The 72089-nt window shown below is 38.9% G+C and overlaps 1 protein-coding gene, 1 long non-coding RNA gene and 1 pseudogene across 4 annotated transcripts; 2 read left to right on the top strand and 1 right to left on the bottom strand.

Annotated features, from left to right (window-relative positions):
* The first annotated feature begins 23984 nt into the window (after window positions 1–23984).
* Window positions 23985–49339, top strand: LOC137242286 (uncharacterized). Of its 3 annotated transcripts, XR_010950174.1 has the most exons (4): window positions 30633–30771; window positions 45378–46199; window positions 46268–47272; window positions 47399–49339. It is a non-coding gene; the product is annotated as an uncharacterized lncRNA (long non-coding RNA). The 3 variants fall into 3 exon arrangements; XR_010950173.1 differs by lacking the exon at window positions 30633–30771 and adding an exon at window positions 23985–24062 and having other exon boundaries at window positions 45378–47272; XR_010950172.1 differs by having other exon boundaries at window positions 45378–47272.
* Window positions 34145–38883, top strand: LOC137239084 (transcription termination factor 4, mitochondrial-like). Its single transcript, XM_067763990.1, has 2 exons — window positions 34145–34327; window positions 38077–38883. Exons 1-2 carry the CDS (start codon window positions 34145–34147, stop codon window positions 38881–38883), a joined length of 990 nt encoding a protein of 329 aa, XP_067620091.1.
* Window positions 38980–43654, bottom strand: LOC137239083 (trans-1,2-dihydrobenzene-1,2-diol dehydrogenase-like; annotated as a pseudogene).
* Window positions 49340–72089: the final 22750 nt, after the last annotated feature.

The raw sequence follows: 72089 nt of genomic DNA, 5'->3' as shown, positions 1-72089 counted from the left end.
AAAGTATGAAGAACTCTTTCCGCGGGATATTTTTGGATTTTAATTGCTATGCCCCGATGGAATTTTATTAGTTTCTGTATTTACAAGTGTAGTTTCTTCAAGCTGTATCTATCGTAAAAAGTAATTCAAATAACTTAGATAACAATAGAATACATACATTTTTGTAAAATATGGCGATAAAAATATATTATACAATTTGGGGATTTTACTGGTGAAACAAAAGTGGACACGGTGGGTAAATGTTACGAAATGTAAATGTTACCACAGTTGCCAAATTTGTCATTATGTTGTTGTTGTTTTGTTAACAGTGCTTCGCCCTATTCAATGGGCAGGACCACTCACAAATCTTCGACAAAGTTATCTAACGGGACTCCAAGGAAACTGGCAGTTTCAACAGGGGCGGACCACAGGGAGATTGGACAATTGAAAAGTTGGTTGGTATCATGTGGGGGCACATCGCATGCAGGACATACCTTACGTATGTATGTCGGGGTTGATTCTGGAGGAATAAGAGTTTAACGTGTTACAGCATCCAAAAAGATGATTCCTGTCTCCCCTGGTAGTATGCTTTCTACTTCTGCAGGAGTAGGATATTGTATATTGATAACAGGGGTCACCGTTTATACAAATGTGTTTACTGATTCTCTGTGGATTTTGCATATGCTCGTCTGTATCAAACGGCTATGCTGGCAGGTGCCGGATCTCAACATAGTGCTTATGGAGATGTTCCCTTAACCCCCGTGGAGGTGGGGCTAGATCAAGCAGTTGTTTGCTAGGATGTCCTGGTTTATGAGAGTTAAAAAAAACTGCATGTGCTCTTTAATGTTGAGCTCTTTGGCCTCACTATGTAGATGGTGTTCAGGGGTCATAAGCACACATCCCGTAGCAGTGCTGCTTTTAGCATTTTGACAGGCCAGCAAGCTTTTCAGTATGTCTTTTTAAGGCCAGGCGACGAAAGTGTTTACGCGTAGCACATGAGTAGCCGGCAGTCGATAGCGTCACACCATCGACGTAAACGTCCAATATTTGTGTCATCTGTTCCTTCCACTTCGTGAACAGAGTGGTTTTTCGGTGATAATGACAGCATGCGCGAGGTCGAGAAACTAGGAAGACCAGGGATATATATGTTTATTTTAAAAACTAATTCAGCTATTGGAGGGCCAGGTCCCGTTGCCTTCTGGTGAGGAAGGTAGCTTTGATGTGTAGAAATTAAACAGAAGCTGGGCAAGGACACCACCCTGTGGTACCCCTGTTTAATTTTCCTAGGCTTTGAGACTTTGTTCCTAAATTGAACCGTCGCTTGCCGACTATTCAGATAATTTTCGGTCCATCTGTGTAGACAAGTGTGAAGGTGTGAGCCTTCTATGCCTTGGAGTAGCGTGTAAAAGCTTTTGAGAGGTCAAGTTCCACCAGCACCGTGCAGTGATGGGTTTTTTCCCTGATTTAGTCCATAATTTATCTCAGTGTTTATGGCATTTAGCGCGGTGGTGGTGATATGCATTTTGCGGAAGTTGTGTTGGTGGGTGGCTACGCGAAGATTCGCCGTGAAATGAGGGAGCGAGACGGTTTCCAATGTCTGCCCTACTGGCGAAAGGAGTGATATCGGTCGATATGACTCGCTTCCGTTAGGTAATTTACCAGGCTTTAGTGGTGGAATTATCCTTGCTATTTTCCATTGTTCGGGAATAACAAAGGACTTCAGCGACAAGTTAAAAACGTGTGCAGGGTAGTTTATTCCCTCAGCGCCAAGGTTTTTTTTGGATACTTTACCATTCTGTTCTTTACCATTTTTGTTGGATTAGACAAGGATTTGACGGTTGGCCTCAGCTTACCAACACCCGCAGAGAGGTTGCAGTTTTTTATATAGATAGATAATTTATTGAGGAGTGCACTGCGACAATTGGTCTATTGTGCCCTCATCTTCTTCACGGCACCGACTTCCTTGATGAACCCTAGCAGTTCTCTTGGCTTGAGGGATTGAATGTAGGAATGCCGTGGCCATGGTGAGCCCATAAACTTAGCACCACGTCTGTAGATTGCGTCGCATTCTTATTCAAAGTTTCTACATGTGGCTGTTGAGTCTACAATGTCCTGAAATAACAGGTTTTAGGATTCTTAGGTTATTTTTCGTGAGGCCTATTATTGCCCTATAGCGAGTTTGATTAAAACCTAACAGTAACTTAGATCTCAAACCTAGCGCATTGCGCCAGTGTTCTCTCTTTTTCCTTTCTTTTACTAATAAATGCCATCCGATTTCCTGTGGGCCTACTGGCAGGAACGGCTCGGGATCGATGGGTCGTGCCGTTGCTGCCTCTTTGACCAGGCTGTCCGCCTGCTCATTACCCTCCACTCCACTGTGTCCGGGACCAGGCAAACAGTACTGCGTTGTGTGCTCCTAATTAATTCAGCCTTTCCACGCAATGAAGGACCAGTGCTGACTTTATTTAGAATGCCGAAATTGCCTTGAGAGCGGCCTGACTGTCACTGTGTATAGTAATTTTTTCATTGGAGTATTCGCGTTGAAGGTTCAGCTCAGCGCACTGACTTAGGGCGACTACTTCCTCTTAAAAAAGCTTGGGTGTACGCCCAGAGGTACTGATATTTTGGGTCTGAAGGCTTCAGCTCCAGCTGCAACGATAAAGTATCCATAGGGTTGTTTTAAAAAATCGATGTCGAATTTTTTTTTTTGGGCACCGCCTAAAATTTTTAATTTTGTTAGATTTTAAGTTTGAGCACAATTGGAAGATGTTAACCCGTACCACTGGGTCCTCAAAGTTTTGAAAATCTCGATTTTTTGGCAGTTTGACGACTTCGGCGACCCATATCTGTGGAACGGCTAAAGCTATTTGCCCGTGTCATACATCAAATTAAAGGCGATACTGCTAATAATATTTTATATGCAATAAACAAATACGTACATAAGTAGTACTGAATTCGAGATAATGAAGCCAATGTCCCTTAAAACGTGACCAGGTACCCCTTAGAACGAAGATGGAACCTATTGTGAAAAAACCCATTTTCCTTACAATATTATCAATTTTTGGAATGAACAAAATTATGTATGTATGTAAAAAATCATGTATAAGAAATGTTTTTGCATTTTATTAAAATTTATTCAAGGGACTGACATAATGTGGTTTTGGAGCTATCTGGATACAGCTGACGGCATCTGCTGACTACTTGGAGAACGTATTGTTTTGTTGCTCGTCCTTTGTAAGTAATTTCTTGTAATCTGTGATGAGCTTGACTCCTCGCTCTGCCATGTCGTTCACAACTTGCAAGTTGTTTACCATCCTTTGCCCCTCCTGTTAGTTGATGTTCTGCGGCTAACTTGCGGGATCGTTTTCCAGAAATTCTGTGTTAATGTTTAATCTCTTGAACAACAGGTAAGTCTCACTTGTAATTAGGGCTGGGAGACCTTTTTCTAGGAATTTCGGTAGTTGTTCTCTTTTCAGCTTGGGTCGCATATTTCTGGAGTGCTTCTCATTTTCTTCTGCTTGATTTGTTAAGATTTTTGTCGCCATTTGGCTCTTTACGATTTTTTTGCACTGTCGGGTCAAACAATACCAGGGCAAAAAGTTCAGGACTAAGATACCACAGATGACTTATCATTTGGTTAATCTCTGGCTCTGGGGCGTTTAACCAGGCTTTACAGTAGACTCGAACGATGAAAACACAAAGAGCTTCTAGGGCCTCTTGTTCTTGGGAAGTCAGCTTAAACTGGTCAGACAGTAAATAGCTTACGCCATCCATCGGGCATGGTGTACTGGACCTGGAGACCTATGTGCGGTTCAGGTCAAGATGGCCAAGATATATCAATGCCAACTGTTGGGTCATATATTGGCAACCGCTGCATTTTTTGAACATATGGTTTATACATACCTTACTACTATTTAATTATATGCCTAAGATATTCAAGGCCAGAATAACACAAGTCATTCACCCCAATAATTTTTACTTGCATTATTTACTTTGATTTGCTGACCTATTTGCATTGCATACAAATTTACATACATACTCCCGCTATAGTTAATCACTCGTATTTGTTTGTACACTTGCTAATATCACATTTAACAAAGGCAAAGCATATAAGAAAGCAAGCATAAGAATGCTGCGCTCCCAATTTTTGCTAACTGCTTTTCTATAACATATGTTGAGATGTTTGAATTATACAAAAGCGTTAGTTAAGCATATATTAGGGACAAGCACCTTTTAAGAAGTTTGAATATATACCATAGAATATCGGTACTTATTGAATTATGTGAATTATATTTAAGGAACTGAAATTGTAAAATAAAGTCAGTCTATTAGCTGACCACCACGTCGTTAAGTTACTCGGCCCTATCAATTTTATAGTGGCTGCTATTACTAGTGGTTTTTCGCTTTTTGTAAATTTGAGCGGTCACAAAAAACGCTTTGTGATCCTACATATTTTGGCGCCCAACGTGGGGCACGTTTTTGATACCGAATCGAACTTGGATTTTGGAATTGGTGGTCAGCATTAGACTCCATCATTATTTATTTATTTAAGCCAATTAAAAAATAATCTTATAGGCTAATTATAAAAGTGTAAAGCAGTTAACAATGTTAATATAAATTACCTTATAAAAAGTATTTAAAATACTCAGAAAGCCATCTGTTGAAACCACTAGGATCAATATCGCAATGACGTGAATTGTGCCCGGGCTTCCCGCATTTGAAGCATTTGATAACTATTTCACTCAGCTTTTTCAATCCTTTCAGCGCCTCCAATATTGTGTTCACCCAGTCTGGCCTTTGTACCAACACACGGCGTGCTTTGAAAACTGGTTTACACAGAAGCGATGCTGTTTCCTGAGTCAGCGCATGGGATACTGTTTCAACAAATGTTGGCTTTGGATTTGCATATGTCGCTCGCTTCGTTTCAACGTCCCGTATTCCATTAATAAAGCTCTGGATTTTTACCCTTTCGGTGTATTCCACGGGTGCGTCCGCATCCGCTAAACGTGCCTTTCAACATCCGCAAGCTCCTGCAATGTTTCACCAGCCCTCTGGAAGCGGTTCAGTAACTCCATTTGATATATCTGTATCCTATGCTCGGTTCCGTAACGTATCTCTGGAGCGCCGATCAACGCTTCATAATTGCTTCATTCTCCCTCTGGAATGGCCTGTAAGATTTCCGCAGATGGTCTTTTCAATGCCACGAATAGTGCAGCAACTTTATCTTCAGCATTCCAGTTGTTCACTGCTGCGGTCTTTTCAAATTGTAGCTTAAAGACCTGGATCTAAGTGCACTGCCAACGTCGTTAGTACACAAGCTGTGGTATATACGCGCGTAACAGCTGGTATCTCCATATAAAAACGTGTCATCAGTTGAAATTCCATTTTATTTCTAATTTCCAATTGCTTGTATGGATTAAAATAAATATTTATTTATTTATTTATTTATTTGAACATATTTGTACAAGTAAGACTATGTCTTTTAGATATTACATCAATCCGATCTTACAACTACAAATTACATATAAAGAGGAGTTTTCTTGAAGAATAAAAGGTAAAGTAGATAATAACATTTAAAAAAGAAAATCTATTAATTTTTATAAGTACATTGTGTGAAAGGAGCATCCTTGGCCCATTAGTTGAATAATCAATGATAGAATTATATAATTTAAAGTAAGTTGATAGAATTATATAATTAAGATAAGTTATGGATTAAGGAAGGATATTACTGCTAGTTTGAAACATCTGGCTTTTCTCATTGCTTTGGTCTTGGAGGGTAGTGAGTTCCAAAGACGGATTGTACTGACAAAGAACATTCTGGAGGATGTCACGTACTTAAAGTTAGGGATCAATAGATTCAGAGTCCGAGTAGACTGACACAAAGTTAGTTTATTAAATAAGTAAGGCGGATATTGAAAATGTAGTAGTTTGTGTAAGAAACATACATTTCTAATTTTTAGGAAAGTACAAACGTCGCTTCCGAGAATTTGGGCAGCGTACGAAGATATATGGTCAAATTTCCTCTTAGAAAATACGAAACGAGCAGTATTGTTTATGGCTAGCTGCAATTTATTAAGCGACAGCGAATCAAGGCTACCATAAATAAGTTCTCCATAAGAAATGTGAGGTATTATAAGAGCTTTGACTAGCTTCATTTTAGCGTCTCGCGGTAATAAATAGGCAGTTCTGTATAAGTTACGAAGGATATTATAGATTTTACCAACCACAAAGTTGATAAGGTCAGTGCAGATCAGATTTGAATTGATTTTGAATCCTAAATTGGTGACAGCATCGTGAAAAAATATTTTATCGCCATTAAGCATAATTTCAGGAAGGCTGCTTAAATCATATGTTATGTTCGATATTGCCATCGCCTTAGATTTTGTAGCATTCAGAGACAAGTTATTTAAAAGAGCCCAGTTCCCGATGCGTCTTAAATCATCATTCAGCCTAATAAATAAATCTTCCGAAAGCCCGATCGGACGAGATATGTAAATTTGGGTATCGTCAGCATAAAGATGAATAGACACATTATGGCAGCAAGTGACTATATCGTTAATAAACAGAGTAAACAATATTGGGCTAGGATAGATCCTTGCGGAACACCAGACATTATGGGCTTCAAATCAGATAACTTATCATCACACTGAACTTGCTGAAAGCGGCCAGTGAGATAGCTTTGCATTAACTTAATTGCGAAAGGGCTGAAGTTATAGCTGTTTCAAGCTTGCGAAGTAATATTTTATAATCAACCATGTCAAAAGCTCTTGAGAAATCTAGAAGAACTAGAACTGTGAGTTCATTATGGTCGTAGGCTGGACGTATGTCCTCAAGAATTTTTAACATAGATGTAGCACAACTATGCCCTCTTCTAAATCCAGATTGAGCCTCAGATAGTAAACGGTTATTATAAACATAGTCAGTTATCTGCTTTGATAGTAATTTCTCGTATACTTTGGATAGCGCAGGTAGCAAGCTTATTGGTCTAAAGTCTTTGCATGAAACCGGAGTCTTTGATTTAGGAACCGGAATGACATTAGCCTTTTTCCACTGAGTAGGAAACCCACAGGATGTGATGGAAAAATTAAATATATGCGTTATCGAGGAGATTACATAAGGAAGAAGAAGCTTGATAAAACGTACGCTAATGCCTTCGATTCCTACTGCATTGGACCTAATAGCCAAGATAGCATCCACCACATTACCCTCTGTTACTACTGTGAAATCAAAAATATTGGTATTCGGTCTATTCTTTACCGCAATCATATCTTCGTTATCCTTATTGACATTAGCATTAGGTGTACTATGATTTGTATGATCACGTAAGAAATGTGCATTCAAAACATTGGGGTCTACGTTGCATTGCAGATGATTATTTTTAGATATGCCGAAACAGCGAAGATTTTTCCAGAGAATTTTGGAAGGAAGTTTGGAATCAAATCTAATGCTGAAGTAAGCTACCTTAGCATTTCGGATGCATAGGTTGGTTTGGTTCCGTAAGAGACGGTAGGCTTCCCAGTGGTAATCATTCTGGCATCGCTTCCACACCCTGTAAGCTCTCTCTCGTTTTTTTATTAATTTCAAGATCTCTGATGTAAACCACGGTCTTTTATGGCTCTGGATTTTTACGGTCTTTAGCGGGACGTATGTAGTAAACAGGTAATTAACGTGGTTATTAAAATATTGTAATTTTGCGTCTAACTTAGAAAATGGCAAACATCCACTCCAGTCAAGACGAGAAGCCTCTTCACTAAGGGCTCCTATGTTTACACCATTGTAATTCCTATACGTTATTTCAAAGCCGGGTTATTTTACATTGAATTGCAAATCATATGATAAGAACAGCATTTCATGGTCAGATATACCTTCCATAGGGAGTTGGTCAAAATGATTTACGTAATTGGCATTGTTAACACAAATTAGGTCAAGCAAGGTAGGCTTACTGTTATTAGCAAAGCGAGTTGCTAATGGATTTATAATATTTAAATCACACGCTATAAAGTTATTTATAAGGGACTTACTACGGGAGTCATTATTAAGAATATCTATATTAAAATCCCCGCATATAATCACATGCTCATAATATATAGAAAATTCCGACAATTTCTGAAATAGGACTGTCAGGTCATTGGACCTATTAGGGTTGTAGACACAAGCAAAACATTTTACCCGAGCGTCACCTATCTCAATAAAGATGCTCTCAACTTCAGTTTCATGCTCTGACCGATACAATATTTTTGGATGTAAGGAAGCTTTACAGTATATAGCAACACCTCCACCTCGAACGTTGTGTTTCCTGTCGTTTCTCAATAACACATAATTACCCATTTTGTATGCGTGATCATCAACATTGGATCTAAACCAAGTCTCCGTTATACAAATCAAGTCAATGTTGTGGCCATCAAATAAATACGAAAGGTAGTCCAATTTATGTGCCGTAAGACTACGAGTATTCAAATGGCACATATTAAATGTTTTATGACTTTTGCAAATTTGACCCAAAATACACCTCGCATGCCCACTGTCAGCACAATCATTATTCAAATTACCTATAAACATAAAAAATAAGCGAGATGTTGTCAACAAAGCAGTATGAGATAATAAAGAGTTTTGGAGAGAGGAAGAATACGGTAAGAGGAATAAATAAAGAAAAATTACCAATAACATAAATTGAAAATAATCTATTTACTACAGAGAAAACCATTATATTAAAATGCATGTACAAGTGAAAATATTGCATCAAATATCATCGTTGATGTTACTGCAATTCGGTCAGCGCTCTCCTGTCACTAATTTTTATTGCTTCGCCTTGCTGTTGACTACGCACATACACATCTCCGCGCAAAGAGAAGACAGAAAAAAGCCGCTTCTGTTTTTTTAGTTGCAGTGCATGCTGTAATATCTCGCGGTTGTGCTTGGTAAGGCATTCATGCACAAAGATTTTACCACTTTCAGCGCGCCCAATATCATTAAGAGAAATTTGTCTCTTGCTTGATTTACAAAACCTTGCAATTGATCTTAAAAGCAAAGAGCGGTCAGTGGGAGAATTTAATTTTATTATTATGGGCGAGCTACCAGTTTTGCTCTTACGAATACGAAAAGCAGAGCGTATTGGCGGTGTATTTAATTGGACAGTGCGACATATTCTATCAAACACTTCACTTAAATTTTCATTAGGGATTTGGGGAGCTCCACTTATTAATACGTCTGAAAGCAAAGCATTATTTTGGCATTCATTTATTTGAATTTTTAGAGTGTTTATCTCCGCTCTAAGCTGCCTGCACTCGCTTTCCGCTGACTCAACCCTAGTTTCCATACATGAGTAATTATTTTTTAAATTCGCGATCTCTGCCGCTAACTCACCAACTCTCTGAAGAACTCGCTGCTCTGATTCTCTTAAGTTTTCCTTTATATGCTCCGTCAATTCCTCTAATATGCCCTCCTTCCATATAATCATTTTTGCTTCAAGGCGGGAAATTTCACTTGAGACTGGCGGTGGGCTCTCAAGTTTAGAAAGTTTTGCGAATGTTGGAGTGCGATGAGGGGAAGAGGAAGCCGTTTGCCGTGTAACTTTTGGTTTTGCTGGAGCCATATTCATTAAAATTTTTAAATATGATTACTAATTTGTGATAAATATTACAGCGAACCTTCACAGAAGAATTCCACGCACTAGTTGCAAACCACTTTACAAAAGAATTGTCTGCGTATTTACAAAATTAAAGTGACAGATTATTTAAATAAATGCTATTTTATTGCAGCGAAACGAATCACACGTCTACTCTCTTTGCATATTAGGGACCTCCCTCTATAAACGTATCCGTGCTGTGTTCAGGCGTAATGTTGCGCCACAGATATAATCGGCGAGTTGAATCAGTTTTGTATTTGTAATATTTTTGCTTTTGAAATCAAAGGTCAATGGTAAATTGTGTTGAGTGCGTATATAGGCTTGATATACCGCTATCCAAAACTAATAATATTGAGGGTAAGGCGTTAGACAACATCTCCCCCAGCGCTGAGAGTGCCTAGGGTTTGCTTCATCTTCGAACGACTTGTTATTAGTCTCTTATCTGCATAATGACGTGTATTTATCGGCAACCTTATTCACTAGTAATCGCCGTCTCATTCAAGCAGCAAAAATGCAGAATTAGGAAGCGGAGATAAAAACGTCGTCAGTTCGTCAGTAATAAATAGCAAAACTTTAAAGAGTTTAAAACTATCGTACTCACCCAACAATATATGTTTTAGTTCCATATTGTGAACAACTTAATTGTGTTTGGAAAGTTCTTTAAGTGCGCAAATGATTTGGTAAAATATACGGGCTAATAATGGCTCCGCTAATACAGCTCGAGATCTTTCATGCAATGTAATTCCGTAGTATTCCGAGACAACAATTGTGCGTTCATGTTTACCACGCACGAAATAGGTACTGATACAAGTGTGGATGTCTTAAACAGCTTTTTGTACATAAATACGGCAAAATTGTCCTTCGAAAAGCTTGTTGTGCTCACTTTGAATCGCCTTTAACTTTTTGTCTTTCCTGAAAATAAAAAGAGGAATTAATTAATAAAAAATATAACAAAATCTATAAGCAGACCCTATACTCACCACTGCGTGTTTTAAATGAATGGCATTTTTGCCATTCAAGAAGTGAAAAAGCGCAGCAAATGTCAAAATTTCTACACTTCATTTCGGACAGTCAATGCACTGCAATACCGACGTTAGGCCTCATGCGCTGTACACGCACTACATATCTCTATCAATCATTGATTTGGTCGAGATTTAAAATACTTAATTCCACGAATTTCAACATTATCGACAAAACACGTCGAAATTAATGTTGAATGGTGAAAACGCAACTGCACAAGCAGTTTTTATAAATTTTCAGTCAAGTTGCGAATCGTTCCGTGTGGTGGCAGGCCACTTGTGGTAAAACTAAAACACACCACAAATTATGTAGCACCAGATTTAGCGACATCGACCAGCAAAAGTCGAATTATTTAAAATAAAATACTAAAGCACTATTTGCATTGAATGCATGGTTGCTAAAATCAGTTTCGCCCTTTTCCCCTTTTCTTTTCTTTAGGCACATAAGTATTTCCTTATTGTTTAAAATCACATATCAATTGGGTTTCCTTTCGTTTTTACCGTCGATACACTATTTTAACATATATAAAGAAAGCAGCTAGAAAAATACAATTTGTAATTTGTCTGTAATGATAGATAATTATCTCTGCAGAATAACATAATAAGATTATTCATTCCACATAAGCTATTTATCCCGAGTACCCAACCATAATATCAGCCACAATAAAGCCCCTAGTCTCTGTCCATACGCCACCCAACAACTTGGAACGCCATAAAAAAATACATACTCCCATTCCAGAATGACGGGTTTCTCGGCTAAAGGCAACAAAACGGAGCAACGCGTCTATATTCTTTATTATTTTTGCGAAATTATTAACTTTGTATTTTATACTTTGAATTTTAAATATTTTGCTATTGAATTAGTTTTTGGTAAATGAAAATTTTTGAATACTTCAAAAAGAAAATTTTTGATTATTATATTATACCAAATAAATTAAATAAAATTTTTAAAAAATAAATATTTTAAAATTTGGTTAACCACCAAGTATATTGGCGAACGTGCGCGAATCTTTTATAATATTGTAACAATTGACAGCGCCAACGAACAACAATAACTTGAATCGGCCGACTGATTGTTAAGAATTTTACCATAAATTGAACACAAAAGAACTTTATCTATTTGTTATTCAAACTCACTAAAGATATGCACCATTTAAGTGTGAGCTTGAAAAATAAAATACATAATTAAACTTTAAAAACAAATACATCTACTTGACTTAATAACTACGGCGAAATGTGAAATATCGGCGAAACAAAGGGAACAACAAAGAAATAAACTGATATAGCAGCTAGACGACAGATAGTCGAACAACAGCAAACATCAGCGGCAACTATAAAATATTAACGCATATTTAATGTTAATACATAGAAGTTTTGATAGAAAATATATCATAAATTTACAAATTCATTGTATTTTAAAATTTTATTGGAATTGCAATCTAACTAAGTGAAATTGTGAGTCCAAAAGAGAAGACAAGAAATATCTATCAAATATCTAATTGAATGATTGTATGTATGTATTTCATTATGTACAGACGTACATACAACATTTTTAAGTACACGATCTGATTTGCGATTTGCGAAAGCAAAAAAATTTGGCGAAGAAAAACCATTTCAACAATATTCTATTCATAGTTAAAGTAATATTGAAATTTTGTACAATTTGTGCATTCTACATATACGAGAGCTATTTGCTCATCAGAGAAATCGATATACATAACTCAATAGACCTTCTAGTCACCAGACTGGCCAGACTTCCAACTACAATCAAAACGAAAATATTTATCAATATCAACAATCAAAATTTCTCGAATAACGTAAAAGCCATTGCAAATCATCAATCAATATTTCAAAAATAAAAATTTAAATAAATATTTTTTAAATTTTTATGTTAATATATTCATGTGAGTATATATATATTTAAAATAATTATTTTATTAAAGAATTTATAATATAAAATGAATTAAATTTAATTATTATTTTTTAAATATCGATCTGAATATAAATATATATACAATTGTTAATATTATCTATCATCTATTATCTTATTATTATCTTTTTGTTGTTAACTCCCTTTCCAAAAAATTCTTAAATATTTTCTAATTTTCAAATTATTCATTTAATTTTTTTTTCATATGGTTCTACGTTCACCAATACGAACTCGTAATTTTACTAATTCGGAAAATCAAAATAACAACTATACAAATAACACAATGACTCACAATCAAACTCAAAATTCCAACATTAATACAACACAATACAACATCTCTAATATAACACAAAATAACTTAAGAAATGTTTCTTCTACTAAGTCTATTAAATTGCCACAATTTTGGCAAGAATCTCCCGATGCCTGGTTTTTACTTGTTGAAGGACAATTTGAAATTAAAAATATCACTGATGATAATTTAAAATTTCAAAATGTTCAAATTACTCTTCCTCTTTTCAATAAATATGATACAATCAAAAAAATTTTATGTGAAAGATTTTCTCTTAGCGAAGAAAAACGATTAGAACAATTATTTTCAAAAACTGAACTTGGTGATCGTTCACCATCTGAATTATTCAGATTTATGAAGTCACTTAGAGGTACTGACTCCATTCAAAATCTAAAGATAGAAATAGATCTAAATCTCGAAATTTTTCAAGATCCAGAAATTTTTCAAACAATCGTAATTTTAATTCACAATCAAATATTTGTTTGTACCACAAAAAAATTAAGAATAACGCTCTTAAATATATACTCCCATGCAATTTTAATCAAAATCATAATTCGAATTCCGAACAAAATTTAAACTGCAACAATCCATTATGACGGTGACGGATAATGGAACTATTATCAAACCTACTCGTCGCCTATTCATATTTGATAAATTCAATAAACTTAATTTTCTTATCGATACCGGCGCAGTCGTATCAGTTATTCCTTTTTCTAAATTTAAAATTTATAAAAGATATTCGGATCTTACTTTGATTGCAGCAAACGGTTCTTTAATTGAAACTTTCGGTACAAAACTACTTAAAATTGATTTAGATTTAAGAAGAGATTTTGAATTTCCATTAATTATTGCGAACATTAATACACCCAATTTAGGAGCAAAAATTTTAGAAAAATTCGGTATTATTGTCAATATAAAAAATAAAGAAATAATGGATTCTACTACAAAAATTAAAGTTGCTGGATCTTCTGGATTTTCTAATATTTTCTCATTCAAAATTCCTATTATCGAAAATAAGTTTTCAAGATTACTTAACGAATTTCCGTCTATTACCTGTGAACCAGATTATACTAAAAAAGTTAAACACCATACTGTTCACAGGATAGAAACAAAAGGTGTTTTACCATTTTCGAAACCCAGACGTCCTGATCGAATCAAACTTAAAATTGCTAAAGCTGAATTTGAATTTTTAGTTAAAACGGGTATATGCAGACCCTCAAATTCTCCTATTGCATCTCCACTTCATCTCGTTCCTAAAAAAGAACCAAATGATTGGAGACCTTGTGGAGACTATCGAAGACTTAATTCTATTACTACACCAGATCGGTATACTTTATCACATATCCACAATTTAACAATTGATTTAAAAAACAAAAAAATGTTTTCCAAAATAGATCTTGTGCGTGCTTACCACCAAATTCCAATGGCAGAAGAAGACATTTATAAAGCTGCAATAACTACCCCTTTTGGAATGTTTGAATTCGTAAGAATGCCTTTCGGTTTACGAAACAGTGCTCAAACTTTCCAACGCTTTATTAATGAAGTATATTCTGATTTCGATTTTGTATTTACATACATGGATGACATTCTTATTGCCGATAACGAAGGTCAACATATAAATCATTTACAGCCCAATTCTGAATATTCCCATGGGAGTTCATCTCCCAGAAATTTGTTTCTCCCAAAAATAAATTCTCCCAATTATAAACTCCCTGGGAGAAGATTTTTCCCAAAAGTTTTCGGAAGAAGAATTCGAACTTCGAATCAGCTGTTTCGGGTAAATTTGACATTTCGTTTACAAGTTTTTATTTAGCGCGAAAAAGACTTAATTTATCAAAAATTAATAAAATAGTGGGTCAACATACAAATCTTTAGTATATTTGCCATAGAGTCATCAATTTACATACAAATAAAGTATTACCATTTACTATAAGGAGAATAGCAGCCCGAAAACAACAAGAATCTGAAGGTAAACCACTCTGAAGACAGAAGCATCAGATATACATTCTGGTGATTGATTAACGTCCTGGCCATTCAACCAAATTTCTAAAAACATAAATAACAAAAGGTTACTAGCGTAGAAATTATATTGAAAAGTTTTTGTAATAGTCTGGAACAGGGGCGACTGCGCGTACCCGTGGTTACGGTTTCTATCTTTTCTAGACCCAAACTCATACAATTTAAAATATAAAACTTAAAACTTTGAAAATTGTGTAAAAACAGAAATGTTGATTAAATAATTAACATTTCTTTGTGCGCGGAATTTTCCAAACAAAACTGTGTTACGAAATATATTTCTTTTTTGCTAAATGCAGTGTTGCGGGGCTATCAGTTGTGGATTGTTGTTGTAGCAGTGCTTCGCCCCTTCAAATAGGTGCGACCGATCACAAATTGTCATCAATGTTCTTTAACGGGAGTCCAAGGAACAGGAGGACAGTATTTTGGCAGGCCTGTATTTTCTTCCTGTGAGTAACCTTTAGGCTTGGCGACCATATCGGGGACGCGTAGCATGCAATCGGCCGGTCAATTGCTTTGTATATGGTAATGAGCGTTTGTCTTTACTCCAAGTGCTGCCGGCAAGAGATTTGAGGATTTTATTACGGTTCTGGATTTTAGGAACAATTGCAGTTGCATGCTCCATATGCCATAGATCATGGTGGGCATTGAAATCGCCTAAGATAATGCGATTATCGCCAGTGAGTAGTACGCTGATATCAGGGCAATATTCACTGGGCCAACAGGTGACAGGAGGCATGTAGATGTTGATGATTTCTAAATTTACATCGCCTGACCGGACAGAAGTGCCTTGACGTTCCTGAGTGTTTTAAACTTGGTCTAAAATATTTAGAATATCTTCTATGCTTTTAACCTTTTTTTTTACTTATTAGGAATTTTTTTAGAAGACTATTATGCATTCTATAGCAACTAACCAAGTATATTTTTGTCTTGAAATGGTTCTCACCAAAAAGCGACACATTTAAACAAATAATAAAACTGTGCTGATTTTTTTTTTAAATAGTTCTAGAGTCCTAACAGGAAGCCGCTGTGTTTTGATTCGCTGTACTACGTTGATGTCTGCGTTAAACTCGTAAAGCATATCTTTAAATCTTCTTCGATACTCGCCGCCGCCAACGTGTACGTTCGAAGAACTTTTTCTCGAACACTCCCAGAGTCGCCCTTGGGGGTTAGTCCCGGGTACATTTTTAATAGTTATATTTTTTCATTATTTCAAAATAAACCCAACAGACCTGCTTGCTTTGAGGAAGCAGCGCCCAAACAACAAAATCAAACCAAGGAAGCGTTGAATAATGAATATCAGATCGCTAGTCGTTTTGATAATTTTTGCGGCGGTTGGGGCTATTCAGGACACAGCGTAGAGGCTATAAGCTTTTCGGTCGATACTGATATAATGATTTGTAAATATGTAGTTTTTAAATGTTCAATCACATTCCAATCTTCAAAACGTTATCTTTTTTCACTTCAGGCGGTTTCGGCATGTTTGGCGGACGCGGTGAATATACTTGCAAGCAGAAACTTTTCGATTTAGGCGTTGACGGTGGCGGTTATGAAAAGGAGGGTGCACTTATAAATGAGACAAAAGAAATACCATTTGAATGCGCGGCACGTAGTAAACATCATATTATGTTGCCGAAACCGCATTGCTGCTCCATCGTTCAACTGTGGCTCATGCGGCCAGGCTTCAGTCACTACTGAGGATCAAGTTGTCTTCACTTTTAAACCATCGAAAAAGGCTAATAGTGGCACTGATATAAATTCAGGTAAAATACCATCAATAGTCTGTCGTCTGATTACACAAGAATCAAAACAACAAGTGTAGCGGTCGACGTAGATCCGGTACAAGATGTACTACAACCACAATTGCAAAATTAAAACCTTTATGTAAAATTAGGTACTGAATTCTCAATCTTTTAATTTTTTTTAAATTCATGGATATATAAAGCACAAAGCAAATCAAAAAAATTGGATCATATACGTATATATTTTAGTAATTTCTACTAAATATTAAAATATAACAATGTGATAAACAAAAACAAATAATTCAGAGCAACAAAATTTTTCTAAAAATAGTTGTGTATAAAATATGAATTTGTTCCAAAAAGCCCCTGAGTATAAATTCAACATATTTTGGCATGAGATAGGGCGTTTTTGAAACGAATCTCCCTATCTGAGAATGTCAAAATATATTTAATTCATACTCAGGGGCTTTTCGAAACAAATTCTAAATTTGGGTGTTCTTCGATCAAATTCTGAGATAGGGTTTGAACCAAATTTTGAGATAGGGCGTTTTTGAAAAGGGTTTTGAAATAGGGTGAGATATACATACATATACATTCTAGTATATTAGCAAAAACATAGCGATTTTTAAAAAGACGTTTTAAGGTGATAGAGAGCCTATAAATAAAAAAAAATCAAAAGAAGTCCGTCGGCACAAGTCACATCTTCAGTTACAGTTTAACTGCAGAATTCTGAAGTGCAACGGGGTAGACGTCGTCACTCTGGGAGTAAGTGACGGGTGCCTACGCCTGGGTTGTGAAAGGCTAGGACGCAACTGCTGTTGTGGCCATGGGACTGGACGTCCTTGGGTAAGCATTGGGGTACCCGGTGTATTTGGGTTTGCGGCCTGGCAACATGGCGCAATGAAACCCGTCGGGGGGTTGCCGTAGCTAAAACCAGAACATCTAGGAAAGTGGCACCGTCCAAGGCAGGAGCTGCATTGGGCGGATGTCGCAAACATATATGTTCTGTGCTGGCACAGCAAGGAGCCACAAACGATTTATAAAAGTTACGCGGACGTCGGGTTTTGGGTTCTAGCCCAGAACAACCTGTCCGATGCAACCATCCCTTGCACGAGACAGCTATTTCTTCCTTGTTTTTCTCCCTTCAAAATCTTTAGGGAATTAACTCCCAAAATGGACAAATCAATTCAAATTTCTTATTGTGTTCGTGATACCTACTTTTCTCCCAAAACACTTTTCCCCTTTTTCGAAGTTCGTTTGTGAAAATTGTTTGTGGAAATGGGAAAAAACTCCCAACAAATTTGTGTTCGTGATTGTGGGAATGGGAAAAATCTCCCAAAAAATATATGTTCAGAATTGGGCTGTTAAAATCAGTTTCCAAAAGACTTGAAGAATATAATTTAAATATCAAACCTTCAAAATGTACTCTCGGTGTAAATAAATTAAATTTTTTAGTTACGAAATTTCAGGCGAAGGTATTTAACCATCTTTAGATCGAATTTAAATCATAACAAATTTTGAAAAACCAATTTCTATAAATAAGTTACAAAAATGTTTAGGTATGATAAATTACTATCACAGATATATTAAAATGTTAGCAACAGAACTTAGTCCTCTACATGAAATGTTAATACATGCAATTAAAAACAAACTCAAACAATTAAATTGGACAAATGAAACCACAACTTTTTGCTAAAAATATTTCACTTACACATTTCGAAAAAAATGGTACTTTATCATTAGCAGTAGATGCATCAAATGTTGCTATTGGAGCAATAATATATTAGCAATAATATACTAGAACCCTTAGCTTATTTTTCGAGAAAATTAACTACAACAGTGTTTGAGATTGTTAACTATGTTTGCAGATTGCACACCAAAGTCAACAGATCGTCCGAAAGGATCCGCAGATTGTGACACCAACTGTCCGACTGGGTCTGCACCTGATTGGTGCTGATATTTTATCGATTTTTATTGTAGATATATCGAATAAGACCTCATTTTGGCCTATCACTAATTTTTTTATTAATAAAGTTTGTTCATTGAAGGTGGTAGTGAACCACACTAACTGGAAATCATCGTTTTTCTTTAACTCAAGGACAACCCTCAAGTAAGTTATCTCCTCACAGGAGTGGACAACCATCAAGTAAGTTCTCAAACATTTTCTGATGCCAAAACCTGGGAATCTGGCGGAACAATCTTGGTTAGCGTGGCGTGAGCAGCTTTCATTGCATATATAGCCAACAACGACCAATACAAGCCACCGTTCTACGAACGGTGAAGTTAACGGAAGCCCCATTAGGTGTACCATTTTTTTTCTTTAATACACATTTGCGCTGACATAAGCTTACTTGGTTTTTTTTATTACCACTTGCGCCAAAATGGGTTCATTAAATAAACGAACTGCTGCAGTTACCGCAATAAATCGCATAGCAAATGGAATACTCGCAGAGGGAAATTGTGGTGATGCTTTCGAAATTGCTCAAGAAGAGACTGCATTGCAATCTCATTTCGAACGATTTGGTCAGAGTCATGGTGCCTTAATCACAGATGCTAAAAAAGAGGAGCTCGACGCTCACCTAGCGCTATGGGATCAAATGGAAGATTTATACAATCGGGCTATGGCTAAAGCTCATAGATTGCAGGCAACCCACAGTCCGCCCATACACAGCACCTCGCCGGGGGCTGGTAGTCACGTCCCGGTCACTTTTCCTAACACAACGGCTATGAATCTTAAGTTGGAGCGGTTATCCGTTCCGAAATTCGATGGCACACTACGCAACTGCCTAGCTTTTAAGGACGCGTTCGAGACATTGGTTCACTCACAGGAATTTCCAGAGGTATACAAGCTGGGAAAATTGCGAGAAGCTGTGCAAGGGAATGCTGTTTCGTTGGTAGGTGGCATGTACAGTGGTGGATATGAAGACGTCTGGCAGGCAGTCAAGGACCGTTATGATAGTCAAAGACAACTGGCTGATATTCACGTTACGCAATTTATCGGATTGGAACCCATCTCAACCGAGTCCACATCAGCACTGCTATCTGTGGTCGACACTGTGCGCGAATCGCTGCGGGCACTTATGGTGATGAAAGTTCCAGTCGAGCAATGGGATGCATTGGCGGTTCCCATAGTGGTTTCAAAACTTCCAACTCGCACACAGCAGGCTTGGGGTATGAGCCGCACGACACAGGATATACCTCGGCTGGATGAGTTACTCAAGTTCATAGAGAAACGAGCACATAGTCTAACAGCTGATATTCTACAATGGTCCGTGAAGCATTCAATTCCTGGCATAAAGGGTACATCTTGCCCTCAACGACATTCACAAGGCGAACAAGCAGCACGTACATCACATTTGGTGAAATCGAATTTGGCCGCAACGACTCCAGGAAACTGTGAATATTGCAATTTACATACACATCGGATCGGGCGTTGCCCACAACTCTTGGCTTTACCGGTGCAGGAGAGGTTCCACAAATTGAAAGGTTCCAATCTGTGCTTTAACTGCTTGAGACCTGGCCATGCAACAAAGGCTTGCACTTCCACGAACTGTAGAGTTTGCAACGGACGCCATCACACACTACTGTGTCGCAATCCACAATCAGCTAACGGGTCCGTCACTTCTAGTAAGACACCAACTTCCTCCATGGCAGCGGGAAGCACTACTCCTACACCTCCCCGAATTCATCAATGACTACGTGGTGACGTCAAGACATTCACCCTTCTCAGCAACCGCATTATTCTCTTGGCGACTGCGCGCGTACATATCATAGATGGCTTTGGTGGCTCACATTCTTGTCGGTTGCTCTGTGACCCTGGATCACAGGTTAGTTTTATAACGTCACGGCTCTTTAATAGTTTGTCTCTTCCGAGACAGAAGTGCACATTACGAGTCGAAGGTATAGGTGGCACAGTATACTCGCAGGTAAGAGGCATGGCAGTTATCCGCATCGTCTCCTGTACCAACCCTGGCTTTACTCTCCCTGTTAACTTTTATGTTATGGATTCTATCACAACACCTACCCCTGTCGCTCCCATAACTGACCATTGCTGGCAACACTTACGCGACCTGGCTTTGGCTGATCTGGAATTCGGATCTACTAGTCGCATCGACGCATTGCTCGGTTCCGATATTTGGGGCCAATTAATAGAAGATGGAATTTGCCGTGGTGGCATTAACGATCCCGTTGCACAACAAACCCAACTAGGCTGGGTTGTCTCCGGACTAGCTGAGGGGACAACTACTCCCAGTACCCCTCTTCAAGCTAGGCCACTTCGAACCACTGAGGAAGATGTGAGTCTCGATTCGCTGCTACGTACACTATTCGAGACTGAGCTGGGGAACAACGGTAGTGGCACGAACTTGGCTGGCCTTGGCACCTGCGAAGAAATATTCAGTAAGACTTGCCGGCGCTCCCGTGATGGCCGCTTTGTGGTACAAATACCCTTCCGTCACGATGCACCTACCCTAGGATTCAGTGTCGCTGAATGATACGCAGCTGGCGGACCTAACCATACAAGACTCTCTCACCGACTTGATACATCGATTTAGGTTATATTGCATCGCATTGGCTGCAGATGTCGAAAAGATGTTACGGCAGGTAAGGATGGACGCGCGGCACAGACAATGGCAACAGATATTGTGACGTGAGAACCCTACCCAACCTATTCACACGTACCAACTGGCTACTGTGACATATGGCACACGGAGTGGTCCCTACTTAGCAGTTTGCGCTATGCAGCAATGTGGAAGAGACAACAGCTCCAAAATTTTACCTACAGAAAGAGCCACACGGGCTCTTGACACCATTATACATAACTTTTATATAGATGATTACCTTGTTAGTGTAGCTACACCAGAAGAGGCGATAGAATTGGCTACTGATGTCACCACAGTTTTCAGGGAGGGCCATTTCCACCTACGAAAGTGGAGATCAAATTGCGTTGAAGTCTTAGGTAAACTGATTGGCACCTTAGATACAATTCAACCAGACTTGCAGTTGGCGGAGACATCTATACTTGGTCTGCAGTGGGATCCCTCCACGGATGAGCTATTTTATCATGTTGCCTTAAGCGAATCCGTCCTCATAACGAAACGACAGACGCTTAGTGATGTGGCAAGATTATATGATCCAACTGGAATGTTGTGTCCCGTACTTCTTCTCGCAAAACTGTTTGTACAAAAATTATGGCAAGCGAGATTAGAGTGGCATTCACCCCTTTCATCGGAGTTACTACATGATTGGCTAACCTTCCGTAACCATCTGAAGCAACTGCAAGTGTTACGAATACCCCGATGGCTTGGCATGCAGCCCCCTGAAACGTCATAACTGTATGGATTTTGTGATGCGAGTTTAAAGGCATATGCGGCCGTTCTCTACTTGGGAACGAAAACCGCTGACGGGAAGGTCGTGAACCGGATGATTGCAGCGAAAACACGAGTGGCACCCTTACATCACATCACTATTCCACGACTGGAGTTGTGTGCCGCACACCTATTGGCTACGCTACTTAATGAGATCAAGGCAAGTTTACGATTACAGCATCTACCATATAATTTATGGTCCGATTCGAATATTGTCCTACATTGGCTGCATAAAAATACGTCACAGTTGCAACAGTATGTGGCAAAGTTGGCCTGATTCAGCGAATCACAAGGGTAGAAAATTGGCAGGACATTCCCTCTACATTAAATCCAGCCGATGTGGCAAGCCGAGGTATTACTGCGCCGGCCTTGATTAAGCATCAACTATGGTGGCAGGGTCCCGCATTAGATGCTTACCCTATCGATAGAATACTTTATTTGGCACCGGAGGAGATTGTCCGAATGGAAGCTGAATTCAGACCGGTCAAATCAACTATAGTGCAAACTACTATGGGTTTTACATTGCAAACTCAATATACCAAGGGGGAGGACACAATAGTCATAGACTTGCTAGACCGATTCAGTTATCTTGGAAAGCTACTACGCACAACAGCATACATCATGAGAATGAAGAAAGGTAATTGGAGCTATCGGTCCACCTCCAACGTATCAGCATCCGAGATTGACTCTGCGCTCTACTGGCATATATACGTAGAGCAATACAGGTTCTTCAAACCGGAAATTGCATCGCTCCTAAAGTGCTGAGATATTCCTTCATCAAGTAGGCTTCGCACTTTGGCTCCATTTATTGATGTTTCTACATTCAACATTCTTCGGGTGGCTGGCCGATTAGACAATGCAACTGTTGAGCAGGGAAAACGACATCCTATCATACTTCCAAGGGAAAGCTCCTTAACTAAACTTATCGTACAGCAAGTTCATCGGGACACGTTGCATGGAGGTATCCAACTCATGCTACACTCTTCGTCAAAAATATTGGATTCTAAGCGGGCGATGTTTGGTTAAGCAATGTGTTCATGCATGCACAGCTTGCAGGCGCCATAAGCATAAAATGGTTAATCAACGAATGGCGTCTTTGCCAAAGCAACGCTTTATCTCCGCGTTATCTCCGCCACCATTTTCGATATCCGGTGTGGACTACTGCGGCCCATTTAATATTCGGATTGGATCGAAATCTCTCCGCACGGTCAAGAAAACTTATGCTGGAATCTTTGTGTGTATGTCCACCAAGGCAGTACATATCGAGCTCGCAGAAGATCTTTCAGCTGAAGCATTTATCAACATTTATACCCGTTTCGTGAATAGACGTGGCCCATGCTCCGATCTATACAGTGATAATGGCACGGCATTCGCAGGCGCAAATCGCATGATGTCAGAGGACCTGCAAGAATGGCTAGGCGAGTATACTAAACAGAGTTTGGCGAACAAGGGCACTCGGTGGCATTTCATCCCACCTGGAGCACCCCATCATGGGGAACTCTGGGAGGCTACGGTAAAATCCGTAAAGAAACACATCCTGCGTATAGTGGGAACGCACTCGATATATTACGACCAGCTGCATACACTCGGTGCATGTGGAAGCATGTCTTAATTCCAGGCCCCTTGTTGCATTACACGATACGCTCGACGACAAGATGGCATTATCACCAGCGGACTTCCTAATCGGTAGATCAATTGTGGCAGTGCTAGAAAAACCAATTGGCGAGATACCTGCTAACCGATTGTCGTACTGGCGCCAGCTACGCAAATGCAACAACATTTCTGGAAGCACTGTATTGTACCCGCTCGGCCGGGCAGGATGTTTGAGATTGTTAACTATGTTTGCAGATTGCACACCAAAGTCAACAGATCGTCCGACAGGATAAGCAGATTGTGACACCAACTGTCCGACTGGGTCTGCACCTGATTGGTGCTGATATTTTATCGATTTTTATTGTAGATATATCGAATAAGATCTCATTTTGGCTTATCACTAATTTTTGTTATTAATAAAGTTTGTTCATTGAAGGTGGTAGTGCACCACACTAACTGGAAATCATCGTTTTCTTTAACTCACAGGAGTGGACAACCATCAAGTAAGTTCTTAAACAAACAGAATCTAAATATTCAACATTTGATCGTGAACTTTTGGCAATTTATAATTCAATTAAACATTTTAAACATTTTCTTGAAGGTAGAACTTTTACAATGTATACTGACCATAAACCTTTAATTCATGTTCTAAATTCTAAAGTAGATAGATCTCCTCGTCAACTACGTCATCTTGAATATATTGCTCAATTTACAAATGATATTCAATATATACGTGGAAAAGACAACATAGTTGCCGACACTATACGGGAAATTCCAGAAGTAAATGCAATTTCAACTCAAGATATAAATTTAGAAACTTTACATAAAGAACAACAAAGTGATACATTTTTGCAAAAAACCATTTCTGATCAAAATTCTAAACATAATTTAAATGAAATTCATATTCCAGTTATTAATTTAAATATATGGTTTGATGTTTCTCTACAACCTTTTAGACCTTATGCTCCACATTCTATGAGAAGAATTATATTTAACAAAATTCACTCACTATCTCATCCAGGTATAAGAACAACTAGAAACTTAATTCAAAATAAATATTATTGGCCTAACATGCGTAAAGATATTAACGATTGGACTACATCTTGCATCAATTGTCAAAAGTCCAAAATTTCAAGACATACTAACGGGGTTATTCTGTGTACTTGACAAATTGTCAATAAGTTGACAAGTAATCAAGATTTTTATCAAGTTGTCAAATATTTCTATTCTGTGCATAGCTTGACAACTCTAAAAAGCTCTACGACCTGTGAACTAAATTAGCTAAGCGTGGGGCAGTTGAGGGCGAGCAGTTTAATGTGAGTCATAAGGGAGTAATTTGATGTGATTGTAGGTGTATGAGTCGTGGCACAGTGGATGAAGTAGCCGACTCACACGTTTGGGGTTGCGGGTTCAAAGCCCACTGCAAGCAAGCTTTTTTAAAATTTTTATATATTTTTTTTTATTTTATAAATTATTATTTTATTGGACTGTATTTTATTTTCATTTAAATCAACGGTTTAGTGCTACAATCGCGAAATGGAAAAAAACGTAAGAGTTAAATATTGTTCAAATCAAAAGTGGAACGTGCTACTTTCCTGACAATGTTATCAAAACCTTAATAAAAAGAAGTTTATCACAGACGAGTCAACGTGAATCCGAAAAAACAAAAATATTCAAATCGCTAGCATATGTACCAAAATTGTCAGAGCGTCTAGCAAAATCCGATTGCTATAATAGAGGAAAAGTGAAGATAGCTCACAAACCAATAAACACATTGAAAAATATTTTTAACAAAACGAAATCCGAAATTCCTAAAACAGAAAAAAGTAATATTGTCTATAAAATCCCTTGTAATGGAAACAAAACAGAATCATGCAATAACATATATGTGGGAACAACGAAAGCAAAATTAAAATCTCGACTAGCGCAACATAAATCCGATTTTAAATATTGTCATGAAACTATTAACCAAAAAACAGCATTAATGACACACTGTGCAGCGAAGAACCATTTTCCAGACTTTGATAAAACGACGATACTCCAACAAGAAACCAATTATAACAAAAGATTTACACTGGAAATGCTGCATATAATTAACACACCGACCAGCATAAGAATGAACTACAAGACGGATATCGATAATTGCGCGAGCTCCTACAGACATTTGATAACAAACAGACGGACAGTACAAAACTCCGCGTTAAGCAGTGAAGACGCGTAAAATAATGTATGTAAATAATGTTGTTTATGAATGTTTGTTTTGATGTCAATTGTTATATTTATTTTGTTTATGTTTCTTTATATTGTTATAGTTAACCCTAAAGACGGTTACAGTAGGTGACCGAAATATATTGAAGAAAAAAAAAAAAAAAGAAAAAAACTCAACGATTTTTGAAAAATTTTATTTACAAAATTGGACCTCAAGCCGGCAAGAAAATTATTTATTTAAAAAAGAAAGGTCGCTAAAAACTTATAATGTACAATACGGAAGGCACGCCGAACGCATACAACAGTAAAATGGGATATGCAGAAATAAAGAGAAGCTATGGCAACGAGAAGGAAACTATAAACAAATTTCAATTAACAGCAAAAAAAAGTAACAAAACTTAAATGTAGTATAAAATTTTTGTTAAAGTGTAGAAAATCCAAATTAGTTCCTAATTTTATAAGAAATTCAACTAGAAGTGATAAATTATTTGCATATGACGGTGACAGACACACAGATATAGATAAGACATTAGACAGACACACATACAACTACCACTTGAAAATTCTAAGCCTACTTATAAAACAGAAACACAACACATTAAAACGGCAACAAGAAAAAATGGAATATGCAACAAAAAAGCTAAAGAAGAAGCTGAGCGAACATGATTTCGACGAATTTGTGAAAAGAGATGAAAATGCCGCCAACCAACTTACCAAAACATTGAAGAACAAACAGGAATCAAAGCACGAGAAACTACGAAGCAAACAAAATAACATACTCGTCGACAACAACAAGAGCAATGAGTGGTTTGTAAACAAAACAAACATTGAAATCCCCCCAGATATAAAAGCTCTGATAACAAAAGGCCCAAAGTTTGCGCTGCCGATAGAAAATGAGAGATTTCCATTATTCCAATATATCGCGGATGGTGAGGGTCTCATACAAACTATTAAAACAAAGGAAAAACAAGAAGAAGCGCGAACTAAATTCTCAGAGCTAATAAAACATCATACAACAACAAATAAACCAAGTGCAATAGATCGTGCAATATCGGATACAGTGAAGCGGACGCGGAATTTTCTGAGCAAAAATAGTAATATTCGTATTTTAACATCGGACAAGAGAACCCAAACAGTAGCAATGTATATGTGTGATTATGAAAATAAAATGAAAGATATATTAAATGACTTGACAATGTATAGAATACAAAGACAGGTCCCCACATCGAGGCTACAAAGCAAAAACAATAGCTTAGTTGATAAGCTTTTCACATTGAACCTGATTTCAAAGGCCGAAAGAAATAAGTTAACCACGACCACGGCACTATCCCCACGAATTTATGGACTTCCGAAAACACACAAAGAAGGAACACCACTTCGGCCGATTTGCTCTGGGATTGGATCACCATCACACGGCCTATGTAAATACATTGCCGACATATTAAAAAACGTCATGACGAACTCCATATATAATATTAAAAATTCGCTAGAGTTCAAAGAAAAGATAAATAACTCATATATTTATGACGATGAAAAACTTATATCTTTTGACGTAATTTCCCTATTCCCCAGTATACCCACACAGCTAGCACTTGACATTATAATAAGAAAATGGACTATAATAGAAAAACATACGAAAATGCCAAAGAAACTATTTATGGAAGTATTAAAATTCTGTATAGAAGAAAACAGATATTTTAAGTTTAAAGAGACAATATACACACCACTAAAAGGATTACCGATGGGATCGCCGACTTCACCAGTAATTGCAGATATCGTAATGGAGGAATTATTGGAAAATACAACTGCAAAATTTACTAGAACACCAAGATGCATTACCAAATATGTGGACGATCTATTCGCTATTATAAATGAAAATGACGTAAAAAGTACACTTGATGCATTAAATTCATTTGACAAAAATATAAAATTCACAACAGAACTCGAAGACGACGGAAAATTATCTTATCTCGACACAATTATTATTCGACGAGGAAACCAATTAAAGCTCAAGTGGTATAAGAAATCAACATCTACCGGACGAATCATCAATTTTTATTCAAAACATCCAAGAAAGATGATAATGAATACAGCAATGGGCTGTATACAACGTATGTTACAAATATCAGACGACACTTACCACAAGGAAATAAAAGAAGAAATTAAATTAATATTAAAAAGGAATGACTTTCCTGACAATGTTATCAAAACCTTAATAAAAAGAAGTTTATCACAGACGAGTCAACGTGAATCCGAAAAAACAAAAATATTCAAATCGCTAGCATATGTACCAAAATTGTCAGAGCGTCTAGCAAAATCCGATTGCTATAATAGAGAAAAAGTGAAGATAGCTCACAAACCAATAAACACATTGAAAAATATTTTTAACAAAACGAAATCCGAAATTCCTAAAACAGAAAAAAGTAATGTTGTCTATAAAATCCCTTGTAATGGAAACAAAACAGAATCATGCAATAACATATATGTGGGAACAACGAAAGCAAAATTAAAATCTCGACTAGCGCAACATAAATCCGATGGATTTGTTTAAATTGACGCATACACAATGAAAAATATATTTGCAGTCGGCACAGGTGACTTTACCACCGTCCGCGCGGTCTACTTTTTGATTGCAAATTTTACAATTCATTATTTGAAGTGAGGACTTAGTGTAAATTTTAATAAAACTTGATTATAATAATAGTGTAAAAAGCGATTTCAAATGCGCAGACCCCACACACACTGAAAACACGTCTACTCTTGACGACAGTCGTCTTACTTCGTTTAGGTTTAATCTGATGGCAGAGAAAGAATACCAAATGCGTTTAAAAAAGTGTATAACTTCATGGGAATACTACAGTGCTGAGAATCTTTTGAATTTATTTCGTAACTATAACCTGAGTTTACTGAACATGGTATCATTAGAAGAAAAAGTTCGAATAATAAATGATGTTATGGTTCACGCCATGAAATGTTTAAATTTTGAAAAACAAGTTGAAGTGAAACTCATGAACAAATGGTATGATCGAGAGTTAACATATTTAAATAAGTGTAAAAATAGCCTGTATAAAATTTGTCAAATAAGCGGTGACTGGGTGCTGTATAAAACTATAAACAAGCAATCCAAAAAATTAATTAAAATTAAGAAGACTACATACTTAGAAAATAAAATTTCGATAAATAACAAAAATAGTACGAAACGTGACCCGCTGCTTTGAATTTGATGAAGTGACTGTCGATACAGTGACACAAGTTGTTAAAAAGTTTAAACATAAGATAGGCGGAAATAATCTTATTACGGAAGGTGTAATTAAAGACTCTGTTATGTACACGGGATACTTTTATGCGAATATTATTAATGAAAGCTTCAGAACTGGTACAATGCCAGACTTGTGGAAACTAACAACAGTTACACCTATTCAAAAAGTTAAAAATACTATAAAATATAGTGAAATGCGACCCATAAATACCTTGCCTGCCGATAAAAAAAATCATTGAATCAATTGTAAAAGAACAGCTGGAACAGTACCTGAAGTTCAACAAAATTGTAATACCAGAGCAATCTGGTTTTCGAAAAAAACATTCTTGCGAGTCTGTTTTAAACTCAATTGTTTTTGAATGAAAAACCCAACTTAATAAAAAAAATTTGTAATTGCGGTATTCTTAGACCTTAAACGAGCGTTCGAAACGATATCTCAACAAATTATGATAGAAAAACTTTACAGCATTGGAGTGAGAGATAAAGCGCTTGCATGGTTCAAAAGTTACTTTTCAAATCGTCGCCAAAGAACACTAGTAAATGGAACATTTATATCAAATGAAACACCAGTCGATATTGGCCTTCCACAAGGATCAGTACTTGCACCAATATTCTTTAAAATATATATAAATGATATAATTAAATCAGTAAAGCATTTTAACTTAAAGTTGTATGCAGATGATACTCTTATTTTGATAAGCGATAAAAATTTTAATATAGCTATGCAAAAAATGCAATCAGACCTAGATAATATATACATATGGATGTGCCAAAACAAATTAAAGATAAATGCCGATAAGACCAAGTATATGATTCTGAGTAAAACCCCCGTTAGTAACAGTTATGAACTAAAAATAGACAACAATGTACATATGGAAGTGTCAAAATTAACTATCTAGGTATAGTTATTGATAATAGATTGAAATTTGAAGACCACACAAATGGAATGGTCTTAAGCAAAGATTGCTAAACAAAATAGGTTTCCTGTACAGGTCATGTAAATACGTATCGAAGAAGCACAAGATCTTAGTATATAGAACTATAGTGGAGCCCCATTTTAATTACTGCCCTAACATACTGTTTCTGGTGGCAGATAACATAATAGATAGCTTACAAAAAATGCAAAATAAGGCGATGAGGTTTATATTAAATATAGAACATGATACTCCGACAAGTGATATGCTGAACAAATTACAATGGCTTAGTGTTAAACAGAGTATACTTTATTTTGTAATGATTTTTGTTTTTAATATTAAAAAAGGGGATTTACCGGAGTATTTGAGCATTAATATTGCATACCAAAAAGATTCACAATATTAGTACTAGAAATAAGAATAGTTTTAGGCTTGCGCTCTTTTCCACGGACAGCGGACAGCTCAATTTATTTTACAAAGGATTAAAAAGATTTAATGAACTTCCTGTAGATATAAGAAACTGTGAAGAGCTGAATGTATTTAAAAAGAAATTACTGTCATATTGTCGTACAACTGCAATAGGGTAGATAGAAGAGATCTCATGTATAATGTAATATGTGATATGGATTTATTAATCTAGGCTTATAAGCTGTAATAAATAAATAAATAGTTGACTTTTTCAGGTGTCCGCGTCTAGGCAGCAAGCAGCAGCTTAGACATCCATTTCACAAGAAGCAGCCGCACAGCGACATATGGACAATTCGTCGCCGGAAAATGTAATCCTCGCTACCGCCAATATTCTTGTTCGTGACGTAACAGGTAGTTATATAGGTGGGTATAGAACATAAGATCGCAAGTCACTTGTTTCGAGCTCCCATGAACGTTTTGCATCACATCGAACATAGGTTAGGTTAGGTTGAACTGGCCGGTCCACGAGATCCTCACATAGACTGATTGAGTCCGTAGTGTTACCAGAAGTTTGTTTTAACGACCAAACTAAAAAACCCTATCGAAAACCAGGACCTATGTTATGAAATAACTCCGTCCTCTTGGCAAATACTAGAAGCTTCCTAGGACTTAAGCCACTTGCTGCTTCTAGATCTGACAGCTGTATCACTCCTAATAGGTGGAGTCTTAGCCTGGCAAGTGCAGGGTACGAGCACAGAATGCACTCGATCGTCTCCTCCTCCAACCCGCACTTCCAACGTCTGCTATCACTGGCCAAGCCTAATTTAAAGCCATGTGACGCCAGAAGGCAGTGTCCAACCAGAATACCCGTCATGAGTCTACAGTCCTCTCTTTTTAATGATAGAAGCAACTTTGTTAGTCTAAGGTTGTAAGACCTACGCATAATCTTCGACACTTTACAGCCCCACGCCTTTCCCGCTTGGTAGATCATGTGCACCTCTCGCCTTCGCTTAATCTCGCCCAGTCTAATTGGGACGTCTACGGAGCAATCTTTAAGGGATGCACCCTTTTTAGCTAGTTCGTCCGCTTTTTCATTCCCATCTATTCCCATATGCCCTGGGACCCAATATAGATGTATGCTTCTCCCTGTCCCGATTCTCTCCAGGGACTGCTTACACTCTAACACGCATTTAGACGCTGTGCTATGCGAGATTATTGCCTTAATTGCTGCTTGACTGTCAATATAAAAGTTAACACGGTTGCAGCTTAAGCTATTATCTTCCAGGGTTTCTACTGCTTTCGTTACGGCTAATATTTGCGATTGGAAAACGCTACAGTAATCCGGCTGCCTGTAGGATCTGCTTATTTCCGGATCAGCACAGTATACCGCAGACCCTACTCCTTCCACTACTTTGGAACCATCTGTGTACACATGTATCGCCTCGTCCGCCATTTGCGCACCCTTGCGACAACCGTCCACCTCTATTGTGGCCTTAAGATCTCCTTCGAAGCGCAGATAGGGAATCAGGTAGTCTGTTCGTCTTGTGATTGATGACGCTATACTACTATGGCCATATGGTCGGCGCTCAAGCTGACCCGAGGCACCGAGCCTGGTTGGGGTTGTTAATGCTATGTTCTTTGCTACCAGGTCCACAGGTGGAATGTGCCGAATGGCATACAGTGCAGCCGTCGGGGTTTTTTAGGGCTCCCGTAATGCTATGCATCGATAGTCTACATACCCCCTCTAATATTTTGAGGTATGTTGTTTTTTGTGTGGCTTTCCACAAAACAAGAACTCCATAATATAGAATAGGGCTTACAATCGCTGTAAAAACCCAATGGGAAAGAGAGGGCGATAAGCCCCACGTACACCCCAGCATTCTTTTCATGCATGGAGTGCCGTTGAGGCCTTCTTGACCCCCCTCCACGTTGAGCTTCCATGACAGCTTCCTGTCTAGGATGATTCCTAGATATTTTGTGCAAGATTTCTCCTGTAAGGTTGTTTTTTGTGTGGCTTTCCACCAAACAAGAACTCCATAGTATAGAATAGGGCTTAGGATTGCTGTAAAAACCTAACTTAGGCTTGGTCCAATTTGGGACCTTGTACCTCTTTGTAAAAAAGACCATCCGTCTTCTCCGCATTGACTTTCATCCCGACATGAGATACCCAGGTATGAATATCCCGAAGCGCCCGATCCTTCAAAGAACTAATCGTTGGAAGGCAGTGGAAACACTTATGACAATTGCAACGTCATCTGCGTAAGCCGATAGTTTTACGGGTCTCTCATCGAATCGCCTGAGCAGTTGGTTGAGGACCAGCTTCCACAGCAGAGGTGATAGCACCCCTCCCTGCGCCGGGCCCCTGTCCACTGATTTCGTGGCCTCGTACTATCCCCACTGTGATGAAATCTTCCTGCAATTTAACATGCAGCCAATCCATCTGATTAAGGCGGATGTACTTTAATGTAATTAAGACCATCCATAATCGCCCATTTAGAAACATTATTGAAAGCCCCGGCAATGTCCAAGAAGACTCCTAGAGCATACTCCTTATATTCCAGGGATTTCTCTATGCATAGCTTATCAACCAGATCCTGAAATCGAGATTTCAGCATGGACTACTGTTAATGGCCCAACGAATAATCCGGACTATAACTCAAATTTAGGCTGGGTGCAAGTAAAGAAAAATAAAAACAGAAAAACAAAAGGAAAAACAGACGAAAGCATGATGATGATGGTAATGCTACGAATGCAAATGCAGCGAGAGTCTCTCCAATGTTTCTGTATCTGCTAGTGATACTGCTGACGTCACCCAGTGGAAGCCTCTACGTTAGAAGGCAATTCTGAGTGGATCACTGTGGGCAAACGCAGAGCCAAAAATAAGAAGAAGAAAACTCAGCGAAAGAAAGTAATCACACAAAATAAACAACTGCAAACAATTGTTGCTGGTACAAGTCTGAATACAGATTTGGACGTTGCCCGACGTGACGTCATGAAGCGAATTAAATGGTTTCATTTATCATCGTTTTTGCACTGTGTAACCGAAGAAAAAATCATAGATTACGTTGCCCTTTATGCTGGGGTGGCTTTCCGTAATTCGATAGTCGACACCCGTTGATTCGATACTTCAAGTCGATATCGAACGTTCGATGCTGCCATTTTAGTTCCCGCATTTTGGTATGATCTCTTTCGTTTGCAGATTTCAAAGGGTGTTTAGAAAGCTTTTTGGAGCTACCAAAATATTTTCTGTTTTAAATAGCGTCTGTTTCTTAATCTCTGATGAAAAAATCATTCCCTAAATAATCCAAAGCATAAAATTACAACTTTCAAAAAGGCAATTCGACACCTAATTTGGTATCGAACAGTTTGTATCGAACGTTCGATACGACGCGTCGGCAATTTGTGTTACGGAAAGCGAAAACGATTACTTTATACTCGTTCTTGATTGATATCGAATTACGGAAAGCCACCCCTGCTCTTGATAAAAGCCAACTAACTTCCTACAAATTGATCAAAAAAGGCGTTGAGCCAAAAACCCTTAAATGGGTTAATTTCAAGCTTGGCGTTCCCGTCGCAGTTTCTGACACCGTTTTAAAATGGCCAGCTAATGTTACAGTACGACCTTTTCGTTCCTTTCGTGCGAACCAGGAGATCTCCTGATAATGTAGCTGTTTCAAATTCGGCTAAAAATTGCTTAAAAATATATATGTCTGGTTTCGGACCAAATGTTCGGCTGTATATACGTATAGTTTTGACTTAGATTATGTTATATTCGTGTTTGTTGAATCTTGGCTGAATGATAACCTTCTTTGATAGCGAAATTTTTGATCCTAATCCTTATGACGTATTTCGTAACGACCGTGATCCTGTTAAAACTGGTTGCCTCCGAGGTGGTGGCGTTCTTATTGCTGTTCGGAGAAAATTCCGCGCCGCATTGGTAACACTCACCAACTCGGACACAATTATTGACCAGCTTTACGTACGTGTTCATGGTTTGTCTGATGTCTTTACATATAAGCCTAGTATCCTAGCAAAAATGTGCCCGTAAATTGCTTAGGAAAAGGACCAAAAGCTGTGTCGATGGAACACGTAAATCGTTAAGTAGCATTTGTACAGGGCAGCGGTAACTTTCGTGACCAGTCCATTCCATCGTACCTATTTATGTGATTGTCCATACTGCTCACACATATACGGTTTTAGGTTATCGAAATGTAAAGAAACTATAGTGCTGTACTCTTCTTACATTCACGTTATGGCAGTCATATTTTAAGTTATATACCTGTAACTTGACGAGTATTTTTACGTTTATATGACCGCCTTTTGACTAGTATTATGACCGTCTTTTTACTTGGATTATACTGCTATATAAATAAAATATTTCTTTAATTCAAATCTATTAACATTTCTTTTATTCAACATTTTTATAATATTTTACATTTATAATAGTTGTAAATTATTAACTATAAGTTTAAGGAAGGAATAGTTTTTCAGTCTTGTTGTTGACCCATAAATACAAATTTTATTGTATGCGATTGTATGCATACAAAGTTAAAATAAATTAATTAATGATATAGAAAACAAAAGAGAGAACTAACAGAACTATTGGTTGCAGTAAACCATCAAATCGCGAGTAGGCAATTCACAATTTGGGTAAGGTGACTTGTAATTCGCCAATTTTAATGCTATACCTTTTTTATTTTAGTTCAGAAAGCTGCAATTGAGGTTCGAAAGTTACAATTGAAGTTCAAAAATTTCAATTCAAGTTCAGACAATTTAAACTCAAGCTCAGAATTTCTATTTGTAGTTCAGAATTTCTGTTTGTAGTTCAGAAAATTATAATTGAATTTAATTGTAATTTTCTGAACTTCAGTTGTAATTTGCTGAACTGCAGTTGAAATTCCTGAGCTTCAATTATAATTTACTGAACTTCTATTGAAAATATGAACTTCAATTGTAATTTTTTGAACTTCAATTGAAATTCCCGAGCTTTCAGAACTTCAGTTGCAACTTTAAATTTTTTTTTTGCATAAAATAAACAATTTAAAATTTTTTCTGACAGTTAAAGTGGTGAATTGCCTACCAGTGGTTTGAAACCACTTGCATTCGTGTTTGCGCTTCTCTATATCATTAATATACAATATCTTTTGAATAATTCAATTAATACAAAAATATACATTTTTTTCCTTTACATTTTAGAAATGTGTACAAAAATATGTAATTTTACATATCGCAACCTAACCCTTAAAGTATTTCAACTCATAATCAGAGTAACTTTGTGTTGAATGTTAATTTATACCACGAAAATAACAAAATTGGTAACAAAACTAGGCTAAACGATAACGTTAACTACCAAAAAAAGTTATTTCACGATGCTTTCATGGATCGATTTACACTTAAATACCGATCTGAAATTTTTTTAAGTTTTCACATTTTTTAGTTTAAAATGCGATATATGCATTCAGTGGAATAATTTTAGATTGAATGTACTTCATGCAATTTTCTTTCTTCGTGATTTTGCAATAATAAACGTAGGTACTCATAGTAGTTTTTTGTTTTGAATTATGTGATTACAATATTTATAAGAACTATTTAGTTGATGGTATTGGTACTGTCAGTTAAATTCATCAGCAATTATTTATATTCAAAATATTTTTTTGTTATACATCTATTTTATAAATTTTGGTTAAAAATTATTGACAAATTCGTTGCAATTAGATTGCTTTAAAAATCTTTGCAAACTTTGTGCGATTGTTGAATATTATTTTAATTAGAGCATAAAAAGCTTAGATTAGTAACGTAGAAAAAAACTTAGAATTATTTCAGTTAAGTTCATCACAAATATTTATATTCAAAATACTTATTTCTTATACATTTAGTTTATAAATTTTTGGTTAAAAATTATTGACAAATTCGTTGCGATTAAATTGCTTTAAAATTCTTTGCAAACTTTGTGCGATTGTTGAATATTATTTTAATTAGGTATAAAAACTTTAGAATAGGAACGTAGGAAAAAACTTAGAATTATTAGGTTCTTATATAGTTTTTAATCAAAATTATTTCAGTGTGTCTTGTTCGTTTGTTGTATGTAGATTTATGCTGTTGCAGAGCTGGATTTATTGGTCAGATACCGCCTTTGTTTATGCCGGTTGTGGCTCAGCGTTAAACACCGTCTCATGCTGTCTTCGAAGTCGATCCTGCCTTGCAGTTTGAAAACTTCTAAATTAATAGGAATGGAAAATTAAAATAATGACATTTTAAAACAATTTAAATTACACTACCAAAAAGTACGCTGTTCACGAGTTTCAGTTTAGATAGAGATCGTTTGCCATGTACTCCGTCCCAGTTAAAATTGAAAAGAAAGTTGTCAGAGAAAAGTTTTCTCATTACTCCAATAATGTTTACAATTAAAAATATTCAAAAATACCATTTGTTCTTGATAATCATCTGAGTCCAACTTTTTCTCAATGTCATAAACTGAATCCAACGATGTTAGTGGCATAACGATAGAGAGCTCGGTGTGAGTATCATTTTCCGTTTCTCCGCTGATACGGCATACTATTTTGTGCGTTTTCTTAATCAGAACTTTTGAGTCACGCATAACTTTATGTTGAGCCATGACTTCTGCCAATTCTGGAAGCTGAAATTACAGCATAAATAATAATTAAAGAGAATCAAGGTATTGCGGCTACAATTACTAGGCTTTCACAAATAACAGTTCAATATTTCACTATGCACCTTTTCTTCAATCTTAGTCAATCTAAATTCCGGGTCGATATGCTTCTGTAATATTGTTTGTAGTATCGCCATTATATTTTCGTTTGTTGTAGGGAATGTTCCTTTGTTGGTTAAGGAAGTAGCCGCATTATTCAAAACGGTACTCGTTGTATTTAAGGAGGAGTGAAAGGACGCGCTGTGTTGTGCTACATCAATGATGTAGTCGTATCCCTAACGTAATCAGCTGTTTATCGTTATGATGGTAAACCAAAAACCAATTGGTTGGCTACGATACGGTTACGACCTTAGCGGAACCAATAATTGATTGCATTGATTCTCATAAGGTTGGTCGAATCAGCTGTTATAAGGTTACCGATAAAGCACCAATGTCTGCAGCTTTAGTTGACGCGATAAACGTAAAAAGCCAAAGCAAAGAGGATAAATTATGAAGAGACGTCACTCGTTACTCGCAGCCATATGCTCAATGTTTTCTAAGAGGTAGTCGCTGGTTTTTTTGGGCGAGATGTGCATAAAATGTCTTCTAACCATTTTCGTGGGGTACTTGCGTTTATTTTTCCGCCTGTATTTAATTAACTAATTAATTCTCTTTCCAAAAATCACAGTTGCATAAATTGCCTACACTGTAGGAATAAATGCGAGACAATTCAAAAATGTCCCTCTTAGAAAAAATTCGGCATATATTTTTTGATTTTTGGGAGTTACCCGCCACTCGTAGCAGACTGGTGGCTCTTATTTTGTTTATCCCCTTTGCATTGTTGCTCAACACAAGTTTCCTGAAAGCGCCGATTGTGACGCAGCCATTTTGGCGAGGCCATTTACAGTACGGCATCACATCACCGCAATCAGCTGTTCTATTTGTTTTGAACCGAGGTTCCTATAGCTTTCGTAATGTTGCGGAAATGTTTAACAAATTCCAATAAATATGTGCCGTTGCTTCACAGAAGACAGCAAGTAAGATTAAAATTAACGAGTTATTGAATATTTTTAATTTAGTTCATACATGACCAACAGCTATCAAGTACGGTGAGCACAGTGCTCGATGATGAAACACTATTGGATCAAGCGCACACAGACGAAGATGTGAGAGTGAATCCTTTGTTGGCTAGAGTGTCCCCGGCACAATGGCGTAATGTACATGAAACACTCATGAATCACGGTCTCAATACGAGCAATTTCCTGCGCATTGCAACCGGTAATCCGGAGGTGTTTGCACGCCCGACACAACGTCTAGTTGATGCAATGGAATTTTGGCGCAGCTTTCAATTCACGGAGAAGCTAATGTTTTTACTGCTAACAAAATATCCAGCACTTTTAGATGTGAACAAAAACACGCGTTTACGTAAACATATTGGTTATTTGAAATCATTTGCTGGCACTAGCAAAAATGTTTGGAAATTGTTAATGAATTGTCCGGATTTACTTGAACAGTCGGAGCGACGTGTCGAAGAAAAGGTGACGTACTTGAAAGAGGTAATGCGTGTGGAAATACCTGAAATAATAAAATCAGAAGCGTTATCTAAGCCATTAGAGGAGATACGTTGCCGCCATGTCTTTCTTGAAAGACTGGGTCTATTCAAACCAAGACCACTTAAAGTAGATCCAGATGAGCCAACTAAGAATCCACTTTTATATCAAATAACCAATAAATCGGACAATGCATTTGCAACTAAGGTGTGTCATGTTACGCTTGCTGAATTTGAAGCATTTAAAGAGTTGTACGCACGGGAATTGAAACGAAAACAGGATGCTGAATACGAAGATGAGGATATGCAGCTAGTACGCGGGTATAAAAAGCATTGAAAAGCTCGTAGATATTTTTGTTAGCTACATGTTACATATATTAATTTAATTTAAAAAAAAACAAAACAATTGTTTTAAAATTCCGATGTGAATTTCTTATTCGAACGATTTGCACAAATTTGTTTTATCCTCTACGTAAGTAACGCCCAATTGTCTACGAATTTGATCCTCAATGTATTACAATGCCAAACTTTCTTTATGATCAAGTAAATCACTTTGTGTTTTGTGCTCTAAAATGCAATGACGTACCTCTTCTGCTTAAAAACTCAGCGCTAAGCGATTGGGAAAATATGTTGATAAATCACTTTTTGGCAATGGAAATTCTTTTTCTTCACCATTTACATCTATAATTTTCACAGGACACCAATAGTCCGGCACCTAGTTTCATTGAAAATTCCATAGCTCATATTAATTTATGTATAAACGTTTTTTATATCGTCTTTGAAAGTTCAAACCACATATAAAATGGCTTTCACTATAGAGGGATCTTAATACCAAAAAGTGGAAGAAATGCCACGCGCCCGGTAGTAAGCCGACAGTCTTGGAGGCGAATTGATATAACCACCTCAAATCTTCAAAGAACACATGACCAAGAACAGTTGTTTGGAACTTTCACCGACGATATGTTTGCGACTATAAATTATACTAACAGTCATAGTGCCATCGGTTCCTTTTATAATTGCTTTATTATCGAATCGTTTCAGACTGCTAAGCATTAGTTCAGCTTTCCGATCAGGTCCATAATGTAGCACAATATTAGCTTCTTCATCAACACCATCCTTATTCAATGTACCATTATCCATGATATTTTGTGGGAAATAGCCGAATATCCACAATGCGAACTGTAAAGCATATACACCCAATTCAAGTGTAACACCACCACCAAGACTGCGCCGCCTAAGAGGAAATACAAATTCAGAGATAAGTAATAAGTAAATGATTTACTCATCCACTCATACATCACTTACATTACACGGCCGACTTTTTCCATTGGCAAACCGAATGTGCAATTAACATTGAGCACCTCACCCAGGGCGTTGCTCTCGATCTGTTTGCGTATGTATTGATATGCGGGTACACAACGTGACCAAATTCCCTCCATAAGGAAACAGCCTTTGCTATGCGAATGTTCTATCAATTGCAACGTTTGATCCTCATTCATACAAAGTGGTTTCTCACAGAGTACATGCTTGCCATGGTCCAGCATCATGCGACTTATTTCCAAGTGAAAGGGGTTTAGTGATAAAATGTAGACAACATCTAGAATGAAAGAGACTACAGTTGATACATGAAGGTAAATAACGGGAAGAGGTTTCTGACATGCATCTTTTTGTGACCATACCACTTTTGTTCAATGCTTGGTTTACGTTAACCGGCAATTTATCTGACAGAAATAGTTAGTTCAAGTGTTGAATGAGTAGCGCCTGAATTACACGGGCAAGATTGTAGTTAAATTAAGTGGGGGTGGAAATGAATAGGTCTCTGAGAGATTGCTTCCAAATTTTTATTGAAATTTCGGGACAATGAGTCCTCACAAATTGGGAGATCGATCAAGCATAAATAAAACTTCAGGCCCATCTATCGAGATGTTCTTTATGTTAAAATGCACATTCGTAGTAAATTGAAACATCCAGCACCACACGACATTGACACATAAGAAAGTCGTGAGGTTAGAATGCAGTTCAAAGGGAGTTCTCCAGACGTTTATGACATGAATTTCTTCGAAAGCTGAGGTAGCACAACCGAGCGGCCAATGCCAAAATACTGCTCTCAGAACCGTCACGGGCTGTCTTCTTATGTCCCCAGAACACCATCTACATAATGAGGCGAGAATACTCCCCATTAGGTAGAGAAATGAGATGCTAACCAAACAATTCCTGTTGAATTCCCAGAAACCTGGTCATCCCAACAGACATGTTGTTGTTGTAGCAGTGCTTCGCCCCACCAAATAGGTACGACCGATCACAAATTGTCATCAATATCCTTTAACGGGAGTCCAAGGAAACTTGCTGTTTCAACAGGGGTGCACCATAATGAGAGGGGTTTTAGAGGCGTTGTGGTTCCACATTACAATTGAAGATATGCATTGCAAGCAGGGCAAACATTTTGTATATCGGGGTTGATTCTGGATAGGTAAGAGTTTAACCTGTTACAGTATCCAGAACGAAGTTGAGCTAGAGTGACTCGCGTTTCCCTGAGGAGTATGCGTTCCTATTCCGCAAGTTTTGGGTACTGTTCTTTGAGTACTGGATTCACTGGGCAATTCCTGGCATAAAGGTCCGGCTTGTGGAGTTCACTGAGGACCTGCATGTGTTTTTTTGCTTCATACGGCTGAGTTGTCAGGTGCTCTATTTCCTCATAATGCTTACGGAGATGACTCCTTAAGCCCCTAGGCGGAGTTGGCTCATCAATCAGATGTCTGTTGGGTTGCCCAGGTTTCTGGGTATACAACAGGAACTGTTTGGTTAGCATCTCATTTCTCTCCCTGATGGGGAGTATTCTCGCCTCATTATGTAGACGGTGTTCTGGGGACATACGAAGACAGCCCCTGGTGGTTCTGAGAGCAGTATTTTGGCAGGCCTGTAGCTTCTTCCAGTGAGTAGTTTTTAGGCTTGGCGACCATATAGGGGACGCGTAGCATGCAATTGGCTGACCAATTGCTTTCTATGTGGTAATGAGCGTTTCTTTGTCTTTTCCCCAAGAACTGCCAGCAAGGGATTAGAGGATTTTATTACGGCTCTGGATTTTCGGTATAATTGCGGCTGCATGCTCACCAAAACGTAGATCCTGATCAAACGTTGCACCCAAGATTTTGGGGTGTAGGACAGTCGGTAGCCTAGTGCCATCGACGTGGATGTTCAAAATGGTCGACATTTGGTACGTCCAAGTTGTAAATAAGGTCGCGGAAGATTTAGTCGGTGATAATGCCAGGTTTCGCGAGGCGAAAAAACTGGAGAGATCAGGGAGGTAGCCGTTTATTCTGTTGCAAAGCTCATTGATCTGTGAGCTTAGGGTCTGTAGCCATTATTTTGCAGCCATCGGCGATAAATAATGCCGATAAACCGAAGCAATGGGAATTCATAAACTAGTTTTTTAACCATCACTCAAAAGCCGCCACAACTATAATATTCAAGCTTATTAAGAGGTTCCCAATAAATACATATAAACAAAGTGTGATCACATTTCTGTATGAAATGAGTTTTAAAAGATCATCGCATAATAAGCTTTTGCACATTGTTGAGTACAGTATGAAAATATATGTCGTAGGCCCACACCCCGTTTTAGTTCCCTTTAAGATTTCCATTTTGATAAAGACACAACCTGAATGTTTTATAGAGTCTTATCGATGTTGATGGTTCTTTTCCAAATATAGATCAGGTTCGTTCCGGTAACAACCGCTAATAAGGTACAAGCCCGACCACCTGGGGAACGATATAAGATGGCCACATTAAACCTTCTTGATCGAAGGAAGCTCTGCGGGGGGAGTGCGGATCGATTCGCGGAAAACAGTCGCAGATTTGAGTTTAAAAGTTATAAAAAAGTTATAAAAAAAATAAACAATTTTTTGTACTCGAGTCTCAAAAAAAACGAAATTACTTTTTGTTTTTTTTTTTTTTTTAAGAATTTAAATGTTATCAATTCCTTTGCTGTGGAGGAAAGGAATTGATTACTTTTTCCAATTACTGAGGAATGTAATGGGTAATGTAATGGAATTGAATTTACCCAGCTCTGAATACGAGGAATGGGAGAAGGGAAAAAACTCGCACGGAATTTTTGTTTAGAATTGGGCTGAATATGAAAATATTATTTTATGTCTATAGTTAAAATTTTAAGAGGTTTGAGCGAATATATTTTTTAAATTGGATAGCTTGGTTTATTAATCACATTTATAATTATTGTACATACATTTGACTATCGGCCCAAAAGTAAATATAATAGAGACCCTTTATTTTAGGCTTCGTGTAAATATGGAGTTTTTGGTTCCATTACCTTATTTTCTATATTTTATAGACTTGTAGACCTACATTGACACCCTATACACCTCTATATTAGTATTATGTCTAATAAATTTTGTTCGGTCACGCTCTACTGTCTATGAGGAACTTGGGGTCGCCAATGCCACGGATGCTAAAGAAACGTGGTTCGCCACGGGTAGGTGAGGTTGACAATTGGGTAGGAGAAGCTATAAATTGCGCTGGCAACCCATTCAAAGCTTCCGCAGCTCACCTACGCGAGGCCAATCCTGTTATAAATATGAATATTTAGCAGGCAACAACAACCACAGCAACAACAAAAGCAGAGTAATAAAGATATTTGACAAAAGAAATTAACGATCTCAAATAGATGTATTGTTGTTGTTGTAGCGATAAGGACACTCCCCGAAGGCCTTGGGGAGTGTTATCGATGTTGATGATCCTTTGCCGGATGCAGATCCGGTACCTTCCGGTACCAGGCCCGACCATCTCGGGAACGATTTGTTATGGCCACATGCGACCCTCTAGGCCATCCCACCCCCTAGATCCATGAGCAGTTCGGGGTCGCAGAGCCTCTGCTGTTAATGAAACAGGAGTGCTATAGATTCCGCTAATTTATTTGCTGATTTTTTTTGCTCCAACTTTGAATCTGATTTGCCCTCTGATTCAAGTTTTTCTTCAACGAAGGATTCTTCTATTAACTTCGGGTCTCTACGTGTTTCCGTTTCGGATGTTATTAACGGCATAAGGAAGCTTAAGTCGTCAACAAAGACTGACTCTGATGGCCTCTCGGTCATTCTGCTAAAAAGTTGTCTGTGTTTGGCAATGCCAATCACAATCATTTTCAACAATTCTCTGGCCACTGGTCTTTTTGTGGATGACTGGAAATTGGCAACGATTTCACCTATATTTAAGAGTGGCAATAAAAACGATGTTCGCAATTATAGACCGATTTCGAAGCTATCTTCGGTGTCCAAACTTTTTGAAATTATTGTCAATAACAAATTGTATTTTGCGGTTAAAAGTTTAATCACTATCAACCAACAGTTTCGTACCAAATCGCGCAACTGTAAGCAATCTAACAGTGTTTAGTGAATACTGCATTTCTGCTTTTCAGTATAGATTTCATGTTGATACAATTTATACTGACTTCTCGAAGGAATTCGACAAAGTTTCTTACAGAATATTTTTAGTGAGGCTGCCTGCTATGGGTTTTCACTCTACTTTTTTAATGTGGATTAAGTCTTACTTATCCAACAGGCGTTGTGTCGTAGTCGTTGATAATACCACATCCCGTCCGTTCATTGCATCCTCTGGAGTCCCACAAAGTAGCATTCTAGGACCTCTCTTCTTTATACTTTTTATAAATGACATTGGCTCATGCTTGTCGATGGCGGAATATCTGCTGTATGCGGATGATCTAAAAGTGTTTGCTGTTATAGATAGTTATGGTGGCTCTGAACGTCTGCAATCAGACCTTAATAGTGTCGAAAACTGGTGTAGTTTAAATCGTTTATCGTTAAACATTGAAAAATGCTTTCATGTGACTTTTTCAAAATCAGATAATACCCTTCGTACTTGCTATAGTATCGCTGGCTATACATAGCAATCTGTTGAAGAAATCAAAGAGGGTGTATTTTTACACAAAATTTTATTTCTCTACGCATGTAAACTATGTCATAACTCGATCATACGCAATGCTTGCGTTCATACGTCGTAACTGTTCCGCATTCAATAGCCCCTACACTATGAAGTCACTATATTGTGCCTTTGTTAGATCGAGGTTGGAGTATGCGGCTGTCATTTGGAGACACTACCAAATTGGCCTCTCTAATCGGCTTGAGCGTGTTCAGAAAGTTTTTTTACGATTTGCTCTTCGATCTTTAAACTTTTCTGAACCAATGCCTTCGTATGAATCTCGATGCCTTTTAATTGCACAAAACACGCTTGAAAATAGACTTTCCATTCTATCTTGCTCATTTGTCATTGCTATAATTTCAGGGACCGTTGGCTGTCCATCACTTCTTGATAAAATTCAGTTTAATGTACCATGCAGAAACCTACGACAGTTTGAACCTTTAAAAATTGGGGGTTTCAGAACTATTTATGGTATAAATACTCTTATTCTAGGGCTTGTGCTGATCTGAATACGTTTTTTAACTCCTCAGTTGCTGACTACACTTTTCCTTACGCTGCCTTAATTAACAATTTCAGATCTTATTTTTCTTAGGATTAAGTTAATGTAAACATTTGCATAATATAGTCTGTAACAATCTATAAATTCAAAGACTCAACTTAAATAAATAAATAAATATACCAAGCAACGTAGTACTTGCTGATGATGAGTTTTATGTGCCGAAGAATATATTCATGCTATTGGGTACAGAAATATTCTTTAGTCTGTCTGTTGGTCAAATCCAACTTGGACCTAACTTACCTATTTTGCAAAAAACCCTCTTAGGCTGGGTTGTTTCGGGTCGTTACCAAACAACTTAACCAAATCATCTTGTTTATTTACAGCTTTCGATTCTGTACACACTAAATTGGAAATGTTGTGGAAGTTGGAAAAAGTTGCGACTAAACCAGAGGCTTGGACTCGTGAACAACAGAGTTGCGACCAGTTGTACAACAAAACAGTGTCAAGGAAACCCGATGGTAGAACAGTTATGAAAGTACCTTTCTAAGATAATCCAGTTTGTTTGGGCTATTCTTACACGACGGCATCGAACCGATTTAATGCACACGAGCGTATATTAGAGAGATCATAACAACTGAGGGAACAATATGTGGAATTCATGAACAAATACGAGCGTTTGGGACACATGAGCATTGTAGAACATCCGAACCTGAGCGAACCACATTATTACATCCCACATCACTGTGTGTTAAAGCCTATAAGTACAACAACGAAGCTTCGAGGCGTTTTTGATGCCTCTTGTCAAACAACAATCCAAAAATCATTAAACGATATTCAAATGGTTGGCCCTACAATTCAATATGAACTGTTTGCTCTTTTTTCGTTTCCGTCTCTTTAGGTTTGCACTCACAGCTGATGTTGTTAAGATGTATAGACAAGTGCTTATGCACGAAGTCTATCGAAAGTTCCAGTACATCCTATGGAGGAATTCGCCGACTGAAGATATTAACACATATCAACTTAATACCGTAACGTATCGAATGGCGTCCGCTCCATATTTGGCTATACAAAGTTTATTATATCTAGCTGAGCAGAATTCAGAACAATTTCCAATTAGAGCAAAAACCGTGAAGAAATCATTTTACTTAGATGACTTATTGTGTGGTGGTGATACTCTGGTCGAACTCTTTCGAAAAAAACAGGAGGTAACTCAGTTGTTAGAATTAGGTAATTTTTAATTTACGAAGTGGCACTCTAATCATTATAAATTCAGAGAAGACAACTCTGCAAAGGATCTGAACATAGACGCATCTAATACAAGCACACTGCGCCTACAATGGAATCAAAATCTTGATTGCTTTATTTTTTCTTTCGATGCAAAACTCGGATCCATACGCAAACTTACAAAACGTTCAATTCTTTCTGTAGCATCTTCGCTTTTCGACCCACTTGGTCTTGTGGCTCCTGTGGTTATTACATAAAAAATTTTACTGCAAGAATTATGGTTGCTGAAGTTGGATTGGGATGAATCGGTGCCACAGAATATTGCAAGTGCTTGGAAAAACTTCTTACACTGTTTATCTTCACTTTCATAAATTTAGGTTAATAGGTACTGTTTATCGGACGACATGGTGTCCCTTGAGTTACATGGATTCTGTGAGGCATCTATTCGTGCATATGGTTGTGCTATAAATGTCGTTTTACCAAAAAGTGTGGAACTACCATCGTCAACTTGCTCACCGCAAGGTCCAGAGTTGCACCCATCAAAAAACAAACTTTATCTAAATTAGAACTTTGTGGCGCTCTTCTTGCTCGTCTTATAGAAAAAATTTAACCAATCATTATTAATAAATCGTTTACCATATTTCTTTGGACAGATTCCCAAATCGTATTACATTGTCTAAAAATGCATTCGGCAACACTTTCGACCTTTGTAGGAAACCGTGTTTCGGAAATTCAAGATTTAACTAAAGTCGGTCATTGGAAACATGTCCCAACACATTTCAACCCAGCAGATTTGGTGTCTAGAGGAGCGACTGTGGAAGAACTTGCCAAGTCAATATGGTACAACGGACCAACGTTTTTGTATGAAACCCCAGATAAGTGGCCAAAGGGCAGGTGCGGTGAAATTGACATGGAAATTGTAGAAAGCGAGAAACGAAAATCAGCATTCAACGCAACTATGAGTACCAATTACATTTTAGAAGTCATCAATCGGCGTAGTAGTTACACTAGCGCACTTCGATTAGCAGCCTGGATGTTTCGCTTTATTAAGAAAGTACGGCACCGTATCAAATCTGATGACATTCATAAACTTTCACCGCAAGAATTGCATCACGCTTTACTTTGCATAAGTTGGAACATACAACAAAAACATTTTACTAATGACATTAATCTTTTACAGAAAGATCTTACGACGAATGCCCCATTGCGTTATTTGAGCCCGTTTCGTGAATACGTAGAAGAATTTCAAATACTGAAGGTTGGTGGCAGACTAGAATATGCAGATATCCCAGAGGAAAGAAAGCGCCCAACTTTATTACCAAACAAATGCGACTTCGTTATGCCTTACGCTCGTCATCTTCATCTGAAGCATTATCACGCAGGACCCAAGGCACTAGTATCACTCATAAGACTCCAGTTTTGGGTAATCAACGCTCGCAGGGCGCATCATCAGGTCATACGTACATTGTGTACGCTATAAGCCAAATCTAACGAACCAGGTAATGGGACAGTTACCGGTTGAACGGTTAAATCCATCTCGCCCTTTTCCACGCTGCGCTCTCGACTTTTGTGAAACAGCAAATGTTTATTCGCGAATTCGTGGTACAACACCTTATAAAGCGTATATTGCCAACTTCGTCTGACGGATTCTTGGCGGCACTAAAACGCATGATTGGCAGAAGAGGGCTTCCTTCCGACATCTTTTGCGATAACTCAACAAATTTCGTTGGTGCTTGCAACAAACTCAATGAATTAAAAGCGTTTTTATTCAAAACCGAAAATCGAGATGCAATAGGAAGATATTGTGCTAATGAATTTGTCAACTTTAATTCTCGCGTTTCCCTGGGGAGTATGCGTTCCTCTTCCGCAAGTTTTGGGTACTGTTCATTGAGTACTGGATTCACCGGGCAACTCCTGGCATAAAGGTCCGACGCCTGTTTGTGGAGTTCACCAAGGACCTGCTTGTGTTTTTTGCTTCATACGGCTGAGTTCTCAGGTGCCGTATTTTCTCAAAATGCTTACGGAGATGACTCCTTAAGTCCCTAGGCGGTGTTGGCTCATCAATCAGATGTCTGTTGGGATACCCAGGTTTCTGGGTATTCAACAGGAACTGTTTGGTTAGCATCTCATTTCTGTCCCTAATGGGGAGCATTCTCACCTCATTATGTAGATGGTGTTCTGCGGACATAAGAAGACAGCCCGTGGCGGTTCTGAGAGCAGTATTTTGGCAGGCCTGTAGCTTCTTCCAGTGGGTAATTTTTAGGCTTGGCGAATATATAGGGGACGCGTAGCACGCAATCGGTTGGCCAATTGCTATGTATGTGGTAATGAGCGTGTCTTTGTCTTCTCCCCAAGTACTGCCAGCAAGGGATTTGAGGATTTTATTACGGCTCTGGCTTTTCGGTACAATTGCGGATGCGTGCCCACCAAAATGTAGATCCTGATCAAACGTCACACCCAAGATTTTGGGGAGTAGGACAGTCGGTAGCGTAGTGCCATCGACGTGGATGTTCAAAATGGTCGACATTTAGGACGTCCATGTTGTAAATAAGGTGGCGGAGGATTTAATCGGTGATAATGCCAGGTTTCGCGATGCGAAAAAACTGGAGAGATCAGGGAGGTAGCCGTTTATTCTGTTGCAAAGCTCGTCGATCTGTGGGCCTGGGCCTGTGGCCATTATTGTGCAGTCATCGGCGAGGGAAACGATAGTACCTCCTTCTGGTGACGAAGGTAGCTTAGATATGTAGAAATTAAAGAAAAGTGGGGATAGGACACCACCCTGTGGCACCCCCTGTTTAAATCTTCTTGGTTTTGATATTTCATTTCTAAATTGCACCGATGCCTGCCGACCACCCAGATAATTTGCGGTCCACCTTTTAAGACATGGGGGAAGGGTAGACCCTTCCAGGTCTTGCAGTAACGTGCCATGGTTGACCGTATCAAAAGCTTTTGATAGGTCTAGCGCAACGAGTACTGTTCTATGGTGGGGGTTTTGATATAAACCGCAATTTATCTGGGTGTTGATGGCATTTGGCGCGGTGGTGGTGCTATGGAGTTTTCTGAAACCATGTTGATGACAGGCTAGCTGCAAATTTGCTTTGAAGTAGGGGAGCAAAATAGCTTTAAGCCTTTTGGCTACTGGCGATAGGAGAGATATCGGGCGATATGACTCTCCTATGTTAGCTGGTTTCCCAGGCTTTAGTAGCGGGACCACCTTGGCCATTTTCCATTTTTCGGGTATGACAAAGGTGGAAAGAGACAGGTGGAAGATATGTGCTAAATATTTGAAACCCTCTTTCCCTAGGCTTTTAAGCATCGGCATGGCTATGCCGTCTGGGCCCACTGCTTTGGATGGTTTTGCATGACCGATGGCATCACCAACCTCTTTGGCGGTGATGGTAATTGGTAACGCGCTGAATTTATGTTTATGTGCGTGTCTGTTGGCCCTCCGTCTATCTTTATCGACCGTAGAATGCATCATATATTGTCGCCAGAAAGGGCTCGAGCATTTTTTCGCATTCGACAGCACTTTATCGCTAAAGGCGATGGAAACTTTGTCATTGTGCCTAGACGGATTCGATAGGGACTTTACGGTGGACCAAAGTCTACCTACACCGGCAGAGATGTTACAACCGCTTGGGTGCTCCTCCCATTTCGCCCGCTTGTGTTCATCCACAAGCAATCTGATGCGTTGGTTTATATCCCTTATTTGGGGGTCGCCGGGATCGAGCTGTCTTATAAAGTCACGTTCACTCGTTAAACTTGCGGCCTCCGGCGGGAAGTGGGGCCGAATTTCGGGAATTCATCCGGCGGGAATGAAACGAGCCGAGGCGGATTCAATGACCTTGCCGAAAGCACGCTCCCCTTGGCGGGCATCAGTCGGGATAGGGGGGCAGCAAATTGGTTGTCTGTAAAGGATTTGAATTCGTTCGACTTTCCTTTTTTAAAGTTGATGAAAGTGCGTTTTCTGCGACGATGAAGCCGGCGGGACGCTCGAGCGAAATAAGTATAGGCAGGTGGTCGGATGCCAATGTTACCATCGGCTGCCAGTTGACGCAGTTTACGAGTTCTGCGCTCACGATTGAAATATCCGGCGAACTGTGACAGCTTCCTGCCATACGTGTGGGGGCGTATCCGTTTATTGTGCAGAACGTCGTTTCTTCTATTTGATCCGCCAACGTCTCACCTCTACTGGCCGCCAGGAAGTTTGAATGCCATAGATCGTGAGGGGCATTGAAATCGCCTAAGATAATGCGATTGTTGCCAGTGAGTAAGGCGCTGATATTAGGGCGGTATCCACTGGGTCAACAGGTGGCAGGACGGATGTAGATGTTGATGATTTCTGGGTTTGCATCGCCTGACCAGACAGATAAGCCTTGACGTTCTAAGACACTGTCCCTGCGGTCGATGTCAGGATCAAATATATGATATTGCACAGAGTGGTATATGATAAACGCGAGGCCGCCTCCATTTCCGCTCTCACGATCTTTTCTGTGGACAATATAACCAGAACAGGTCTGCAGTGCAGATCTTGCTGTGAGTTTAGTCTCTTGAATCGCAGCAATGCGGATGTTGTGCCTTCATGAAATCGTCTATCTCCGTGATCTTCCCAGTTAATCCATTACAGTTTAACTGCAGAATTCTGAAGTGCAACGGGAGAGACGTCGTCACTCTGGTAGTAAGTGACGGGTGACTACCCCTGGGTTGTGGAAGGCTAGGACGCGACTGCTGTTGTGGCCCTGGGACTGGACGTCCTTGGCTAAGCATTGGGGTACCCGGTGTCTTTGTGTATGCGGCCTGGCAACATGGCGCAATGAACCCATCGGGGGGTTGTCGTCACGGAGACCAGAACATCTAGGAAAGTGGCACCGTCCATGGTAGGAGCTGTATTGGGCGGATGTCGCAAACATATATATTCTGTGCTGGCAGATGGTGCAAAGGGAGGTAGGGTCTAAGAGTCTGTTTCCCTGACCTACACAGTTGCTGCCGGAAAAGAGGGGGGGGGGGGGGGGGGGAGACGGGACAGGGGCTGATGCTCGGCATTGCTTCCGACTCTACTACGGAGATTGTAGGTATGAGTGGGAGCAGCCGTGTGAGTTGATGGCGCCGTAGGGCGCGAGCAGCAGCGGGTTCTTGTTATGGCTTGCTGAGCAGCGGGGCTGCTGGAAGGTAGCGGGGCACTAAGGCGCAGACTACGGGCCGTCCTAGAGCGTGAACAGCAAGGAGCCACAAAAGATTTATAGAAGTTACGTGGACGTCTGGTTTTGGGATCTAGCCCAGAACAACCTGTCCGATGCAACTAACCCTTACACGAGACACACTGATAAGAGTATTACCGTCCTAAGAAGATTCTTTTCCGGCAGATGCAGCAAAACCGTTTCTCAGGACCGGGGTCAGGAGACGGTCCCAGATTGGGTTCGATACCTTCCCGGAGCAAGAGAATATGGAGCAGTCCCGCTGCAAGGAGCTGCTGGGAGGATGACAATTTGTGGGAGGGACTCAGGACTTCCCAAGGCCGTCGGTTCTATGTACCGGAGCGACTCGGGATTTTTCCCGACCAAGGACTGCCATTTCAGTGTAACCCCATTTAATTTGTTCGTTTGCTACTAATGTACCATTGCATTGCATACAAATTTACATATATACTCCCGCTATAGTTAATCACTCATATTTGTTTGTACACTTGCTAATATCACATTTAAAAAAGGCAAAGCATATAAGAAAGCAAGCATAAGAATGCTGCGCTCCGATTTTTTGCTAATTGCTTTTTTATAAATATGTTGGGATGTATGAATTATACAAATAGCGTTAAGCATACAAGACAAGCACCTTTTAAGAAGTTTGAATATATACCATAGAATATCGGTACTTATTGAATTATATTTAAGGAACTGAAATTGTAAAATAAAGTTAATCTATTAGCTGACCACCCCGTCGTTAAGTTACTCGGCCCTATCAATTTTATAGTCGCTGCTATTCCTAGTAGTTTTTCGCTTTTTGGAAATTTGAGCGGTCACAAAAAACGCTTTGTGGTCCTACACCAACTGTAACAGCTCTTTGTAATCGTCCCTTGGCTGGCATTCCATTCGTTTTCTTTGCAGTTCTTCTGTGATATTCTCTACTTCTTTGGGCAGTAGTTTCAAACATTCTCGCCTACATCGAAATTGGATTTCCCAATCGCCGATCATTATTTTTGAAATCTCTTGAATGTGTCTGGTTGAGGTCCCGATGTGCTTCCAAAATTGCAGTCAAAACCGCTATCAGCTAGACTTCTAAAACGTTTTGTTGGTATGCTAGGTACAGGAACTTTCAACCTAGTATCTGCTCCAGGAGATAGCACGCTCCATTGAGTCTCTTAGTATTTGATGCTATTTTATCGAAGCATGTAGCCAAGATCGAGCTGGCTACATCCTAGACATTCATACACTGTTAGGGCTTGTTCCACTCCTCAGCTATTGTCAGTTTCAGGAAAACCCAGGAGTTGTTCTTTAGTCCCATGTAATACCAGAACAGCAACCCGTTCTTTCTGCTCTGCTTTGGGGATACCTGGTAGTAGTTTTCCATCCCAGTGCACGCAAACAGCCTCGTTTTCGGGTATTTTTATGCTCAGTTGAGCAGAGCTCACAGAGTATATTAACTTTGATTGCATAACGGTTGGTTGTACAGGTATAAAGGAATCGAGATAGATATAGACTTCCATATATCAAAATCATCAGTATCGAAAAAAAAATCGATTGAGCCATGTCCGTCCGTCCGTCTGTCCGTTAACACGATAACTTGAGTAAATTTTGAGGTATCTTGATGAAATTTGGTATGTAGGTTCCTGGGCACTCATCTCAGATCGCTATTTAAAATGAACGATATCGGACAATAACCACGCCCACTTTTTCGAAAAATCGAAAAAGTGCGATAATTCATTACCAAATACGCATTAAGCGATGGAACTTGGTAGGTGAGTTGAGCTTATGACGCAGAATAGAAAACTAGTAAAATTTTGGACAATGGGCGTGGCACCGCCCACTTTTAAATGAAGGTAATTTAGAAGTTTTGCAAGCTGTAATTTGGCAGTCGTTGAAGATATCATGATGAAATTTGGCAGGAACTTTACTCTTATTACTTTATGTCTGCTTGATAAAACTTAGCCAAATCGGAGAACGACCACGCCCACTTTTTAAAAAATTTTTTTTTTAAATTCAAATTTTAAAAGAAAAGTTAATATCTTTACAGCATATAAGTAAATTATGCCAACATTCAACTCCAGTAATGATATGGTGCAACAAAATACAAAAATAAAAGAAAATTTCAAAATGGGCGTGGCTCAGCCCTTTTTCATTTAATTTGTCTAGGATGCTTTTAATGCCATAAGTCGAACAAAAATTAACCAATCCTTGTGAAATTTGGTAGAGGCTTAGCTCCTAGGACGATAACTGTTTTCTGTGAAAAAGGGCGAAATCGGTTGAAGCCACGCCCAGTTTTTATACACAGTCGACCGTCTGTCCTTCCGCTCGGCCTTTAACACGATAACTTGAGCAAAAATCGATATATCTTTACTAAACTCAGTTCACGTACTTATCTGAACTCACTTTGTATTGGTGTAAAAAATGGCCGAAATCCGACTATGACCACGCCCACTTTTTTGATATCGAAAATTACGAAAAATGAAAAAAATGCCATAATTATATACCAAATACGAAAAAAGGAATGAAACATGGTAATTGTATTGGTCTATTGACGCAAAATATAACTTTAGAAAAAAACTTGGTAAATATTAAGTAGAAGAAAATGAAAAAGTTTTGCAGGGCGAAATCAAAAGCCCTTGGAATCTTGGAAGGAATACTGTACGTGGTATTACATATATAAATAAATTAGCGGTACCCGACAGATGATGTTCTGGATCACCCTGGTCCACATTTTGGTAGATATCTCGAAAACGCCTTCACTCCCTTTTAAAACCCTCATTAATACCTTTAATTTGATACCCATATCGTACAAACACATTCTAGAGTCACCCCTGGTCCATGTTTATGGCGATATCTCGAAAAGGCGTCCACATATAGAACTAAGGCCCACTCCTTTTTAAAATTCTCATTAACACCTTTCATTTGATACCCATAACGTACACAAAAATTCTAGAGTCACCCCTGGCCCACCTTTATGGCGATATCTCGAAAGGGCATCCACCTATAGAACTAAGGCCCACTCCCCTTTAAAATACTCATTAACACCTTTCATTTGATACCTATATCGTACAAACAAATTCTAGAGTCACCCCTGGTCTACTTTAATGGAGATATCTCGAAAAGGCATCCACCTATAGAACTAAGACCCACGCCCTTTTAAAATACTCATTAACACCTTTCATTTGATACCCATATCGTACAAACAAATTCTAGTGTCACCCCTGGTCCACCTTTATGGCGATATCTCGAAAAGGCGTCCACCTATAGAACTAAGGCCCACGCCCTTTTAAAATACTCATTAGCAACTTTCATTTGATACCCATATTGTACAAACGCATTCTAGAGTCACCCCTGGTCCACGTTTATGGCGATATCCCGAAAAGGCGTCCACCCATAGAACAAAGGCCCACTCCCTTTTAAAACACTTATTACACTTTTCGTTTGACACCCATATTGTACAAACGCATTCTAGAGTCAACCCAGGTCCACTTTTATAACGATATTCCGAAATGCGTCCACCTATAGAACTTAGGCCCACTCCCTTTTAAAATACTCATTAACACCTTTCATTTGATACCCATATAGTACAAACAAATTCTAGAGTCACCCCTGGTCCAGTTTATGGCGATATCTCGAAAAGGCGTCCACATATAGAACTACGGCCCACGCCCTCTTAAAATACACATTAACACCTTTCATTTGATACTCATATCCTACAAACAAATTCTAGAGTCACCCCTGGTCCATCTTTATGGCGATATCTCGAAAAGGCGTACATCTATAGAACTTAGGCCCACGCTCTTTTAAAATACTCATTAATACCTTTTATTTGATACCCATATCGTACAAAATAAATTCTAGAGTCACCCCTGGTCCACCTTTATGGCGATATCTCGAAAAGACGTCCACCTATAAAACTTAGACCCACTCCCTTTTAAAATTATCATTAACACATTTCATTTGATACCCATATCGTACAAACAAATTCTAGAGTCACCCCTGGTCCACCTTCATGTCGATATCTCGAAAAGGCGTCCACCTATATAACTAAGGTCCACGCCTTTTTAAAATACTCATTAACACCTTTCATTTGATACCCATATCGTACAAAAAAATTCTAGAGTCACCCCTGGTCCACCTTTATGGCGATATCTCGAAAAGGCATCCACCTATAGAACTAAGGCCCACTCTCTTTTAAAATACTCATTAACACCTTTCATTTGATACCCATATCGTATAAACAAATTCTAGAGTCACCCCTGGTCCAACTTTATGTCGGTATCTCGAAAAGGCGTCCACCTATAGAACTAAGGCCCACGCCCTTTTAAAATACTCATTAACGCCTTTCATTTGATAACCATATCGTACAAACAAATTCTAGAGTCACCCCTGGTCCACCTTTATGGCGATATCTCGAAAAGGCGTCCACCTATAGAACTAAGACCCACGCCCTTTTAAAATACTCATTAACATCTTTCATTTGATACCCATATTGTACAAACGCATTCTAGAGTCACCCCTGGTCCACCTTCATGTCGATATCTCGAAAAGGCGTCCACCTATATAACTAAGGTCCACGCCTTTTTAAAATACTCATTAACACCTTTCATTTGATACCCATATCGTACAAAAAAATTCTAGAGTCACCCCTGGTCCACCTTTATGGCGATATCTCGAAAAGGCATCCACCTATAGAACTAAGGCCCACACCCTTTTAAAGTACTCATTAATACCTTTCATTTGAAACCCATAACGTACACAAAAATTCTAGAGTCACCCCTGGCCCACCTTTATGGCGATATCTCGAAAGGGCATCCACCTATAGAACTAAGGCCCACTCCCTTTTAAAATACTCATTAACACCTTTCATTTGATACCCATATCGTACAAACAAATTCTAGAGTCACCCCTGGTCTACTTTTATGGAGATATCTCGAAAAGGCGTCCACCTATAGAACTAAGACCCACGCCCTTTTAAAATACTCATTAACATCTTTCATTTGATACCCATATTGTACAAACGCATTCTAGAGTCACCCCTGGTCCACGTTTATGGCGATATCCCGAAAAGGCGTCCACCCATAGAACAAAGGCCCACTCCCTTTTAAAACACTTATTACACTTTTCGTTTGACATCCATATTGTAAAAACGCATTCTAGAGTCAACCCAGGTCCACTTTTATAACGATATTCCGAAATGCGTCCACCTATAGAACTTAGGCCCACTCCCTTTTAAAATACTCATTAACACCTTTCATTTGATACCCATATAGTACAAACAAATTCTAGAGTCACCCCTGGTCCAGTTTATGGTGATATCTCGAAAAGGCGTCCACATATAGAACTAAGGCCCACGCCCTCTTAAAATACACATTAACACCTTTCATTTGATACTCATATCCTACAAACAAATTCTAGAGTCACCCCTGGTTCATCTTTATGGCGATATCTCGAAAAGGCGTACATCTATAGAACTTAGGCCCACGCTCTTTTAAAATACTCATTAATACCTTTTATTTGATACCCATATCGTACAAAATAAATTCTAGAGTCACCCCTGGTCCACCTTTATGGCGATATCTCGAAAAGACGTCCACCTATAAAACTTAGACCCACTCCCTTTTAAAATTATCATTAACACATTTCATTTGATACCCATATCGTACAAACAAATTCTAGAGTCACCCCTGGTCCACCTTCATGTCGATATCTCGAAAAGGCGTCCACCTATAGAACTAAGGCCCACGCCTTTTTAAAATACTCATTAACACCTTTCATTTGATACCCATATCGTACAAAAAAATTCTAGAGTCACCCCTGGTCCACCTTTATGGCGATATCTCGAAAAGGCATCCACCTATAGAATTAAGGCCCACTCCCTTTTAAAATAATCATTAACACCTTTCATTTGATACCCATATCGTATAAACAAATTCTAGAGTCACCCCTGGTCCACCTTTATGTCGGTATCTCGAAAAGGCGTCCACCTATAGAACTAAGGCCCACGCCCTTTTAAAATACTCATTAACGCCTTTCATTTGATAACCATATCGTACAAACAAATTCTAGAGTCACCCCTGGTCCACCTTTATGGCGATATCTCGAAAAGGCGTCCACCTATAGAACTAAGGCCCACACCCTTTTAAAATACTCATTAATACCTTTCATTTGAAACCCATAACGTACACAAAAATTCTAGAGTCACCCCTGGCCCACCTTTATGGCGATATCTCGAAAGGGCATCCACCTATAGAACTAAGGCCCACTCCCTTTTAAAATACTCATTAACACCTTTCATTTGATACCCATATCGTACAAACACATTCTAGAGTCACCCCTGGTCCACGTTTATGGCGATATCTCGAAAAGGCGTCCACCTATAGAACTAAGGCCCACTCCCCTTTAAAATACTCATTAACACCTTTCATTTGATACCCATATCCTACAAACAAATTCTAGAGTCGCCCCTGGTCTACTTTTATGGAGATATCTCGAAAAGGCATCCACCTATAGAACTAAGACCCACGCCCTTTTAAAATACTCATTAACACCTTTCATTTGATACCCATATCGTACAAACAAATTCTAGTGTCACCCCTGGTCCACCTTTATGGCGATATCTCGAAAAGGCGTCCACCTATAGAACTAAGGCCCACGCCCTTTTAAAACACTCATTAGCAACTTTCATTTGATACCCATATTGTACAAACGCATTCTAGAGTCACCCCTGGTCCACGTTTATGGCGATATCCCGAAAAGGCGTCCACCATAGAACAAAGGCCCACTCCCTTTTAAAACACTTATTACACTTCTCGTTTGACACCCATATTGTACAAACGCATTCTAGAGTCAACCCAGGTCCACTTTTATAACGATATTCCGAAATGCGTCCACCTATAGAACTTAGGCCCACTCCCTTTTAAAATACTCATTAACACCTTTCATTTGATACCCATATAGTACAAACAAATTCTAGAGTCACCCCTGGTCCAGTTTATGGCGATATCTCGAAAAGGCGTCCACATATAGAACTAAGGCCCACGCCCTCTTAAAATACACATTAACACCTTTCATTTGATACTCATATCCTACAAACAAATTCTAGAGTCACCCCTGGTCCATCTTTATGGCGATATCTCGAAAAGGCGTACATCTATAGAACTTAGGCCCACGCTCTTTTAAAATACTCATTAATACCTTTTATTTGATACCCATATCGTACAAAATAAATTCTAGAGTCACCCCTGGTCCACCTTTATGGCGATATCTCGAAAAGACGTCCACCTATAAAACTTAGACCCACTCCCTTTTAAAATTATCATTAACACATTTCATTTGATACCCATATCGTACAAACAAATTCTAGAGTCAACCCTGGTCCACCTTCATGTCGATATCTCGAAAAGGCGTCCACCTATAGAACTAAGGCCCACGCCTTTTTAAAATACTCATTAACACCTTTCATTTGATACCCATATCGTACAAAAAAATTCTAGAGTCACCCCTGGTCCACCTTTATGGCGATATCTCGAAAAGGCATCCACCTATAGAACTAAGGCCCACTCCCTTTTAAAATACTCATTAACACCTTTCATTTGATACCCATATCGTATAAACAAATTCTAGAGTCACCCCTGGTCCAGCTTTATGTCGGTATCTCGAAAAGCGTCCACCTATAGAACTAAGGCCCACGCCCTTTTAAAATACTCATTAACACCTTTCATTTGATAACCATATCGTACAAACAAATTCTAGAGTCACCCCTGGTCCACCTTCATGTCGATATCTCGAAAAGGCGTCCACCTATAGAACTAAGGCCCACGCCTTTTTAAAATACTCATTAACACCTTTCATTTGATACCCATATCGTACAAAAAAATTCTAGAGTCACCCCTGGTCCACCTTTATGGCGATATCTCGAAAAGGCATCCACCTATAGCACTAAGGCCCACTCCCTTTTAAAATACTCATTAACACCTTTCATTTGATACCCATATCGTATAAACAAATTCTAGAGTCACCCCTGGTCCAGCTTTATGTCGGTATCTCGAAAAGCGTCCACCTATAGAACTAAGGCCCACGCCCTTTTAAAATACTCATTAACACCTTTCATTTGATACCCATATCGTACAAACAAATTCTAGAGTCGCCCCTGGTCTACTTTTATGGAGATATCTCGAAAAGGCATCCACCTATAGAACTAAGACCCACGCCCTTTTAAAATACTCATTAACACCTTTCATTTGATACCCATATCGTACAAACAAATTCTAGAGTCACCCCTGGTTCACCTTCATGTCAATATCTCGAAAAGGCGTCCACCTATAGAACTAAGGCCCACGCCTTTTTAAAATACTCATTAACACCTTTCATTTGATACCCATATCGTACAAAAAAATTCTAGAGTCACCCCTGGTCCACCTTTATGGCGATATCTCGAAAAGGCATCCACCTATAGAATTAAGGCCCACTCCCTTTTAAAATAATCATTAACACCTTTCATTTGATACCCATATCGTATAAACAAATTCTAGAGTCACCCCTGGTCCAGCTTTATGTCGGTATCTCGAAAAGCGTCCACCTATAGAACTAAGGCCCACGCCCTTTTAAAATACTCATTAACACCTTTCATTTGATACCCATATCGTACAAACAAATTCTAGAGTCGCCCCTGGTCTACTTTTATGGAGATATCTCGAAAAGGCATCCACCTATAGAACTAAGACCCACGCCCTTTTAAAATACTCATTAACACCTTTCATTTGATACCCATATCGTACAAACAAATTCTAGAGTCACCCCTGGTCCACCTTCATGTCGGTATCTCGAAAAGGCGTCCACCTATAGAACTAAGGCCCACGCCCTTTTAAAATACTCATTAACGCCTTTCATTTGATAACCATATCGTACAAACAAATTCTAGAGTCACCCCTGGTCCACCTTTATGGCGATATCTCGAAAAGGCGTCCACCTATAGAACTAAGGCCCACACCCTTTTAAAATACTCATTAATACCTTTCATTTGAAACCCATAACGTACACAAAAATTCTAGAGTCAACCCTGGTCCACCTTCATGTCGATATCTCGAAAAGGCGTCCACCTATAGAACTAAGGCCCACGCCTTTTTAAAATACTCATTAACACCTTTCATTTGATACCCATATCGTACAAAAAAATTCTAGAGTCACCCCTGGTCCACCTTTATGGCGTTATCTCGAAAAGGCATCCACCTATAGAACTAAGGCCCACTCCCTTTTAAAATACTCATTAACACTTTTCATTTGATACCCATATCGTATAAACAAATTCTAGAGTCACCCCTGGTCCAGCTTTATGTCGGTATCTCGAAAAGCGTCCACCTATAGAACTAAGGCCCACGCCCTTTTAAAATACTCATTAACACCTTTCATTTGATACCCATATAGTACAAACAAATTCTAGAGTCACCCCTGGTCCAGTTTATGGCGATATCTCGAAAAGGCGTCCACATATAGAACTAAGGCCCACGCCCTCTTAAAATACACATTAACACCTTTCATTTGATACTCATATCCTACAAACAAATTCTAGAGTCACCCCTGGTTCATCTTTATGGCGATATCTCGAAAAGGCGTACATCTATAGAACTTAGGCCCACGCTCTTTTAAAATACTCATTAATACCTTTTATTTGATGCCCATATCGTACAAAATAAATTCTAGAGTCCCCCTGGTCCACCTTTATGGCGATATCTCGAAAAGACGTCCACCTATAAAACTTAGACCCACTCCCTTTTAAAATTATCATTAACACATTTCATTTGATACCCATATCGTACAAACAAATTCTAGAGTCACCCCTGGTCCACCTTCATGTCGATATCTCGAAAAGGCGTCCACCTATAGAACTAAGGCCCACGCCTTTTTAAAATACTCAATAACACCTTTCATTTGATACCCATATCGTACAAAAAAATTCTAGAGTCACCCCTGGTCCACCTTTATGGCGATATCTCGAAAAGGCATCCACCTATAGAATTAAGGCCCACTCCCTTTTAAAATAATCATTAACACCTTTCATTTGATACCCATATCGTATAAACAAATTCTAGAGTCACCCCTGGTCCACCTTTATGTCGGTATCTCGAAAAGGCGTCCACCTATAGAACTAAGGCCCACGCCCTTTTAAAATACTCATTAACGCCTTTCATTTGATAACCATATCGTACAAACAAATTCTAGAGTCACCCCTGGTCCACCTTTATGGCGATATCTCGAAAAGGCGTCCACCTATAGAACTAAGGCCCACACCCTTTTAAAATACTCATTAATACCTTTCATTTGAAACCCATAACGTACACAAAAATTCTAGAGTCACCCCTGGCCCACCTTTATGGCGATATCTCGAAAGGGCATCCACCTATAGAACTAAGGCCCACTCCCTTTTAAAATACTCATTAACACCTTTCATTTGATACCCATATCGTACAAACACATTCTAGAGTCACCCCTGGTCCACGTTTATGGCGATATCTCGAAAAGGCGTCCACCTATAGAACTAAGGCCCACTCCCCTTTAAAATACTCATTAACACCTTTCATTTGATACCCATATCGTACAAACAAATTCTAGAGTCGCCCCTGGTCTACTTTTATGGAGATATCTCGAAAAGGCATCCACCTATAGAACTAAGACCCACGCCCTTTTAAAATACTCATTAACACCTTTCATTTGATACCCATATCGTACAAACAAATTCTAGTGTCACCCCTGGTCCACCTTTATGGCGATATCTCGAAAAGGCGTCCACCTATAGAACTAAGGCCCACGCCCTTTTAAAACACTCATTAGCAACTTTCATTTGATACCCATATTGTACAAACGCATTCTAGAGTCACCCCTGGTCCACGTTTATGGCGATATCCCGAAAAGGCGTCCATCATAGAACAAAGGCCCACTCCCTTTTAAAACACTTATTACACTTCTCGTTTGACACCCATATTGTACAAACGCATTCTAGAGTCAACCCAGGTCCACTTTTATAACGATATTCCGAAATGCGTCCACCTATAGAACTTAGGCCCACTCCCTTTTAAAATACTCATTAACACCTTTCATTTGATACCCATATAGTACAAACAAATTCTAGAGTCACCCCTGGTCCAGTTTATGGCGATATCTCGAAAAGGCGTCCACATATAGAACTAAGGCCCACGCCCTCTTAAAATACACATTAACACCTTTCATTTGATACTCATATCCTACAAACAAATTCTAGAGTCACCCCTGGTCCATCTTTATGGCGATATCTCGAAAAGGCGTACATCTATAGAACTTAGGCCCACGCTCTTTTAAAATACTCATTAATACCTTTTATTTGATACCCATATCGTACAAAATAAATTCTAGAGTCACCCCTGGTCCACCTTTATGGCGATATCTCGAAAAGACGTCCACCTATAAAACTTAGACCCACTCCCTTTTAAAATTATCATTAACACATTTCATTTGATACCCATATCGTACAAACAAATTCTAGAGTCAACCCTGGTCCACCTTCATGTCGATATCTCGAAAAGGCGTCCACCTATAGAACTAAGGCCCACGCCTTTTTAAAATACTCATTAACACCTTTCATTTGATACCCATATCGTACAAAAAAATTCTAGAGTCACCCCTGGTCCACCTTTATGGCGATATCTCGAAAAGGCATCCACCTATAGAACTAAGGCCCACTCCCTTTTAAAATACTCATTAACACCTTTCATTTGATACCCATATCGTATAAACAAATTCTAGAGTCACCCCTGGTCCAGCTTTATGTCGGTATCTCGAAAAGCGTCCACCTATAGAACTAAGGCCCACGCCCTTTTAAAATACTCATTAACACCTTTCATTTGATAACCATATCGTACAAACAAATTCTAGAGTCACCCCTGGTCCACCTTCATGTCGATATCTCGAAAAGGCATCCACCTATAGAACTAAGGCCCACGCCTTTTTAAAATACTCATTAACACCTTTCATTTGATACCCATATCGTACAAAAAAATTCTAGAGTCACCCCTGGTCCACCTTTATGGCGATATCTCGAAAAGGCATCCACCTATAGAACTAAGGCCCACTCCCTTTTAAAATACTCATTAACACCTTTCATTTGATACCCATATCGTATAAACAAATTCTAGAGTCACCCCTGGTCCAGCTTTATGTCGGTATCTCGAAAAGCGTCCACCTATAGAACTAAGGCCCACGCCCTTTTAAAATACTCATTAACACCTTTCATTTGATACCCATATCGTACAAACAAATTCTAGAGTCGCCCCTGGTCTACTTTTATGGAGATATCTCGAAAAGGCATCCACCTATAGAACTAAGACCCACGCCCTTTTAAAATACTCATTAACACCTTTCATTTGATACCCATATCGTACAAACAAATTCTAGAGTCACCCCTGGTCCACCTTCATGTCAATATCTCGAAAAGGCGTCCACCTATAGAACTAAGGCCCACGCCTTTTTAAAATACTCATTAACACCTTTCATTTGATACCCATATCGTACAAAAAAATTCTAGAGTCACCCCTGGTCCACCTTTATGGCGATATCTCGAAAAGGCATCCACCTATAGAATTAAGGCCCACTCCCTTTTAAAATAATCATTAACACCTTTCATTTGATACCCATATCGTATAAACAAATTCTAGAGTCACCCCTGGTCCAGCTTTATGTCGGTATCTCGAAAAGCGTCCACCTATAGAACTAAGGCCCACGCCCTTTTAAAATACTCATTAACACCTTTCATTTGATACCCATATCGTACAAACAAATTCTAGAGTCGCCCCTGGTCTACTTTTATGGAGATATCTCGAAAAGGCATCCACCTATAGAACTAAGACCCACGCCCTTTTAAAATACTCATTAACACCTTTCATTTGATACCCATATCGTACAAACAAATTCTAGAGTCACCCCTGGTCCACCTTCATGTCGGTATCTCGAAAAGGCGTCCACCTATAGAACTAAGGCCCACGCCCTTTTAAAATACTCATTAACGCCTTTCATTTGATAACCATATCGTACAAACAAATTCTAGAGTCACCCCTGGTCCACCTTTATGGCGATATCTCGAAAAGGCGTCCACCTATAGAACTAAGGCCCACACCCTTTTAAAATACTCATTAACACCTTTCATTTGATAACCATATCGTACAAACAAATTCTAGAGTCACCCCTGGTCCACCTTCATGTCGATATCTCGAAAAGGCGTCCACCTATAGAACTAAGGCCCACGCCTTTTTAAAATACTCATTAACACCTTTCATTTGATACCCATATCGTATAAACAAATTCTAGAGTCACCCCTGGTCCAGCTTTATGTCGGTATCTCGAAAAGCGTCCACCTATAGAACTAAGGCCCACGCCCTTTTAAAATACTCATTAACACCTTTCATTTGATAACCATATCGTACAAACAAATTCTAGAGTCACCCCTGGTCCACCTTCATGTCGATATCTCGAAAAGGCGTCCACCTATAGAACTAAGGCCCACGCCTTTTTAAAATACTCATTAACACCTTTCATTTGATACCCATATCGTACAAAAAAATTCTAGAGTCACCCCTGGTCCACCTTTATGGCGATATCTCGAAAAGGCATCCACCTATAGCACTAAGGCCCACTCCCTTTTAAAATACTCATTAACACCTTTCATTTGATACCCATATCGTATAAACAAATTCTAGAGTCACCCCTGGTCCAGCTTTATGTCGGTATCTCGAAAAGCGTCCACCTATAGAACTAAGGCCCACGCCCTTTTAAAATACTCATTAACACCTTTCATTTGATACCCATATCGTACAAACAAATTCTAGAGTCGCCCCTGGTCTACTTTTATGGAGATATCTCGAAAAGGCATCCACCTATAGAACTAAGACCCACGCCCTTTTAAAATACTCATTAACACCTTTCATTTGATACCCATATCGTACAAACAAATTCTAGAGTCACCCCTGGTCCACCTTCATGTCAATATCTCGAAAAGGCGTCCACCTATAGAACTAAGGCCCACGCCTTTTTAAAATACTCATTAACACCTTTCATTTGATACCCATATCGTACAAAAAAATTCTAGAGTCACCCCTGGTCCACCTTTATGGCGATATCTCGAAAAGGCATCCACCTATAGAATTAAGGCCCACTCCCTTTTAAAATAATCATTAACACCTTTCATTTGATACCCATATCGTATAAACAAATTCTAGAGTCACTCCTGGTCCAGCTTTATGTCGGTATCTCGAAAAGCGTCCACCTATAGAACTAAGGCCCACGCCCTTTTAAAATACTCATTAACACCTTTCATTTGATACCCATATCGTACAAACAAATTCTAGAGTCGCCCCTGGTCTACTTTTATGGAGATATCTCGAAAAGGTATCCACCTATAGAACTAAGACCCACGCCCTTTTAAAATACTCATTAACACCTTTCATTTGATACCCATATCGTACAAACAAATTCTAGAGTCACCCCTGGTCCACCTTCATGTCGGTATCTCGAAAAGGCGTCCACCTATAGAACTAAGGCCCACGCCCTTTTAAAATACTCATTAACGCCTTTCATTTGATAACCATATCGTACAAACAAATTCTAGAGTCACCCTGGTCCACCTTTATGGCGATATCTCGAAAAGGCGTCCACCTATAGAACTAAGGCCCACACCCTTTTAAAATACTCATTAATACCTTTCATTTGAAACCCATAACGTACACAAAAATTCTAGAGTCAACCCTGGTCCACCTTCATGTCGATATCTCGAAAAGGCGTCCACCTATAGAACTAAGGCCCACGCCTTTTTAAAATACTCATTAACACCTTTCATTTGATACCCATATCGTACAAAAAAATTCTAGAGTCACCCCTGGTCCACCTTTATGGCGTTATCTCGAAAAGGCATCCACCTATAGAACTAAGGCCCACTCCCTTTTAAAATACTCATTAACACTTTTCATTTGATACCCATATCGTATAAACAAATTCTAGAGTCACCCCTGGTCCAGCTTTATGTCGGTATCTCGAAAAGCGTCCACCTATAGAACTAAGGCCCACGCCCTTTTAAAATACTCATTAACACCTTTCATTTGATACCCATATAGTACAAACAAATTCTAGAGTCACCCCTGGTCCAGTTTATGGCGATATCTCGAAAAGGCGTCCACATATAGAACTAAGGCCCACGCCCTCTTAAAATACACATTAACACCTTTCATTTGATACTCATATCCTACAAACAAATTCTAGAGTCACCCCTGGTTCATCTTTATGGCGATATCTCGAAAAGGCGTACATCTATAGAACTTAGGCCCACGCTCTTTTAAAATACTCATTAATACCTTTTATTTGATACCCATATCGTACAAAATAAATTCTAGAGTCACCCCTGGTCCACCTTTATGGCGATATCTCGAAAAGACGTCCACCTATAAAACTTAGACCCACTCCCTTTTAAAATTATCATTAACACATTTCATTTGATACCCATATCGTACAAACAAATTCTAGAGTCACCCCTGGTCCACCTTCATGTCGATATCTCGAAAAGGCGTCCACCTATAGAACTAAGGCCCACGCCTTTTTAAAATACTCATTAACACCTTTCATTTGATACCCATATCGTACAAAAAAATTCTAGAGTCACCCCTGGTCCACCTTTATGGCGATATCTCGAAAAGGCATCCACCTATAGAATTAAGGCCCACTCCCTTTTAAAATAATCATTAACACCTTTCATTTGATACCCATATCGTATAAACAAATTCTAGAGTCACCCCTGGTCCACCTTTATGTCGGTATCTCGAAAAGGCGTCCACCTATAGAACTAAGGCCCACGCCCTTTTAAAATACTCATTAACGCCTTTCATTTGATAACCATATCGTACAAACAAATTCTAGAGTCACCCCTGGTCCACCTTTATGGCGATATCTCGAAAAGGCGTCCACCTATAGAACCAAGGCCCACACCCTTTTAAAATACTCATTAATACCTTTCATTTGAAACCCATAACGTACACAAAAATTCTAGAGTCACCCCTGGCCCACCTTTATGGCGATATCTCGAAAGGGCATCCACCTATAGAACTAAGGCCCACTCCCTTTTAAAATACTCATTAACACCTTTCATTTGATACCCATATCGTACAAACACATTCTAGAGTCACCCCTGGTCCACGTTTATGGCGATATCTCGAAAAGGCGTCCACCTATAGAACTAAGGCCCACTCCCCTTTAAAATACTCATTAACACCTTTCATTTGATACCCATATCGTACAAATAAATTCTAGAGTCGCCCCTGGTCTACTTTTATGGAGATATCTCGAAAAGGCATCCACCTATAGAACTAAGACCCACGCCCTTTTAAAATACTCATTAACACCTTTCATTTGATACCCATATCGTACAAACAAATTCTAGTGTCACCCCTGGTCCACCTTTATGGCGATATCTCGAAAAGGCGTCCACCTATAGAACTAAGGCCCACGCCCTTTTAAAACACTCATTAGCAACTTTCATTTGATACCCATATTGTACAAACGCATTCTAGAGTCACCCCTGGTCCACGTTTATGGCGATATCCCGAAAAGGCGTCCACCATAGAACAAAGGCCCACTCCCTTTTAAAACACTTATTACACTTCTCGTTTGACACCCATATTGTACAAACGCATTCTAGAGTCAACCCAGGTCCACTTTTATAACGATATTCCGAAATGCGTCCACCTATAGAACTTAGGCCCACTCCCTTTTAAAATACTCATTAACACCTTTCATTTGATACCCATATAGTACAAACAAATTCTAGAGTCACCCCTGGTCCAGTTTATGGCGATATCTCGAAAAGGCGTCCACATATAGAACTAAGGCCCACGCCCTCTTAAAATACACATTAACACCTTTCATTTGATACTCATATCCTACAAACAAATTCTAGAGTCACCCCTGGTCCATCTTTATGGCGATATCTCGAAAAGGCGTACATCTATAGAACTTAGGCCCACGCTCTTTTAAAATACTCATTAATACCTTTTATTTGATACCCATATCGTACAAAATAAATTCTAGAGTCACCCCTGGTCCACCTTTATGGCGATATCTCGAAAAGACGTCCACCTATAAAACTTAGACCCACTCCCTTTTAAAATTATCATTAACACATTTCATTTGATACCCATATCGTACAAACAAATTCTAGAGTCAACCCTGGTCCACCTTCATGTCGATATCTCGAAAAGGCGTCCACCTATAGAACTAAGGCCCACGCCTTTTTAAAATACTCATTAACACCTTTCATTTGATACCCATATCGTACAAAAAAATTCTAGAGTCACCCCTGGTCCACCTTTATGGCGATATCTCGAAAAGGCATCCACCTATAGAACTAAGGCCCACTCCCTTTTAAAATACTCATTAACACCTTTCATTTGATACCCATATCGTATAAACAAATTCTAGAGTCACCCCTGGTCCAGCTTTATGTCGGTATCTCGAAAAGCGTCCACCTATAGAACTAAGGCCCACGCCCTTTTAAAATACTCATTAACACCTTTCATTTGATAACCATATCGTACAAACAAATTCTAGAGTCACCCCTGGTCCACCTTCATGTCGATATCTCGAAAAGGCATCCACCTATAGAACTAAGGCCCACGCCTTTTTAAAATACTCATTAACACCTTTCATTTGATACCCATATCGTACAAAAAAATTCTAGAGTCACCCCTGGTCCACCTTTATGGCGATATCTCGAAAAGGCATCCACCTATAGAACTAAGGCCCACTCCCTTTTAAAATACTCATTAACACCTTTCATTTGATACCCATATCGTATAAACAAATTCTAGAGTCACCCCTGGTCCAGCTTTATGTCGGTATCTCGAAAAGCGTCCACCTATAGAACTAAGGCCCACGCCCTTTTAAAATACTCATTAACACCTTTCATTTGATACCCATATCGTACAAACAAATTCTAGAGTCGCCCCTGGTCTACTTTTATGGAGATATCTCGAAAAGGCATCCACCTATAGAACTAAGACCCACGCCCTTTTAAAATACTCATTAACACCTTTCATTTGATACCCATATCGTACAAACAAATTCTAGAGTCACCCCTGGTCCACCTTCATGTCAATATCTCGAAAAGGCGTCCACCTATAGAACTAAGGCCCACGCCTTTTTAAAATACTCATTAACACCTTTCATTTGATACCCATATCGTACAAAAAAATTCTAGAGTCACCCCTGGTCCACCTTTATGGCGATATCTCGAAAAGGCATCCACCTATAGAATTAAGGCCCACTCCCTTTTAAAATAATCATTAACACCTTTCATTTGATACCCATATCGTATAAACAAATTCTAGAGTCACCCCTGGTCCAGCTTTTTGTCGGTATCTCGAAAAGCGTCCACCTATAGAACTAAGGCCCACGCCCTTTTAAAATACTCATTAACACCTTTCATTTGATACCCATATCGTACAAACAAATTCTAGAGTCGCCCCTGGTCTACTTTTATGGAGATATCTCGAAAAGGCATCCACCTATAGAACTAAGACCCACGCCCTTTTAAAATACTCATTAACACCTTTCATTTGATACCCATATCGTACAAACAAATTCTAGAGTCACCCCTGGTCCACCTTCATGTCGGTATCTCGAAAAGGCGTCCACCTATAGAACTAAGGCCCACGCCCTTTTAAAATACTCATTAACGCCTTTCATTTGATAACCATATCGTACAAACAAATTCTAGAGTCACCCCTGGTCCACCTTTATGGCGATATCTCGAAAAGGCGTCCACCTATAGAACTAAGGCCCACACCCTTTTAAAATACTCATTAATACCTTTCATTTGAAACCCATAACGTACACAAAAATTCTAGAGTCAACCCTGGTCCACCTTCATGTCGATATCTCGAAAAGGCGTCCACCTATAGAACTAAGGCCCACGCCTTTTTAAAATACTCATTAACACCTTTCATTTGATACCCATATCGTACAAAAAAATTCTAGAGTCACCCCTGGTCCACCTTTATGGCGTTATCTCGAAAAGGCATCCACCTATAGAACTAAGGCCCACTCCCTTTTAAAATACTCATTAACACTTTTCATTTGATACCCATATCGTATAAACAAATTCTAGAGTCACCCCTGGTCCAGCTTTATGTCGGTATCTCGAAAAGCGTCCACCTATAGAACTAAGGCCCACGCCCTTTTAAAATACTCATTAACACCTTTCATTTGATAACCATATCGTACAAACAAATTCTAGAGTCACCCCTGGTCCACCTTTATGGCGATATCTCGAGAAGGCGTCCACCTATAGAACTAAGGCCCACACCCTTTTAAAATACTCATTAATACCTTTCATTTGAAACCCATAACGTACACAAAAATTCTAGAGTCACCCCTGGCCCACCTTTATGGCGATATCTCGAAAGGGCATCCACCTATAGAACTAAGGCCCACTCCCTTTAAAATACTCATTAACACCTCTCATTTGATACCCATATCATACAAACAAATTCTAGAGTAACCCCTGGTCTACTTTTATGGAGATATCTCGAAAAGGCGTCCACCTATAGAACTAAGACCCACGCCCTTTTAAAATACTCATTATCACCTTTCATTTGATACCCATATTGTACAAACGCATTCTAGAGTCACCCCTGGTCCACGTTTATGGCGATATCCCGAAAAGGCGTCCACCCATAGAACAAAGGCCCACTCCCTTTTAAAACACTTATTACACTTTTCGTTTGACACCCATATTGTACAAACGCATTCTAGAGTCAACCCAGGTCCACTTTTATAACGATATTCCGAAATGCGTCCACCTATAGAACTTAGGCCCACTCCCTTTTAAAATACTCATTAACACCTTTCATTTGATACCCATATAGTACAAACAAATTCTAGAGTCACCCCTGGTCCAGTTTATGGCGATATCTCGAAAAGGCGTCCACATATAGAACTAAGGCCCACGCCCTCTTAAAATACACATTAACACCTTTCATTTGATACTCATATCCTACAAACAAATTCTAGAGTCACCCCTGGTCCATCTTTATGGCGATATCTCGAAAAGGCGTACATCTATAGAACTTAGGCCCACGCTCTTTTAAAATACTCATTAATACCTTTTATTTGATACCCATATCGTACAAAATAAATTCTAGAGTCACCCCTGGTCCACCTTTATGGCGATATCTCGAAAAGACGTCCACCTATAAAACTTAGACCCACTCCCTTTTAAAATTATCATTAACACATTTAATTTGATACCCATATCGTACAAACAAATTCTAGAGTCACCCCTGGTCCACCTTCATGTCGATATCTCGAAAAGGCGTCCACCTATAGAACTAACGCCCACGCCTTTTTAAAATACTCATTAACACCTTTCATTTGATACCCATATCGTACAAAAAAATTCTAGAGTCACCCCTGGTCCACCTTTAAGGCGATATCTCGAAAAGGCATCCACCTATAGAATTAAGGCCCACTCCCTTTTAAAATACTCATTAACACCTTTCATTTGATACCCATATCGTATAAACAAATTCTAGAGTCACCCCTGGTCCACCTTTATGTCGGTATCTCGAAAAGGCGTCCACCTATAGAACTAAGGCCCACGCCCTTTTAAAATACTCATTAACG

This window comes from Eurosta solidaginis, chromosome 2 (genome assembly GCF_040869045.1).
Source record: "Eurosta solidaginis isolate ZX-2024a chromosome 2, ASM4086904v1, whole genome shotgun sequence".
Lineage (NCBI taxonomy): Eukaryota > Metazoa > Arthropoda > Insecta > Diptera > Tephritidae > Eurosta > Eurosta solidaginis.
The sequence above is the reverse complement of the archived record's forward strand: the minus strand, read 5'-3'. Positions and strand labels throughout refer to the sequence as shown.

What these genes read in the sequence shown, in the direction of transcription:
- LOC137239084 (XM_067763990.1), top strand. Translation starts at nt 34,145, where the DNA reads ATGATAACCTTCTTTGATAGCGAAATTTTTGATCCTAATCCTTATGAC. An exon ending in CAATTATTGACCAGCTTTAC is followed by an intron (nt 34,328 to 38,076) that starts GTACGTGTTCAT and finishes TTTTTAATTTAG; the next exon opens with TTCATACATGACCAACAGCT.